The 60,948-nt window shown below is 44.8% G+C and overlaps 1 protein-coding gene across 4 annotated transcripts; it reads left to right on the forward strand.

Annotated features, from left to right (window-relative positions):
* The first annotated feature begins 50,022 nt into the window (after positions 1–50,022).
* Positions 50,023–59,540, forward strand: LOC123181258 (U11/U12 small nuclear ribonucleoprotein 65 kDa protein). Of its 4 annotated transcripts, none has more exons than XM_044593522.1 (12): positions 50,023–50,321; positions 50,885–51,177; positions 51,384–51,455; positions 51,592–51,798; positions 56,877–56,958; positions 57,065–57,244; positions 57,322–57,480; positions 57,552–57,722; positions 58,304–58,391; positions 58,494–58,552; positions 58,789–58,850; positions 59,135–59,540. In XM_044593522.1, exons 2-11 carry the CDS (start codon positions 50,969–50,971, stop codon positions 58,813–58,815), a joined length of 1,254 nt encoding a protein of 417 aa, XP_044449457.1. In that variant the 5' UTR covers positions 50,023–50,321; positions 50,885–50,968; the 3' UTR covers positions 58,816–58,850; positions 59,135–59,540. The 4 variants fall into 4 exon arrangements, with proteins under 4 accessions (XP_044449457.1, XP_044449456.1, XP_044449454.1 ...); XM_044593521.1 differs by having other exon boundaries at positions 51,598–51,798; positions 58,785–58,850; XM_044593519.1 differs by having other exon boundaries at positions 50,024–50,321; positions 58,785–58,850.
* The last annotated feature ends 1,408 nt before the right edge of the window (positions 59,541–60,948 follow it).

The following is a 60,948-nucleotide window of genomic DNA, read 5'->3' on the forward strand; positions in this document are numbered from 1 at the left end:
GGTACTCGATCGGTTGGATCGCGAAGAAGTTCGACTACATCAACCGCGTTACTAAACGCTTCCGCTTACGGTCTACAGGGGTACGTATACACACTCTCCCCTCTCGTTGCTATGCATCTCCTTGACAGATCTTGCGAGTGCATATAATGTTTTTGTTTTCCATGCAACGTTTCCCAACAGATTTCTCCTGCCCCTCTTGGTCGGCGCCCCAAGAAGGGACTTTCCCTCCTTGGTGGCAGGCCCTCTCTCCTCCTCTAACCTATATGTACCTGAGGTATTGGCCCTTTTGAACGTACAAGTTTTGGAGCCTCCTCTAGTTCATCTAATTCTAGTTCTACTTGATCATAGTTGATCTAATTAGAGCTAGACCTAGTTCCTATAATCCTCATAATTAGAAGCCCAGTGTGGTTCTAATCTCCTACATCTAATTCTTCTACAATGATTGGTTCTGGATGGTGAAGCGCTGCCGGATCGTGAAGACCGTATGCTTGCAACCAAGTAGAAAGGCCATACTTTCAGTCTTCCATTCGAGGGATCATTCGAGGGCAGTTCGCGGGATCGTCATCAATGGTTCGAGGGCCTCCAAGGCTCCAAGTGCGATCTACACTGACTCATCTACTTACGCTGCACTCAGGAGTCCATAACGACCGTGATCCAAACCGTTTATGCATCTTCATATTGTACCTAGGTGTTCATAGGGCGATTTTTTTGTTTTCTACTATGTTTCCCAACATGATGGTGAGCCTCTCATCGGAAATGTGGCCAGCCGAGGGTGGCGTGCGAGGGTTGCTGCTCTCATCGGTGGAGAGGACCAGTATGGTTGACTAGAGGGGGTGATTAGGCAACTAACAAAATTTTAATCTCTTTTGCAAATTTCAGGCACAACAATAAAAGTAGGTTGTCTAGATATGGAACTAGGTGGACAACCTATATGACAAGCACACTAAGCAAACACAAGGTAAAAGCTAGCACAAAGTAAAGGAACGAGATAACCGCAAGTGGACTCGTTGGAGACAAAGATGAGTTTCTGAAGTTCCCTTCTTTAGGGGAGGTACGTCTCCCTTCGAGAGGTGTGGAGGCACAATGTTCCCCAAGCATCCCAAGAACTCACGCTATTCTCTCACGCCCCCACACAATGTAGATGTCATGAATCCACTAGTGGTGCCCTTGAAAGTGGCAACCGGGACCTTTACAAACAAGGTTGGGGCAATCTTCACCACTAAATTGAAGTCTCCCAATGATACATGCAATGCGGGGGTTTGTTGTGGTTTCCGAATACTCTAGATTAGTAGTTGTCTCTTTCAAGTGCATCAATCAATATTCAGTTTTCCACATAAACACACGTTCTCGAGAAAGCCGAATAGTATTCGTTGTAGCATTGCTGTTACAGACCATAATCAACTCAATAGTTGAAATCTGAACCGAAACTCCGGTAGACGATTCATAGGCATAAACTCAAGAGGGCTGATAAAAGTCACAGGAACACGCATGAAGCGATATCTAGTGAAGCTTCACAATGAAGCATACTTGTGCTTCCCACTGCCGTGCTTCTTGAAAAGTGAAAAGTCATCCAGATTTTTTTGGTTCCAATTTTCCCTTTTTTGCATCCGATTTTTTCTGGTCCTGAATTCTTCTGGAAAAATAGTTTGTCCAAACCTAGTAGCATGGGATCTAGTTTCAAATATCTAGACTGTTGGGAAGCGTAGTGAAAAAAATAGCACTTACGAATCAAGTTCCCAGGATCACTATAAAGATGCAAGTAAAGAGTGGATCTAGATTAGATCGTTCATCAACAAGAACGCAATGGAGAGATAGTTGGTGAAGCGAGTTGATGCAGATTCCCACAATTAGGATTTACAACCTCCCAACCACGAGAAATTTTTCCTCAAACAAAATATTAAATGCATGATCTCTCTACTAGTATCCACACATACGGCAACGAAAATCCAAATGGTTTCACTGTGTAGAACAAAAACGTACCGGAGAACTACAAGAAGTGGTGGAGCAGCCCTGCAGCATGGAAACTTTTCCGTGGAGATTAAGAGAGAGAAGGTGGGTGATGTTGCTTGAAGTTACGTTGGTATTTCCCCAAAGAGGAAGGGATGTGCAGCACAGCGGCGGTAGGTATTTCCCTCCGTAATGAACCAAGGTTATCGAACCAGTAGGAGAACCAAGCAACACAACGTAAACAGCACCTGCACACAAATAACAACACCTCACAACCCGACGTGTTAAAGGGGTTGTCAATCCCTTTCGGGGTACGGCGCCAGAAATTGTGTGATGACGGGAGAAAGTTGTGATAGATTGAAATAATAGATCGCATATAAAGTAAAGTGCAGCAAAGTATTTTTGGTTTAATAGATCTGAATAAAAATGCAAAGGAAAAATAGTGGCAAGCAAATATATGAGAAAGAAGACCCGGGGGCCATAGGTTTCACTAGTGGCTTCTCTCGAGAAAAACAGCAAACGGTGGGTAAAAAAATTACTGTTGGGCAAATGATAGAAATTCAAATAATTATGACGATATCCAGGCAATGATCATTACATAGGCATCACGTCCAAGATTAGTAGACCGACTCCTGCCTGCATCTACTACTATTACTCCACACATCGACCGCTATCCAGCATGCATCTAGTGTATTAAGTTCATGGAAAAACGGAGTAATGCAATAAGAACGATGACATGATGTAGATAAGATCCGTTTATCTATATGGCGGTAGATATAGATCTCGTCTTTTTATCCTTAGTAGCAACGATACATACGTGTCAGTTCCCTTTCTGTCACTGGGATCGAGCACCGTAAGATCGAACCCACTACGGGGCACCTCTTCCCATTACAAGATAAATAGATCAAGTTGGCCAAACAAAACCCAAATATAGGAGAAGAAATACGAGGCTATAAGAGATCATGCATATAAGAGATCAAAGAAACTCAAATAACTTGCACGGATATAAAAAGATATAACTGATCATAAACTCGAAGTTCATCAGATCCCAACAAACACACCGCAAAAGAGTTACATCATATGGATCTCCAAGAGACCATTGTATTGAGAATTCAGTGAGAGAGAGAAAGCCATCTAGCTACTAACTACGGACCCGAAGGCCTACAAAGAACTACTCACGCATCATCGGAGAGGCGCCAATGGAGGTGGTGAACCCCATCCGAGATGGTGTCTAGATTGGATTTGGTGGTTCTGGACTCTGTGGCGGCTGGATGAATATTTCGTCGATCGTACTAGGTTTCTGGAATATTGGGGTATTTATAGATCAAAGAGGCGGTCTGGGGGGCACCCGAGGTGGGCACAACCCACCAGGGCGCGCCTGGGTCTCCTGGCGCGCCCTGGTGGGTTGTGCCCCCCTCGGGGCACCCCCAGGTGCAACCAGGGCCCATTGCCTTCCTTCTGGCCCATAAAAAATCATCGTGGAGTTTCGTGGCATTTGGACTTCGTCTGATATTGATTTCCTGTGATGTAAAAAATATGGAAAAAAACTGCAACTGGCACTTGGCACTATGTCAATAGGTTAGTACCAAAAAATGATACAAAATGATTACAAAACATCCAAGATTGATAACAAATCAGCATGGAACAATCAAAAATTATAGATACGTTGGAGACGTATCAGCATCCCCAAGCTTAACTCCTACTCGTCCTCGAGTAGGTAAGTGATAAAAACAGAATTTTTGAAGTGTCGTTCATCAAGTCATATCATATTATTATTTTTAATAGCATGCACATTTGGACTATTATGTGATTCAACGCAATAGTCTAGTTTTGACATGATAATTTAGATACTGCTACCTCTTGAGCATGCGTTGGTTTTCCCTTGAAGAGGAAAGGGTGATACAACAAAGTAGCGTAAGTATTTCCCTCAGTTTTTGAGATTCAAGGTATCAATCCAGCAGGAGACAACGCTAAGTCACCTAGTACCTGCACAAACAATCAAGAACCTTGCAACCAACGCGATTAAGGGGTTGTCAATCCCTTCACGACCACTCGCAAAAGTAAGATCTAATAAAGATAGTAAAGTAAATATTTTTGGTATTTTTGTTGTATAGATTGGAAAGTAAAGATTGCAAAATAGTAAACGAGATGCGATGTAAATAAAAGAGATGCAATATAATAAGAAAGAGACCCGGGGGGCCATAGGTTTCACTAGTGGCTTCTCTCAAGATAGCATGTATTACGGTGGGTGAACAAATTACTGCCGAGCAATTGATAGAAAAGAACATAGTTATGAGAATATCTAGGCAATGATCATGAATATAGGCAACACGTCCGTGTCAAGTATATTGAAACGATTTTACATCTACTACGATTACTCCACACATCGACAGCTATCCAGCATGCATCTAGAGTATTAAGTTCATAAGAACAGAGTAACACATTACGCAAGATGACATGATGTAGAGGGATAAACTCAAGCAATATGATATAAACCCCATCTTTTTATCCTCGATGGCAACAATACAATACGTGCCTTGCTGCCCCTACTGTCACTGGGAAAGGACGCCGCAAGATTGAACCCAAAGCTAAGCACTTCTCCCATTGCAAGAGAGATCAATCTAGTAGGCCAAAGTAAACCGATAATTCGAAGAGACTTGCAAAGATATCAAATCATGCATATAAGAATTCAGAGAAGAACCAAATAATATTCATATATAATCTTGTTCATAAACCCACAATTCATCGGATCTCGGCAAACACACCGCAAAAAGTATTACATCGAATAGATCTCCAAGAACATCGAGGAGAACTTTGTATTGAGAATCAAAGAGAGAGAAGAAGCCATCTAGCTAATAACTATGGACCCGAAGGTCTGTGGTAAACTACTCACGCTTCATCGGAGAGGCTATGGTGTTGATGTAGAAGCCCTCCATGATCGATTCCCCCTCCGGCAGATCGCTGGAAAAGGCCCCAAGATGGGATCTCACGGGTACAGAAGGTTGCGGTGGTGGAAAAGTGGTTTTGTGGCTCCCCCAGATGTTTTTAGGGTATAAGAGTATATATAGGCGGAAGAAGTACGTCGGTGAAGCTACGAGGGGCCCACGAGGGTGGGGCGCGCCTACCCCCTGGGCGCACCCTCCTGCCTCGTGGCCGCCTCATTGCGTCTCCGACTTCATCTCCAAGTCTTCTGGTTTGCTTTCGGTCCAAGAAAGATCATCGCGAAGGTTTCATTCCGTTTGGATTCCGTTTGATATTCCTTTTCTGCGAAACACTAAAATAGGCAAAAAAAACAAAAACTGGCACTGGGCCTCCGATTAATAGGTTAGTACCAAAAATAATATAAAAGAGCATATTAAAGCCCATTAAACATCCAAAACAGATAATATAATAGCATGAAACAATCAAAAATTATAGATACGTTGGAGACGTATCAAGCATCCCCAAGCTTAATTCCTGCTCGTCCTCGAGTAGTTAAATGATAAAAACAGAATTTTTGATGTGGAATGCTACCTAACATATTTATCAATGTAATTTTCTTTATTGTGGCATGAATGCTGAGATCCATAAGATTCAAAACAAAAGTTTAATATTGACATAAAAATAAGAATACTTCAAGCATACTAATAAAGCAATCGTGTCTTCTCAAAATAACATGGCCAAAGAAAGCTATCCCTGCAAAATCATATAGTCTGGCTATGCTCTATCTTCATCACACAAAATATTTAATCATGCACAACCCCGATGACAAGCCAAGCAATTGTTTCATACTTTTAATGTTCTCAAACTTTTTCAATCTTCACGCAATACATGAGCATGAGCCATGGACATAGCACTATAGGTGGAGTAGAATGGTGGTTGTGGAGAAGACAAAAAGGAGAAGATAGTCTCACATCAACTAGGCGTATCAACGGGCTATGGAGATGCCCATCAATAGATATCAATGTGAGTGAGTAGGGATTGCCATGCAATGGATGCACTAGAGCTATAAGTGTATGAAAGCTCAACAAAAGAAACTAAATGGGTGTGCATCGAACTCGCTTGCTCACGAAGACCTAGGGCAATTTGAGGAAGCCCATCATTGGAATCTACAAGCCAAGTTCTATAATGAAAAATTTCCCACTAGTATATCAAAGTGACAACATAGGAGACTCTCTATCATGAAGATCATAGTGCTACTTTGAAGCACAAGTGTGGTAAAAGGATAGTAGCATTGTCCCTTCTCTCCTTTTCTCTCATTTTTTTAATTGGGCCTTTCTCTTTTTTTTATGGCCTCTTTTTTTCGTCCGGAGTATCATCCCGACTTGTGGGGGAATCATAGTCTCCATCATCCTTTCCTCACTGGGACAATGCTCTAATGAAGATCATCACACTTTTATTTACTTAAAACTCAAGAATTAGAAAAAAAATATGACTCTATGTGAATGCCTCCGGCGGTATACCGGGATGTGCAATGAATTAAGAGTGACATGTATGAAAGAATTATGAAGGTGGCTTTGCCACAAATACGATGTCAACTACATGATCATGCAAAGCAATATGACAATGATGAAGCGTGTCATAATAAATGGAACGGTGGAAAGTTGCATGGCAATATATCTCGGAATGGCTATGGAAATGCCATAATAGGTAGGTATGGTGGCTGTTTTGAGGAAGGTATATGGTGGGTGTATGATACCCGCGAAAGTTGCGCGGTATTAGAGAGGCTATCAATGGTGGAAGGGTAAGAGTGCGTATAATCCATGGACTCGACATTAGTCATAAAGAACTCACATACTTATTGAAAAAATCTATTAGTTATCGAAACGAAGTACTACGCGCATGCTCCTAGGGGGATAGATTGGTAGGAAAAGACCATCGCTCATCCCCGACCGCCACTCATAAGGAAGACAATCAATAAATAAATCATGCTCCGACTTCATCACATAACGGTTCACCATACGTGCATGCTACGGGAATCACAAACTTAACACAAGTATCTCTCAAATTCACAACTACTCAACTAGCATGACTCTAATATCACCATCTTCATATCTCAAAACAATCATAAAGAATCAAACTTCTCATATCTTTATGAAAGTTTTTATTATACCCATCTTGGATGCTCCTCGTATTAGGACTAAATTCATAACCAAAGCAAATTACCATGATGTTCTAAAAGACTCTCAAAATAATATAAGTGAAGCATGAGAGATCAATAATTTCTATAAAATAAAACCACCACCGTGCTCTAAAAAGATATAAGTGAAGCACTAGAGCAAAATTATCTAGCTCAAAAGATATAAGTGAAGCACATAGAGTATTCTAATAAATTCCGATCCGTGCATGTCTCTCCAAAAGTTTTGTACAGCAAGGATGATTGTGGTAAACTAAAAAGCAAATACACAAATCATACAAGACGCTCCAAGCAAAACACATATCATGTGGTGAATAAAAATATAGCCTCAAGTAAAGTTACCGATAGACGAAGACGAAAGAGGGGATGCCTTCCGGGGCATCCCCAAGCTTAGGATTTTGGTTGTCCTTGAATTTTACCTTGGGATGCCTTGGGCATCCCCAATCTTAGGCTCTTGCCACTCCTTATTCCAAAATCCATCAAATCTTTACTCAAAAGTTGAAAACTTCACAACACAAAGCTTCAACAGAAAATCTCATGAGCTCCGCTAGTATAAGAAAATAAACCACCACTTTAAGGTACTATAATGAACTCATTCTTTATTAATATTGGTGTTAAACATACTGTATTCCAACTTCTCTATGGTTCATACCCCCCGATACTACTCATAGATTCATCAAAATAAGCAAACAACACACGAAAAACAGAATCTGTCAAAACAGAACAGTCTGTAGCAATCTGTATCAAACGAATACTTCTGGAACTCCAAAGATTCTGAAATAAATTGGTGTACGTGAGTAATTTATCTATTAATCATCTTCAAAAAGAATCAACCTAAAATCACTCTCCACTAAAAAATGGCATCTAATCTCGTGAGCGCAAAAGTTTCTGTTTTTTACAGCAAGATTGCAAAGACTTCACCCATGTCTTCCCAAAGGTTCTACTTGGCACAAACATTAATTAGAACATAAAACCACATCTAAACAGAAGCTAGAGGAATTATTTATTACTAAACAGGAACAAAAAGCAAAGAACAAAAATAAAATTGGGTTGCCTCCCAACAAGCGCTCTCGTTTAACGCCCCTAGCTAGGCATAAAAACAAGAATAGATCTAGGTATTGCCATCTTCAGTATGCAATCCATAAGTGGCTCTCATAATAGATTCATAAGGCAGTTTAATTTTCTTCCTAGGAAAGTGTTCCATGCCTTTCCTTAACGGAAATTGGAATCTAATGTTTCCTTCCTTCATGTCAATAATTGCACCAATCATTCTAAGGAAAGGTCTACCAAGAATAATAGGACATGTAGGATTGCAATCTATATCAAGAACAATGAAATCTACGGGCAGATAATTCCTATTTGCAACAATAAGAACATCATTAATCCTCCCCGTAGGTTTCTTAATGGTGGAATCTGCAAGATGCAAATTTAGAGAACAATCATCAAATTCACGGAAACCTAGCACATCGCACAAAGTTTTTGGGATCGTGGATACACTAGCACCCAAATCACATAAAGCATAGCATTCATGATATTTAATCTTAATTTTAATAGTAGGTTCCCACTCATCATAAAGTTTTCTAGGGATAGAAACTTCTAGTTCAAGCTTTTCTTCATAAGATTGCATTAAAGCATCAACGATATTTTTAGTAAAAGCTTTGTTTTGAATATAAGCATGAGGAGAATTTAACACGGATTGCAACAAGGAAATACAATCTATCAAAGAGCAATTATCATAATTAAATTCCTTGAAATCCAAAATAGTGGGTTCATTGCTATGTAAAGTTTTGACCTATTCAATCCCACTTTTATTAATTTTTGCATCAAGATCTAAAAACTCTGAATCATTGGGACGCCTTTTAACCAAAGTTGACTCATCTCCAGTCCCATCTTTATCAAGATTCATATTGGAAAACAAAGATTTAATAGGAGTCACATCAATCACTTTTAGATCTTCATCATTATTATCATGAAAACTAGAAGAACACGCTTTCACAAAGCAATCTTTTTTAGCACGCATCCTAGCGGTTCTTTCTTTGCACTCATCAATGGAAATTCTCATGGCTTTGAGAGACTCATTGATGTCATGCTTAGGTGGAATAGATCTAAGTTTCAAAGAATCAACATCAAGAGAAATTCTATCCACGTTCCTAGCCAACTCATCAATCTTAAGCAATTTTTCTTCAACCAAAGCATTGAAATTCTTTTGCGAACTCATAAATTCTTTAACACTAATCTCAAAATCAGAGGGCATCTTATTAAAATTTCCATAAGAGTTGTTGTAGGAATTACCATAATTATTAGAGGAATTACTAGGAAACGGCCTAGAATTAAAGTTTCCTCTATACGCGTTGTTACCAAAATTGTTCCTACCAACAAAATTCACATCCATAGATTCATTATTATTCTCAATCAAAGTGGACAAAGGCATATCATTAGGATCAGAAGAAACACTTTTATTAGCAAACAATTCATAAGTTCATCCATCTTTCCACTCAAAACATTAATCTCTTCAATCGCATGAACTTTTTTACTAGTGGATCTTTCGGTGTGCCATTGAGAATAATTAACCATAATATTGTCTAGGAGTTTAGTAGCTTCTCCTAAAGTGATTTCCATAAAAGTGCCTCCCGCGGCCGAATCTAAAAGATTTCTAGAAGCAAAATTCAATCCGGCATAAAATTTTGTATAATCATCCACAAATTCAAACCATGTGTAGGGCAATTACGTATCATTAATTTCATCCTCTCCCAAGCTTGTGCAACATGCTCATGATCAAGTTGCTTAAAATTCATAATATCGTTCCTAAGAGAGATGATCTTAGCGGGAGGAAAATACTTAGAGATAAAAGCATCTTTGCACTTATTCCATGAATCAATACTATTTTTAGGAAAAGAAGAGAACCAAGTTTTAGCACGATCTCTAAGCGAAAACAGAAATAGCTTCAATTTAACAATGTCATTATCCACATCTTTCATCTTTTGCATATCACACAAATCCACGAAGTTGTTTAGATGGGTTGCCGCATCTTCACTAGGAAGGCTAGAGAATTGATCTTTCATAACAAGATTCAACAAAGCGGTATTAATGTCACAAGATTCAGCATCGGTAGTAGGAGCAATCGGAGTGCTAATAAAATCATTGTTGTTGGTATTGGAAAAGTCACATAATTTAGTATTATCTTGAGCCATCGTGACAAACAATCAATCCAACACACAAGCACACAAGAAGCAAGCGAAAAGAGGCGAACGGAAGAGGGGCGAAGAAAAGGCAAAGGTTTTTGAAAATCGTTTTAGAAGTGGGGGAGAGGAAAACAAGAGGCGAATGGCAAATAATGTAATGCGAGGGAGAAGAGTTTATGATGGGTACTTGGTATGTCTTGACTTGGGCATAGATCTCCCCGGCAACGGCGCCAGAAAGCCTTCTTGCTACCTCTTGAGCATGCGTTGGTTTTCCCTTGAAGAGGAAAGGGTGATGCAGCAAAGTAGCATAAGTATTTCCCTTAGTTTTTTAGAACCAAGGTATCAATCTAGTAGGAGACAACGCTCAAGTCACCTAGTGCCTGCACAAATAATCAAGAACCTTGCAACCATAGCGATAAAGGGGTTGTCAATCCCTTCACGGCCACTCGCAGAAGTGAGATCTAATAAAGATAGTAAAGTAAATATTTTTGGTATTTTTGTTGTATAGATTGGAAAGTAAAGATTGCAAAATAGTAAACGAGATGCAATGTAAATAAAAGAGATGCAATATAATAAGAAAGAGACCCGGGGGCCATAGGTTTCACTAGTGGCTTCTCTCAAGATAGCATGTATTACGGTGGGTGAACAAATTACTGCCGAGCAATTGATAGAAAAGCGCATAGTTATGAGAATATCTAGGCAATGATCATGAATATAGGCATCACGTCCGTGTCAAGTAGATCGAAACAATTCTGCATCTACTACTATTACTCCACACATCGACCGCTATCCAGCATGCATCTAGAGTATTAAGTTCATAAGAACAGAGTAACGCATTAAGCAAGATGACATGATGTAGAGGGATAAATTCAAGCAATATGATATAAACCCCATCTTTTTATCCTCGATGGCAACAATACAATACGTGCCTTGCTTCCCCTACTGTCACTGGGAAAGGACACCGCGAGATTGAACCCAAAGCTAAGCACTTCTCCCATTGCAAGAAAGATCAATCTAGTAGGCCAAACTAAACTGATAATTCGAAGAGACTTGCAAAGATATCAAATCATGCATATAAGAATTCAGAGAAGAACCAAATAATATTCATATATAATCTTGTTCATAACCCCACAATTCATCGGATCTTGGCAAACACACCACAAAAAGTATTACATCAAATAGATCTCCTAGAACATCGAGGAGAACTTTGTATTGAGAATCAAAGAGAGAGAAGAAGCCATCTAGCTAATAACTATGGACCCGAAGGTCTGTGGTAAACTACACATGCTTCATCGGAGAGGCTATGGTGTTGATGTAGAAGCCCTCCATGATCGATTCCCCCTCCGACAGATCGCCGGAAAAGGCCCCAAGATGGGATCTCACGGGTACAGAAGGTTGCGGCGGTGGAAAAGTGGTTTTGTGGCTCCCCCAAGGTGTTTTTAGGGTATAAGAGTATATATAGGCGGAAGAAGTATATCAGTGGAGCTACGAGGGGCCCACGAGGGTGGGGGCACGCCTACCCCCTGGGCGCGCCCTCCTGCCTCGTGGCCGCCTCGTTGCGTCTCCGACTTCATCTCCAAGTCTGCTGGTTTGCCTTCGGTCCAAGAAAGATCATCGCGAAGGTTTCATTCCGTTTGATATTCCTTTTCTGCGAAACACTAAAATAGGCACAAAAAAATTAGAAACTGACACTCGGCCTCCAGTTAATAGGTTAGTCCCAAAAATAATATAAAGAGCATATTAAAGCCCATTAAACATCCAAAATAGATAATATAATAGCATGGAACAATAAAAAATTATAGATACATTGGAGACGTATCAGATACTCAAGCATATCAACAAGCAACTATGACTTTCAAAATATCAACGTTAAAATAAGTTATCCCTAGCCCATCATGCTCAAACATTGATCCATTCATGAAACACACTCAAAAATTAGCTACACCCAATACTTAAGCACGATCATATTGCCTCCTAGTTGGTGCTTTTTATGAGAGAAGATGGAGACTGAAATTCAAAATAAAAATTGCATAAAGTAAAAGAAAGGCCCTTCGCACAGGGAAGTAGGGATTTGTAGAGGTGCCAGAGCTCAAAGCGAAAAATTAGAGATAAAAACATTTCGGGAGGTGTATCCATCCCACCAACAAAAACGACTTAGAGTTCCCAACACTTTCCATGCTAGATATGCCATAGGCGGTTCCCCAACAGAAAATAAAGTTTATTCCTTTTTCCACCATTACTTTCACTTTCCATGGCTAGCCGTATCCACGGTCGCCCTCCATACCAGCACTTTCCAAGGAAATTATTATTTGACAACATAAAGTAAATTCATTTTTGCATTTCAGGACTGGGCATCCCTAAAAACTTTGCCTTACTCTCGTGCAATGACAAGTGAATAAACACTCATCGTGAGAATGACACATCTAGCATGGAAAATATTAGCCACCCGTTACCATTCCGCGAGCGAAACAAACACACAAAAGAGAAGTTTATTTTGAAAATTAGAGATGGCACATGAAAATTTGCTTAGAATGGCAAAAGAATACCGCATATAGGTAGATATAGTGGACTCATGTGGCGAAACTGGTTTAAAGGATTTTGGATGCACAAGTAGAGGTCATACTTAGTGCAAAATGAAGGCTAGCAAAAAGATTGAGAAGCGACCAACCAAGAAACGAATAATCTCATAAGCAAGAATTAAGCATAATTAACACCGAATAATGCACCACAAGTAGGATATAATTTTCATTACATGATTATTGACTTTCGTGCATGCATAGGGAATCACAAACCTTAACACCAATATTCTTACTAGAGCACAATTACTCATCAACATAACTCACATATCACATCATCATATCTCAAAACTATTACTAAGAATCAAGTTTATTTTGTCCAATGATCTTCATGATATTTTTTTTTCTTTATCCTTCTTGGATATCTATCATTTTGGGACTAATTTTCATGTGTTGCTTCATAAGCTCGAACAAATATAAGTGAAGATCATGAGCATAACAAATTTTCTTTCTCTCAAAACAATTTAAGTGAAGCAAGAGAGAATTTCTTCAAAATTTTACTAACTCTCAAATAAATCTAAGTGAAGCAAGAGTGCATTTCTTCAAAAATAACAAAGCACACCGTGCTCAAAAGGATATAAGTGAAGCACTAGAGCAAGTCCTAGCTCATAAAAGATTCAAGTGAAGCACAGAGAGTAATTCTAACAAGTCATGATATAATTTTGGCTCTCTCAAATAGGTGTGTCCAGCAAGGATTGATGACTTAAAACACAAAATAAAGCAAGCAAAGGCTCATATCATACAAGACGCTCCAAGCAAAACACATATCATGTGACGAATAAAAATATAGCCTCGAGTAAAATACCGATAGTTGTTGGAAGAAAGCGGGGATGCCACTCGGGGGCATCCCCAAGCTTAGTTGGTTGCTCATTCTCGGATAATAGCTTGGGATGTCGGGGCATCCCCAAGCTTAGGCTCTTACATCTTTCCTTCATCCATCGTAAGATAACCCAAAACTTGAAAACTTCAATCACGCAAAACACAACAAAACCTTCATGAGATCCGTTAGTGTAAGAAAAATAAATCACTACTATAAGTGTTGTATCAAACCAATTCATATTTTGTTTTTGTATTATATCTACTCTATTCCCACTTTTCTCTGGCAAAAACTCATCAAAGAAAACCATAGAGCCATCAAAATAAGCACACAACACAAAGAAAACAGAATCTGTCAAAACAGAACCGTCTGTAGCAATCTGATTTGTTCGAATACTTCTGAACTCCAAAAATTCTGAAAAACTAGAACAACCTGGATAATTTTTATATGGATCTACTTCAAAAAGAATTGGCATTTTATCATGTTCTGATGAATTTTAACAATTATTTTCATGAGCACAAAGTTTCTGTCTTTTTCAGCAAGATCAAACAACTATCACCCAAGAAGATCCTATTGGTTCTACTTGGCACAAACACTAATTAAAACATAAAAACACAATCATAATGGTAGCACAATTGTTCTAACACTCAAGAACAGAAATAAAAAAAGCAAAAATAAATTTTATTCATTGGGTTGCCTCCCAACAAGCGCTATAGTTTTACGCCCTTAGCTAGGCAGAAAGCAGGGATCTAAGTTTTGTCATCTTTAGTTCGAGATCCATAAGATGCCCTCATGATTGATTCATAAGGTGGCCTGATTTTTGTTCTAGGAAAGTGTTCCATACCTTTTCTCGGAGGAAATTGGAACTTAATATTGCCTTCTTATCAATCACGGCACCGATAGTGCGTAAAAAGGTATACCAAGTATAATTGGACAAGACGGATCGCAATCAATACCAAGAACAATAAAATCTATGGGCAAATAATTCCTATTTGCAAGAATAAGAACATCATTAATTCTTCCCATAGGCTTTTTAATAGTAGAATCCGCCAAATGCAAATTCAAGGAACATTCTTCAAGATTGGTAAGACCAAGCACATCACATAAAGATTTCGGAATTGTAGAAACACTAGCACCCAAATCACACAAAGAAAAACACTCATAATTTTTAATCTTGACTTCGATAGTAGGTTCCCACTCATCATGCAATTTTCTAGGAATTGATACTTCTAATTCCATTTTTTCTTCAAAAGCTTTCATCATAGCATCAACAATATGTTTAGTTAAAGCTTTATTTTGTTCATAAGCATGGGGTGAATTTATCATGGATTAAAACAAATAAATACAATCAATGAAAGAGCAACTATCATAATTGAAGTCTTTGTAATCCAAAATAGTGGGTACATCACTAGCTAAAGTTTTGACCTCTCCAAACCCACTTTCATCAATTTTCTCAACAAGATTTTCACCCTCCAAAATATTGGGACACCTTCTACCTAAAGTTGACTCTTCTCCAGTCCATTTTTAATCATTCTTAACTTTATTAAACAAGGAATCAATAGAAGAAACACCAATCATTTTAAGATCTTCATCATCTTTGCAAGAATAATCACTAGAAAAAGCTTTTTCTAAAAATTCTCTTTTAGCTCTAAGCATAGCAGTTCTTTTCTTACTTTCATCCATAGAAACATAAAGAGCTTTAATTGATTCATCAACTTTAGGCACACAAAATTTCATCTTGAGATTTTCCACATCATGAGCAATCTATCGACACTTCTAGACAAATCATCAATCTTATTCAACTTTTCTTCTATGGAAGTGTTGAAAACTTTTTGTGTGTTGATAAATTCTTTTATATTATTCTCAAGATCAGAGGTGTTCCTATTATTATTATAAGATTGATTTCCATAGGAATTACCATAATTATTAGAGGAATTACTAGGAAAAGGCCTAGGATTAAAATTTCCTCTATAAGCATTATTGTTGAAATTATTGCGAGAAATAAAATTCACATCAATGGCATCACTATTTTGCTCAACCAAAGTAGACACAGGCATATCATTAAAATCAATAGGAGAACTTTTACTAGCAACCAATTTCATAAGAGGGTCAACTTTTTCACTCAAAAAAGAAATTTCTTCAACCGAATTAACTTTTTTACTAGTAGGAGCTCTTTTGGTATGCCATTGTGAATAATTTGACATGATATTATCAAGAAATTTGGTGGCTTCACCCAAATTTATTTCCATAAAAGTACCACTAGCGGCAGAATCTAAAAGATTATGAGAAACAAAATTCAACCCCGCATAAATTTTTTGTACGATCATCCAAAGATTTAACCCATGAGTTGGGAAATTCCTTGGCATCATTTTCATCCTTTCCCAAGATTGTACAACATGCTCATGTTCAAGTTGCTTGAAATTCATGATCTGGGTTCTAAGGGAAATATTTTTTGCGGGCGGGAAATACTTAGTGATAAAAGCATCTTTGCACTTATTCCAAGAATCGATACTATTGCGAGGCAAAGAAGAGAACCAAATTTTGGCAAAATCACGCAAAGAGAATGGAAATAATTTCATCTTGACCACATCATTGTACACATCTTTTTTCTTTTGCATATCGCATAATTCCATGAAGGTATTAAGATGGGATGCAACATCCTCACTAGGAGTACCGTAAAATTGGTCTTTCATAACAAGATTCAGCAAAGCGGTATTAATATCACAAGTTCCCGCACTAGTGGCGGGAGGAGCAAGCGGAGTGCCAATAAAATCATTGTTGTTGGTGTTTGAGAAATCACATAACTTGGTGTTCTCTTGAGTCATGATGACCACACAAAAAGATTGCACTCAAAAACAGATCCGGCAAGAGAACGGCGAACGGAAAAAGAGGGGCGAATAAAACGGCAAATTTTTGTGAACTGGGGGACAGGAAAATGAGAGGCAAATGGAAATAATGTAAATTGCAAGGAGAAGATATTTGTGATTAGGAACCTGGTATATGTTGAAGATCCTCCACGGCAACGGCGCCATAAATTCCTTTTGATGTCGCTTGAAGCTACGTCGGTATTTCCCCAAAGAGGAAGGGATGATGTAGCACAGTGGCGGTAGGTATTTCCCTCAGAAATGAAACCAAGGTTATCGAACTAGTAGGAGAACCAAGAAACACAATGTAAACAGCCCCTGCACACAAATAACAACACCTTGCAACCCGACGTGTTAAAGGGGTTGTCAATCCCTTCTGGGGTACAGCGCCAGAAATTGCGTGATGACGGGAGAAAGTTGTCATAGATTGAAATAATAGATCACAAATAAAATAAAGTGCAGCAAAGTATATTTGTATTTTTGGTTTAATAGATCTGAATAAAAATGTAAAGGAAAAATAGATCGCAAGCAAATATATGAGAAAGAAGACCAGGGGCCGTAGGTTACACTAGTGGCTTCTCTCGAGAAAAATAGCAAACGGTGGGTAAACAAATTACTATTGGGAAATTGATAGAACTTCAAATAATTATGACAATATCCACGTAATGATCATTACATAGGCATCACGCCCAAGATTAGTAGACCGACTCCTGCCTGCATCTACTACTATTACTCCACACATCGACCGCTATCCAGCATGCATCCAGTGTATTAGGTTCATGGAAAAACGAAGTAATGCAATAAGAACGATGACATGATGTAGACAAGATCCGTTTATCTATATGGCGGTAGATATAGATCTCGTCTTTTTATCCTTAGTAGCAATGATACATACGTGTCGGTTCCCTTTCTGTCACTGGGATCGAGCACCGTAAGATCAAATCCACTACCGGGCACCTCTTCCCATTGCAAGATAAATAGATCAAGTTGGCCAAACAAAACCCAAATATCGGAGAAGAAATGCGAGGCTACAAGAGATCATGCATATAAGATATCAAAGGAACTCAAATAACTTTCATGGGTATAAAAAGATATAACTGATCATAAACTCGAAGTTCATCAGATCCCAACAAACACACAGCAAAAGAGTTACATCATATGGATCTCCAAGAGACCATTGTATTGAGAATTCAGCGAGAGAGAGAAAGCCATCTAGCTACTAACTATGGACCCGAAGGGCTACAAAGAACTACTCACGCATCATCAGAGAGGCACGAATGGAGGTGGTGAACCCCATCCGAGATGGTGTCTAGATTGGATCTGGTGGTTCTGGACTCTGCGGCGGCTGGATGAATATTTCGTTGACCGTACTAGGGTTTCTAGAATATTGGGGTATTTATAGAGCAAAGAGGCGGTCCGGGGGCACCCGAGGTGGGCACAACCCACCAGGGAGCGCCCGGGCCTCCTGGCGCGCCCTGGTGGGTTGTGCCCCCCTCGGGGCACCCCCCTGGTGCAACCAGGGCCCATTGCCTTCCTTCTGGCCCATAAAAAATCATCGTGGAGTTTCGTGGCAGTTGGACTTCGTCTGATATTGATTTCCTGCGATGTAAAGAACATGGAAAAACAGCAACTGGCACTTGGACTATGTCAATAGGTTAGTACCAAAAAATGATATAAAATGACTATAAAATGATTATAAAACATCCAAGATTGAGGGGGAGGCGTTTTGGCTCCCGGGTGCATTTGCACCCGGATGAACAGTACCCCGAAAAAACAAATAAAATGTTTTCAAAAAATTCTGAAAAAAAGTGTAGATGATCGTGTTGGTGTCGCAAACATGCTTGACAAAATTCGTGCGGAACGGAGCAGCGGTGTTTCGTCGGCGAAAAAAACAAATTTGGGGTGACATTTTGGGGTGACATTTGGTCTTTGATTTGTTTTTTTGCGCAAGCCAAAATGATTGACATTTTTTGTCTCAAAATTTGCAGGTCGCATTTGTATGTGACAAAGATGACAAAAATATTTTGTCTCAATTTTTTCGACATTTGAAAAAATCAAAAGTGGGCCCAGGTGCAAATGCACCCGGGAGCCGAATTGATTTTCCGCCAAGATTGATGACAAAACAGCATGGATTAATCAAAAATTATAGATACGTTCGAGACGTATTAGTGGGGCAGGCTCTGTGCAAAGATGAGATGCTTCTGGAGGGGCAGCCCCTAAGGAGTCCACCCCCATCTAGGGGCACCTGCCCCCAAGTGGTGCGCCCCCTTCCCCAAACCCTGGCCGCACCAGGTGGCTGATGACCAACAAATATAGGGGATCACAATAGTCTTCGAGGGTAATATTTCATCCAAATTTATTGATTCAACGCAAAGGGGGTTGAACAATATTTATAAGCCTTATCTGTTGAGTTTTCAATTCAACCACACCTAAGAAAGCACTTCTTTGCAACAATTTATGAGTAGCATAGTAATATGATAGCGGTGAGAGCAATAGTGATAAAGTAACGGTTGTAGTAGCAATGGTAACAAGTTTGTAGCAAGTAGAGCAGTACAACTTTAGCAAAGGCAATAGCAGTAAAGTGTAGGCATGGAGTAGCGATGGGATGTCTAGATGAAATCCAATATGTAACTGTCACAATGATGACCCACAAGTATAGGGGTTCGGGATAGTCTTCAAGGGTAATATTTCACCCAAATTTATTGATTCGACACAAGGGGGCCAAAGAATCTTTATGAGCCTTTAGTAGTTGAGTTGTCAATTCAACCACTCCTGAGAAGTTAATTCTCTACATCAAAGTGTTTAGTAGCACAATAGTATGATAGTTTGATGGTAGCAGCAACAGTAGCAATAGTAACGATAACAGTAATAGTAGCAGTTTTGTAGTGATTGTAGCAGCAACAACAATAGTAGTAACTTAACAAAGACAATATGAGCAAATCATAGGCATTGGATCAGTGATGGATATTTGTATGGATGACATTCATCATGTAACAGTCACAACCTAGAGTGATACACAATAGCTCCAATTCATTAATTCATTGTAGGCATGTATTCCGTATATAGTAATACGTGCTTATAATAAGAACTTGCATGACATCTTTTGTCCTACCCTCCCGTGCCAGCGGGTTCCATAAGGAAATCTAAGTGATATTAAGGCCTCCTTTTCATACAGAATTGGAACAAAATATTAACACATGGTGAATACATGAACTCCTCTAATTACAGTCCTCCCCGAAGAGTATCCCAATTATTGTTGTCGTGGATCTAAGACTGACAGTAGAATGGGGGTAGGTATGAGGAGGCAAGATCCTAGCTATGGCAAAGTTGTACACACGAGTTTTACGAGTTCAGGACCTTCGCAGAGGAAGTAATAGCCCTACGTCTCGGAGCCCGGAGGCGGTCGACTGAATTATGTGTGTGTGTGTGTGTGTGTGTGTGAGTGAGTGCGCCAGGACCCCAGCCAGCCCATGTTACAAGGAGTTCAATGTACATAAAGAGGGAGCGTTACATGTAACGTCCATAATAAAGTGATATAAAGGATCATTAAGTCTATGATTAATGCCCGACCGTTGCTCTGCAGAGTGACTTTGGATCTTCTGTCTGTCGAGTGGTTTCTGTTACGGTCGAGTGACATCGAATCTTCCGAGTGGAATGCTTCTGGTCGAGTGGATGCTGTTATCCTTTGAATACTTCTGACTTTAGAGAGATGTCCTAGGGGAGGGTGTCTAGGTCAGGCCTATGACCCTACCCTAGGTACATAGCCTTGTCATTAGCCCCCGAATGGTTCAGGGTTCGAGTGGAGAAGGAGTTGTGAATACTTCCGACTCGATTTTTGCGCTTCGGAAGTGTCTTGGCTGGTCAAATGAATCAACACGATGACTCCAACTTCTTTTTCAGTCGCCTTGATCCATTTTAGGTTTCGTCGAGTGAACTTTCATTGTTAAGCTTCGAGTGCTGGTAAGGAAATAATCTTCAGTCTGACAGGTTGCTCTGATGTTTGCGGATCTCCCGGGATCCAAATTTTGGGAAGCGCGCGAGGCGGACGGGGCCGCGGTAATCGGGGCGGATTAGGCAGGGCCGCCTCGATTCCCGCGCCACCTTTTTCGCCACGTATCGCGTGCGCGGCTGTTTGCGGGATTTGACAGGATCGCCCGGGCCCACGGGTCAGCCACTCGGAATAGATCTCATATAAGGCGCTGGCCTGGGGTTTTCGCACTGTGCGCTCCCATTCCTCTTCCTCCTCTTCTATTTTCTCCGCCACAGCCACCTCTGCTCTCAGCGCCGCCGCTCTGTTCGAGCCCCGCCCGCAGCGATGGGGAAGGAGAGGACGGTGGCCTTGGAGCGCGCGAAGAAGGCGACGGCGAAGGCGAAGGGGAAGAAGTCCAGCCGGGGCGGATCCTCGTCGAGGTCAGGCCTGCCGCGCGGCTTGATCCAGGGCGACTGGATTCGATCGACGATCCGTCAAGACGACCTCGACGATCTGGCCGAGGGGGACTGATCCCCCACGAATCAGCGCGGCTCCTAGAGGGCGAGACCGAGCCGCATCCGCAGGAGGGTGAGTGTGTTCTCCTCGCCACTCACGTCGACCGCGGGTTTTCTCTGCTTCCCCATCCTTTCTTCCGAGGTTTCTTGAATTTCTTTGGGGCACAACTTCATCACTTTTCCCCCAACACCATCGTGTACCTTGCTGCCTTTGTGTCTCTGTGTGAGAATTTCTTGGGTTGTCGACCACACTGGGGCCTCTTCAAGCACATTTTCACGTGTCATTCTCAGTCGGTCAAAAAGGCCAATCCGAGTTATGAGAGGATGCAAGTGATCCAGATGTGTGGGGGCCTTGGGATTCAAATGAGAGGTAAAAGCACTTTCCCAGCCATGATCCTTCCCGAGTCAGTCCGAGGGTGGCAGTCGACCTGGTTCTACTGCAAAGACCAGCCGACTCCAGGTCAGTCGACTGGACTTCCCCCCTTTTCCATGGCTCGAGTCGAGAACCCCTCTGCTTTAAAAGTGACCCCGGAGGAGAAAGCGGAGGTGAAGGTGTTGGTCGAGCAAGTGGTCCAGCTCGTCCGCGATGGCGTGACCGGCATGGATCTGTTGGAGGTTTTCCTCAAACGACGTGTTCAGCCGCTTCAAGCTCGTGACCATCCAATGTGGATGTATTCGGTCATTGAAGACACCACTCGGATCCACCCGGAGGAGGTCGACGAGGATACAGTGGAAAAGTGGTTGAGGGGTATTACTGGCAACAAGGATAACCCTAGGGGGTCTAGAAGGATCGCTCCACTCGACAACTCGTATGAACCAGACAAGGTCCAACTCTGAATTGCCAAGTGTTTTATTTATTAATCATGTAACTGCTTGCCATCAACCGACTGACTTTTGACTTGCTTGTTGTCTTTCAGGCTCTTACTCAGATGTATTCGATGCCCAACGGGGAGCAGGAGCAGGATCCGGAGGGGGAGGCGAGCGGAGGCGAGAGCAGCGAGTGGCACTCTGATGGTGAAGAGGACGAGGAGAGCGACGACCCAAGTGATGAAGAAGAGGTCGACTCACCTCCCCGTAGGGAAAGGCGATCCAAGCATACTCACGATCCGGCAAGCATCCGTGACAAAGCGACTGTTCAGACCGGGCAGCCGTCAAAGCGTCCTCGGACGTCTTCTTCGGCGGCGACTGAAAAGGCCCCGAAGTAGTCCAAGGTTGTAGCACCGAAGACTCGGAAGGCTCTGCCCAAAATCAAAATAGACATCCCTGTTGCTTCTGCGTGAGTGTTCTGTCTTCATTTTTACCCGAGGTTCTCTGTTGTCTACTTTTTCCTTGATTTGACCGGATGAATCTTGAAACCAGCAGTGCCGCTACCTCTGGGACTTCTGCTTACAAAAACGAGGACGAGGACATGGAAGATGCGGTCACTTCCAACCCAGGTATAACCTTCGTAATCTTGTCTTTGTTTTGTCGACTGAACTGCGGTCGACTGAATTCTGGCAACTGATCTTTTTGCAGCTCCTCCCAACATCATTGATCTCCCAGACGACGACGAGGATGAGCCACTGAGGACCTTGGGAAGAAGAAGCAGGAAAACGTCCACTAGTAAGACGCCTCAGTCGACACCGGCGACGGAACCGGTAATCTAGGAGGTCGGCGATGCCAATCGGACTTCTGTCACCTTCGCCATACCACTGTCGAGTGCTCAGCCTTCAGCGTCTGCAGCGCAGACTCCAGCCGATCCACCTTCACTTTTTGCTGCACATCACGTCCCGGAGGACCAGGTGGGTGCTGCCAAAGAGGCTATACGCCAGTTGGGCATTATGATGGAGCAGATGAAGATGGTCCGGGAAGCCAGCCAAGCAGCTTATGACGCCAGCTCCGCTCTCCAGAGCAACGTCCAGGTTAGCAGATTGTCGACTGACTCTTTAGCTTGTTGCTTATTCTGTTGGGATATGCTACCTGAAAACTTTCGCATTTCGCATTTGTGCACCCAGTGGGTGTTTTGACTTGTCATTGAGCAAATTCGTATCTTCAGTCGACTAGGTTGTGTCGATTGAGTCTTTGAACTAGTGGGGGCACGCTGAGTGCACCCACTAGGTGTAGTCCCCGAGACCATCGTTGACTGCGGGCAGTCGACTGTGGTCTGAGAATCAGAATTTCCTCACTCGGCCTGGTCGGACCATGTCGAGTGGAACCTGAACCAGTGGGGGCATGCTCAATGCACCCACTCGGTGTAGTCCCCGAGACCGTGGTCGACTGCGGGCAGTCGACTATGGTCTGAGAACTCTCTCTTTTTTTGCACTCGGCTTGGGCAGACCACGTCGAGTGGAAACTAGACCAGTGGGGGCACGCTAAGAGCACCCACTGGGTGTAGTCCCCGGGACTACTGTTGAATGTTTGATTCGACAGTAGTCTTAAAACTTGTTGAATTTACCACTTTATTGCTCTGAAGTAACCAATCCCTCCATCCGTCGATGGACTGTCTTTTGATTATAGAAATCTTGTGAACTTGGAGCTCGTTTCGCCGATCTGGAGAAGAAGCAGATTCAACTCAACCTTGATCTGGAGCTGGCCAAGACAAATCTACAGAAGGCCAAGGATGAGGCCACTGGTAAGAAGAAACTTGTCGACTGATTTGCTTCTGAATCTGGATGTCATTTGCTTTTTCTGAACCGAGTGTTATTTCTTTCAGAAACTCTGAACCAAGCTCTGGCCAAGAAGGATCAGGACCATGCAGCCGCACAGAAAATAGCTGATGAGAAAACTGCCCTTGCTGATCAGAAGCTGGCTTCAGTCGGCAAGCTGGAGGAAGAGAATGCTAAGCTGAAAAATTCTCTTGATGAGGCCAACAAGGAGGCGACTCATCTGAAGAAGGACAAGAAGAACCTGACTGAAAAGATGGAAGGCTTTGCTCGCAAGCGGAACGATCTGGAGGACTATCTGGGAGGCCTTGCCAAGAAGCTGTTCGTCATGCTTGAAGGTGTTTCCTTTTACCCGACTGACTTGTTGCTGTCGACTTGATACGTACAACTACCGACTCATCTTTGAATTGTGCATGCAGAATTTTGCCAGAACTTCGAGGAAGAGACTGGGCGAGTTGAGACAAGCTTGGACCCCATCCTCTCTCTAGTGAAGGACGAAGCTGCCATGAACGTACTCCGACTGGAATCTCCCGTTGCTGGTGTTGTCGACTATCTTGCTTGACTGAAAGTCGCGATGTCGCGGATCGACACAGCACTCTGGCCAAGGGCGACGCTCCAGAATGACCTCGAGTCTCTGGTGACTCGACTTAATGAGATTCCCGGTCGAGTGCAAGAATGGAAGAAGTCTTCTGCTCGGTGCGGTGCTGATGTGGCTCTGTCCTTGGTTCGTGTCCACTGCAAGGAAGCACGAGAAGAGAAGCTGTCGGCGATCAAGGTTGCCAATACCAAGAAGCATGACTTCCAGTCTTTCATGGAAACCTTTATTGCTGCTGCCACTCGAATTGCTGACGGAATCGACCTGGACGAGTTCGTCGAGCCTGCTAGCCCTCCTCCTGCGGAGTGAACAAACTTTTATGCCTCACCTTTAAATTTGCCTCGGAATGCCGAGTGATTTTGTAATCGTTAAACTCCTTCGGGTTGGATGCCCGAGTACTTTAATCCGTGGTCCGGAACCTTAGGATTTATCTGAACTTGGTTTATCTCTGAATATGCTTGTGTTTGCCTTCGAGTGGAACCTATTCTTCACTCGAAATAATCTTTGTACTTGAGAAGATGCAGCTCTGAAGAGAAGGTCGCAGTCGACCTGCACCTCGTCGTCCTTGTGGATGAGGATGGAGCGCACATTGTATTTGTGGCGCAGCTCCGAAGAGAAGGTTGTAGTCGACCTGCACATCATCGTCCTTGCGGATGAGGATGGAGCGCACGTTGTATTTGTGGTGCGGCTCCGAAGAGAAGGTTGCAGTCGACCTGCACCTCATCGTCCTTGCGGATGAGGATGGAGCGCACGTTGTATTTGTGGCGCAGCTCCGAAGAGAAGGTTGCAGTCGACCTGCACATCGTCGTCCTTGCAGATGAGCATGGAGAGCACGTTGTATTTGTGGCGCGGCTCCGAAGAGAAGGTTGCAGTCGACCAGCACCTCGTCGTCCTTGTGGATGAGGATGGAGCGCACGTTGTATTTGTGGCACAGCTCCGAAGAGAAGGTTGCAGTCGACCTGCACCTCGTCATCCTTGCGGATGAGGATGGAGCGCACGTTGTATTTGTGGTGCAGCTCTGAAGAGAAGGTTGCAGTCGACCTGCACCTCGTCGTCCTTGCGGATAGGGATGTGCTTCAAACTTAGGCGAGTGCTGGACTGCAGCTAAGCCCCCGAGTGTGAGGGTTTCTCACCACTCGGTAGGATTTTTTAAACTTAGACGAGTACTGGACTACAGCTAAGCCCCCAAGTGTGAGAGTTGCTCACCACTCGGTAGGAGTTTTACACTTAGGCGAGTACGGGACTGCAGCTAAGCCCCCGAGTGTGAGGGTTGCTCACCACTCGGTAGGATTTTTCAAACTTAGGCGAGTACTGGATTGCAGCTAAGCCCCCGAGTGTGAGAGTTGCTCACCACTCGGTAGGATTTTTACACTTAGGCGAGTACTGGACTGCAGCTCAACCCCCGAGTGTGAGGGTTGCTCACCACTCGGTAGGATTTTTACACTTAGGCGAGTACGGGACTACAGCTAAGCCCCCGAGTGTGAGGGTTGCTCACCACTCGGTAGGATTTTTCAAACTTAGGCGAGTAGTGGACTGCAGCTAAGCCCCCGAGTGTGAGAGTTGCTCACCACTCGGTAGGATTTTTACACTTAGGCGAGTACTGGACTGCAGCTAAGCCCCCGAGTGAGAGGCTTGCTCACCACTCGGTAGGATTTTTCAAACTTAGGCGAGTACTAGACTGCAGCTAAGCCCCTGAGTGTGAGGGTTGTTAACCACTCGGTAGGATTTTTCAAACTTAGGCGAGTACTGGACTGCAGCTAAGCCCCCGAGTGAGAGGCTTGCTCACCACTCGGTAGGATTTTTCAAACTTACGCGAGTACTGGACTGCAGCTAAGCCCCCGAGTGAGAGGCTTGCTCACCACTCGGTAGGATTTTTTAAACTTAGGCGAAACGGATTCGCAGCTAAGCCTCCGAGTGAGAGGCTTGCTCGCCACTCGGTAGGATTTTTCAAACTTAGGCGAGTACTGGACTGCAGCTAAGCCCCCGAGTGAGAGGCTTGCTCACCACTCGGTAGGATTTTTTAAACTTAGGCGAAACGGATTCGCAGCTAAGCCTCCGAGTGAGTGGCTTGCTCTTCACTCGACAGGATTCTTTTTTCAAACTTAGGCAAAATGGATTCGCATCTAAGGCACCCACTGGGGGATTTGAAACATATAAAAAAGAAACAACAATCATTTAGGAGACTGTAAAACTATGTCTTTGATAATCAAACTAGAAGGTATTTCTTATTACATCTCAACAGTCTGAATGCTTAAGTGTAAAAGGGGCGGAGCAGCTCCGCATTACAAGCGCGTGGCTCGTCTTTCTTATGCTCGGCGTTGTAAAGGTGGTACGCTCCGTTGTGGAGCACTCTGGTGACAATGAAGGGGCCTTCCCAAGCGGGAGCAAGCTTGTGTGGTTTCTGCTGATCCACTCGAAGAACCAAATCTCCCTCTTGAAATGCTTGACCCCTCACGTTTCTGGCGTGGAATCGACGCAGGTCTTGCTGATAGATGGTCGACTAGATCAGGGCCATCTCTCTTTCCTCTTCCAGGAGATCAACTGCATCTTGTCGTGCCTGTTCTGCTTCATCTTCTGAGAAAAGCTCGACTCGGGGTGCATTGTGAAGCAAGTCACTCAGAAATACAGCCTCATCTCCATAGACCAAGAAGAATGGAGTTCGGCCAGTCGACCGATTGGGAGTTGTCCTCAATCTCCAAAGCACTGATGGAAGTTCATTGACCCAGGCGCCTGCTGCATGCTTGAGATCACGCATCAGTCGGGGTTTCAGTCCTTTGAGAATCAATCCGTTTGCTCTTTCAGCTTGTCCATTCGACTGGGGGTGGGCGACTGAAGCATAGTCGACTCGAGTGCCTTGGGAAGCGCAGAAGGCTCTGAACTCATCAGAATCGAAGTTGGACCCATTGTCAGTGATGATGTTGTGCGGAACACCATATCTGAATGTTAACTCTCTGATGAAGCTGACAGCAATACTAGCTTCAAGATTTTTTATAGGCTTGGCTTCGATCCATTTGGTGAACTTGTCGACTACCACAAGCACGTGAGTGAAGCCGCTCCTACCGGTCCTCAGAGGTCCAACCATATCCAATCCCCAAACAGCAAAGGGCCAGACGAGTGCAATGGTCTTCAGGGTTGATGCAGGCTTGTGAGACATGTTGGAGTAAAGCTGGCAACCTTCACATATGTCGACTATTTCTTTTTCCATCTCATTTGCTCATGGCCAATAAAATCCCGCTCGGTATGCTTTGGCCACAATGGTCCGAGAGGACGCATGATGACCACAGGTCCCCGAGTGGATGTCGTTGAGGATCACTTGACCTTCTTCTGGTGTTATGCATTTCTGGTTGACTCCAGTTACACTTTCTCTGAACAGCTGTCCTCTTATCACAGTAAAGGCTTTGGATCGACGGACGATCTGTCGAGCCTCTTCTTCATCCTCTGGGAGCTCCTTCCTCAGAATGTACGCGATGTACGGCACTGTCCAGTCGGGAGTGATGACCAAAACCTCCATGATCAAGTCGACCACGGCTGGGACTTCGACTTCAGTCGGATCAGTGGCACTCTTTGGTTGTTGGGGCTCTTCAGTGAAAGGATCTTCCTGAACTGAAGGTGTATGAATATGCACCAAAAAGAGTAAAATGCATTTGAGGTCATTGAACTTGTGCCAAAAGCTCACTTTGGTCACTGTACTTAAGAATACGGTCACTATATACGACTTGAGGTGATTATACGGTCACTGTCTCACCGTACAACTTCGTATTTTACTTTGTTGACTGGTCAAACATGAACATGACAGCACCCTCTCTCTACCTATGTGGGTCCAACCAGTCAGTGAGACAAAAAACAATATGCAATGTCGTAGGAGGATCGAGCCTACAATCTTCCCGCTGACGCCCACGTACGCCAACTACTGCGCCCACACAACTTCATGACAAACACGTGTAGTGCTACGCATATTTAATTGGCACAGAACACACTTTACACTCATGCACGCAACACTTTTCCAGCCATCGATCGTCAGACTACTTAGATGACAGTCGACAGAGGTCGAGGCGCGACGTCGTATTGTCGCAGTTCTACGTCGGTGTCGCCATCCTTCTGGCGGCGCATGTCCTCGGCGTCGTTGCCATCCTTCTGGCGGTGCATGTACTCAGCGTCGTCAGCATCCTCCTGCTCCTGGTGGTGCACGTCCTTGACATCGTCGCCATCATGGTATCCTTTACGCGTCGCCGGTGGCAAGGCCGATGCTGGGCAAAGCCTAGACGTGTGAACCGTTGTCGAGCTCATCATGGTGTCCACGATGTCGAGCTAAGGCATGTGCGGCTGCGCGTGCATGATGATGAATAGGAACATGGCCATGTTCAAGCGAAGACACCGGGCTCAACTGCTTGTGCCCTACACACTGGTCGAGAACACGTCATTCCTCACTGTTGGATGCATGAATATGCATGCGTGTGGAGCTCAAGAAGATGGTTAAGGAGGGAAGGTAGCTGAGAGGATACTATACTAGTATGCCTGCTCTCAGCCTGGAGGTGCGTAATGCATGCGGTGATGGTGGTTGGGCTTGTCGAAGTGCAAGTGGCGATGGCGTGCGGCATGGAGTGGAGCGGCGTGCCCTGAGGGATGCGCCCATGGGAGAAGACGACAAATTTCCTATGTATGTATAGTTACGTAATATATGTATATGCAGAGGTATAAATACAGAAATCCTCCCAACGTACTACAACCCTTCCAAAATCTTACGTAATGTGAGAGGGGGAAAACTGCCTACAACGTGTTAGTAACCGGCTCAAACTACACTAGTACGTAAGACTTTTTGTAGAACTTGCACGTAATAATAGCATTGTCGTATAAAAATGGCCCCGTGGCAGAGTACAAGAATTGCTGGATGGAGAAAGAAAGGGTCGGGAACACAGACGTAGCATGCAGAAGAAGCAGGAAGCCCCGTCCCGCCCACGAACGACAGCATGCATGCATGCCTGCACACACGCAGTGGGGACACCACCAAGCATAATAATTGTCCAAAGCTCGAGCCTGCGGTCAGTTGGATAGCAGGTTGGGCGGTGCTGCGAGAGATCACTGGTTCTATTCCCCTGCGACGCATATTGTTTTATTTCTTTTTTCCCCCACTGACAGGTGGGCCTGCATAAAGGAAAAGAGAGGGTGTTGGGGTGTTTGACCAGTCAACAGAGTAAAATACGCAGCTATACATCGAGACAGTGACCATATGATCACCTCAAGTAGTATATAATGACCGTATTGATCGTATTCTTAAGTACAGTGACCAAAGTGAGATTTCGACACAAGTTGAGTGACCGCGAATGCATTTTACTCCTCCAAAAACACACTGCTGGGAATGGCCTCCCTTTTGGAACCTATCTTTGCCAAATCATCAGCTGCTTGATTTTTCAGTCGGGGTATGTGATGGAGCTCTAACCCTTCAAACTTCTTCTCTAACTTTCTCACTGCGTTACAATAGCCAGTCATGGCTGGGCTTCTGACGTCCCACTCCTATTACTTGATTAACCACCAAATCCGAGTCGCCGTAGACCATAAGGCGATGGACGCCATGTGAAATGGCCATACGCAACCCGTACAGAAGTGCTTCATATTCAGCTTCGTTGTTGGAGGAGTCAAAATGAATCTGGAGAACATAGCTGAGTTTGTCACCTCGGGGGGATACTAATACCACCCCAGCACCGGAACCATTCAGCATCTTGGATCCATCGAAGAACATGGTCCAATGCTCCGAGTGAATCTGAGTCGGCAGTTGCTGTTCGACCCACTCGACGAGGAAATCTGCTATTGCTTGGGACTTGATAGCTTTCTTTGCCTCAAACTTGATATCCAAGGGAAGGAGTTCAATCGCCCACTTTGCCACTCGACCAGTTGCATCTCTGTTGTTCAGGATCTCTGACAATGGTGCGCCGCTGACGACTGTAATGGAGTGATCAGAGAAATAGTGTGCAACCTTCTTCGTGGTCATGTAAATCCCATAAACAAGCTTCTGGTAATGTGGATATCTTTGCTTGGATGGAGTCAGAACTTTAGAAACATAGTATACTGGGCGCTGAACTTTATAGGCTTTTCCTTCTTCTTCCCGCTCGACCGTGAGTACTGTAATGACAACTTGTCCAGTGGCTGCAATATAAAGCAGTAAAGGCTCTTTGCTGATTGGGGCAGCGAGCACCGGCTAGGTGGAAAGCAGGGCTTTAAGTTCTGCAAACGCTGCATCAGCTTGAGGAGTCCACTCGAACTTATCAGATTTCTTCATCAGTCGGTAAAGAGGCAATGCCTTTTCACCGAGGCGAGAAATGAATCGACTCAAGGCGGCCAAACAACCAATAAGCTTCTGGACATCATGCACACGCACAGGGCGTTTCATCCGGAGTATAGCACCAACTTTCTCTGGGTTAGCATCGATCCCTCGTTCGGAAACGAGGAAGCCGAGTAACTTTTCGCCAGGAACTCCGAATGTGCACTTTGATGGATTAAGCTTGATATCATACCTTCTGAGGTTGGCAAAGGTTTCAGCAAGGTCAGCCAGCAGGTCAGAACCCTTACGTGACTTGACCACAATGTCATCCATGTATGCTTCCACATTCCGACTGATTTGAGTGAGCAGACACTTCTGAATCATCCTCATGAATGTGGCTCCGGCGTTCTTCAGGCCGAATGGCATGGTGACATAACAGAAGCATCCGAATGGAGTGACGAAAGCCGTTTTATCTCATCGGGTCCATACAGTCGGATCTGATGATACCCGGAATAGGCATCCAGAAAAGACAATCGCTCACACCCCGCAGTCGAGTCGACGATTTGGTCGATGCGGGGAGAGGAAAATGATCTTTCAGGCAGGCCTGGTTGATATGCTTGAAGTCAATGCACATGCGAAGTGAGTCGTCCTTCTTGGGGACCATGACAACATTGGCGAGCCACTCGGAGTGGTAAATCTCTCAGATGAACTCAGCTGCCAGGAGCCGAGCCACTTCCTCACCAATTGATTTTCTCTTCTGTACGGCGGACCATCGAAGATGTTCCTTGACTGGTTTTACTTTCGGGTCGACTCGCAAACGATGCTCAGCCAGTCCCCTGGGTACACCCGGCATGTCAGAGGGCTTCCATGCAAAGATGTCCCAGTTCTCACGGAGGAACTGGATGAGCGCTTCTTCCTATTTGCTGTCGAGTGATGTTGAGATATGAGTAGGAGCAGCATTAGGATCGGTCGGGTGAATATGAATCGGCTTGGTTTCACCGGACGACTGAAATGCAGAATCTGTGGTAGGCTTCTTGGAATGCAGCAAATCACTCGGCGGTATTCTTGCATTTCAACTGCTGCCATTTGTGCATCGGCGATTTTTGAGCCCTTCTGAAAGCACTCTTCTGCTTTCTGCCGATTGCCAGTGATGGCGATCACTCCTCTAGGACCAGGCATCTTTAATTTGAGGTACACATAACATGGTCGAGCCATAAAACATGCATAAGCAGGCCTGCCCAGAATAGCATGATAAGCACTCTGGAAATCCACTACTTCAAATGTCAACTTTTCCTTACGGTAATTCTTGGAATCACCAAAAACCACATCAAGGGCGATCTGGCCGAGTGATTCAGCCTTCTTGCCAGGTATAAGGCCATGGAAACTCATATTACTTTCACTAAGCTTGGACATCAGAATGCCCATTCCTTTCAAGGTTTCAGCATAAAGGATATTCAGGTCGCTACCACCATCCATCAGCACTTTAGTCAGTAGAGTGCCTTCAACAACTGGGTCGACCACCAACGCTTGCCTCCTAGGGGTGTCTATACGTGTTGGATGGTCAGACTGGTCGAATGTGATGGCAGTCTGGGACCACTTCAAATAACTTGGTGTTGACGGAGCAACCATGTTCACTTCTCTGTTGATAACTTTCAGTCGACTTTTGCTCTCAACATCAGCAAAAATCATCAGAGTGGAATTGACGTTGGGAAAACCATCATCATCTTCTTCCTTACCCTCATCTTTGTCCAATTCCTTTTCCTTCTCACTGGGTTGCTTTTCTCGGAACTGCTGCATCAGAACTCGACGTTGTCGAGTGGTATGTTTAGGATAAATAAGATTACCCTCTTCATCCGTCTTGATGTGAATGTGACATGGCAAATCCAACACGTCATTTCCGGCTTGATCTTTCACTTTCTTGGGGTTCCAGGGCCCTTTGGGCTTCCCCTTGAACTTTCCTTGAGCCACGACTAAAGCCTCACTAGGAGCAGCTGGCTCGGCTTTGCGCTTCTGTTTCCGATTGGAATTCCCTCCTCCGGTTTCCTGGGCGACTGTTTTGTGCTTGCCACTCCGGAGTCGGTCTTCCTCTTCGCCATTAGCATATTTGGTGGCAATCTCCATCATCCGAGTCAGGGACATATCCCCTGTCCGACCGAATTTCAGATTCAACTCTCGATACTTAACGCCTTCTTTGAAGGCACAAACTGCTTGGTGATCTGACACATTCTCCACTGTATGGTGCAACGTGATCCATCTCTGGATATAATCTCTCAGGGTCTCATTCGGTTTTTGCACGCAGGACTGCAATTCTGTTAACCCTGCCGGCCGTTTGCAAGTACCCTCAAAAGTTCTAACAAACACTCGGGCGAGTTCCTCCCAACTGTATATGCTGTCAGGTGCTAACTGAGTGAACCATGCTCTGGCCGAGCCTTCCAACATTAGAGGAAGGTGCTTCATGGCCACTTCATCATTGCCGCCACCGATCTGTACAGCCACTCGGTAATCCTCAAGCCAAGTGTCAGGCTTGGACTCACCAGTGAACTTGCTGACTCCAGTTGCCAACCTGAAGTTGGGAGGAATCACCGCAGCCCTGATGGCTCTGCTGAAGCATTCTGGACCTGAAACATGCACTCTGCTGCCAGTCGGGTGATCTCTGTCATGACCCTCTCTGTGTGCTCTGTTCCTGTCAACCAGACCTTGAACGAAAATAGATCTCAATCTTGGGTAACGTAGCAATAATTCAAAATTTTCCTATGTGTCACCAAGATCAATCTAGGAGATGCTAGCAATGAGAGAGAGGGAGTGCATCTTCATACCCTTGAAGATCGCTAAGTGGAAGCGTTACAAGAACGCGGTTGATGGAGTCGTACTTGCGGCGATTCAAATCGCGGAAGATCCGATCTAGCGCCGAACGGACGGCGCCTTCGCGTTCAACACACGTACAGCCCGGGGACGTCTCCTCCTTCTTGATCCAGCAAGGGGAGAGGAGAAGTTGAGGGAGAACTCCAGCAGCACGACGGCGTGGTGGCAATGGAGCTCGTGGTTCTCCGGCAGGGCTTCGCCAAGCACTACGGAGGAGGAGGAGATGTATGAGGAGGAAGGGGCTGCGCCAAGGGAAGGGTGTGGCTGCCCTCCCACCCCCTCACTATATATAGGGGGAAGAGGAGAGGGGGCCGGCCCCTCTAGACGGATCTAGAGGAGGAAGCGGCGGCCAGGGGAAACCCTAGATGGGTTTGGGCGCCCCCACCCCTAGGAAACTTGCCCCCCAAGCCGGGAGGGGCGGCTGCCCTAGGGGTGGCGCCCCCACCTCTCCTGGTTACATGAGAGGGGTTGGGAGGGGCGAACAGCCCCTTAGTGGGCTGGTTTGCCCCTTCCCCTTGGCCCATAAAGCCCCCCAACGCTTGCTGGGGCCTCCGAAACCCCTTTCGGACATGCTGGCCATAGCCTGGTACCCCCGGAACAATTCCGGACTCCAATACCCTTCGTCCGATATAACGATCTTCACCTCCGGACCATTCCGGAGCTCCTCGTCATGTCCGGGATCTCATCCGGGACTCCGAAAAACCTTCGGTAACCACATACTATTTCCCATAACAACTCTAGCGTCACCGAACCTTAAGTGTGTAGACCCTACGGGTTCGAGAACCATGCAGACATGACCGAGACACCTCTCCGGCCAATAACCAATAGCGGGATCTGGATACCCATATTGGCTCCCACATGTTCCACGATGATCTCATCGGATGAACCACGATGTCGGGGATTCAATCAATCCCGTATACAATTCCCTTTGTCTATTGGTATGTTACTTGCCCGAGATTCGATCGTCGGTATCCCAATACCTCGTTCAATCTCGTTACCGGCAAGTCTCTTTACTCGTTCCGTAACGCATGATCCCGTGGCTAACTCATTAGTCACATTGAGCTCATTATGATGATGCATTACCGAGTGGGCCCAGAGATACCTCTCCGTCATACGGAGTGACAAATCCCAGTCTCGATTCGTGCCAACCCAACAGACACTTTCGGAGATACCTGTAGTGCACCTTTATAGCCACCCAGTTACGTTGTGACGTTTGGTACACCCAAAGCATTCCTACAGTATCCGGGAGTTGCACAATCTCATGGTCTAAGGAAACGATACTTGACATTAGAAAAGCTCTTAGCAAACGAACTACACGATCTTGTGCTATGCTTAGGATTGGGTCTTGTCCATCACATCATTCTCCTAATGATGTGATCCCGTTATCAATGACATCCAATGTCCATGGTCAGGAAACCATAACCATCTATTGATCAACGAGCTAGTCAACTAGAGGCTTACTAGGGACATGTTGTGGTCTATGTATTCACACATGTATTACGGTTTCCAGTTAATACAATTATAGCATGAACAATAGACAATTATCATGAACAAGGAAATATAATAATAACCATTTTATTATTGCCTCTAGGGCATATTTCCAACAGTCTCCCACTTGCACTAGAGTCAATAATCTAGTTCACATCACTATGTGATTGTAATGAATCCAACACCCATGGGGTTTGTTCATATCTCGCTTGTGAGAGAGGTTATTAGTCAACGGGTCTGAACCTTTCAGATCCGTGTGTGCTTTACAAATCTCTATGTCATCTTGTAGATGCAGCTACCACGCGCTACTTGGAGCTATTCCAAATAACTGCTCTACTATACGAATCCGGTTTACTACTCAGAGTCATCCGGATTAGTGTCAAAGTTTGCATCGACATAACCCTTTACGATGAACTCTTTTACCACCTCCATAATCGAGAAAATTCCTTAGTCCACTAGTTACTAAGGATAAGTTCGACCGCTGTCATGTGATCCATTCCTGGATCATTCTTGTACCCCTTGACTAATTCATGGCAAGGCACGCTTCAGGTGCGGTGCACAGCATAGCATACTGTAGAGCCTACGTCTAAAGCATAGGGGACGACCTTCGTCCTTTCTCTCTCTTCTGCCGTGGTCAGTCTTGAGTCTTACTCAATACTCACACCTTGTAACACAGCCAAGAACTCCTTCTTTGCTGATCTATTTTGAACTCCTTCAAAATCTTGTCACGGTATGTATTCATTTGAAAGTACTATTAAGCGTTTTTATCTATCCTTATAGATCTTGATGCTCAATGTTCAAGTAGCTTAATCCAGGTTTTCCATTGAAAAACACTTTTCAAATAACCCTGTATGCTTTCCAGAAATTCTACATCATTTCTGATCAACAATATGTTAACAACATATACTCATCAAAAATTCTATAGTGCTCCCACTCACTTCTTTGGAAATACAAGTTTCTCATAAACTTTGTATAAACCCAAAATCTTTGATCATCTCATCAAAGCGTACATTCCAACTCCGAGATGCTTACTCCAGTCCTTAGAAGGATTGCTGGAGCTTTGCATACTTGTTAGCATCTTTCAGGATTGACAAAACCTTCTGGTTGTATCACATACAACCTTTCCTCAAGAAAATCGTCGAGGAAACAATGTTTTGACATCCTATCTGCAAGATTTCATAAATAATGCAGTAACTGCTAATATAATTCCAACAGACTCTTAGCATCGCTACGAGTGAGAAAGTCTCATCGTAGTCAACTCCTTGAACTTGTCGGAAAACATCTTAACGACAAGTCGAGCTTTCTTAATGGTGACACTTACCATCATTGTCCGTCTTCCTTTTAAAATCCATCTGCACCCAACAGCCTTACGACCATCAAGTAGTTCTTCCAAAGTCTATACTTTGTTTTTATACATGGATCCTCTCTCGGATTTTATGGCCTCGAGCCATTCGTCGGAATCTGGGCCCACCATCGTTTCTCCATAGCTCGTAGGTTCATTGTTGTCTAGCAACATGACTTCCAAGACAGGATTACGTACCACTCTGAAGTAGTACGCATCCTTGTCGTCCTACGAGGTTTGGTAGTGACTTGATCCGAAGTTTCATGATCACTATCATAAGCTTCCACTTCAATTGGTGTAGGTGCCACAGGAACAACTTCTTGTGCCCTGCTACACACTAGTTGAAGTGACGGTTCAATAACCTCATCAAGTCTCCACCATCCTCCCACTCAATTCTTTCGAGAGAAACTTTTCCTCGAGAAAGGACCCGTTTCTAGAAACAATCACTTTTGCTTCCAGATCTGAAATAGGAGGTATACCCAACTGTTTTGGGTATTCTATGAAGATGCATTTATCCGCTTTGGGTTCGAGCTTATCAGCCTGAAACTTTTTCACATAAGCGTCGCAGCCCCAAACTTTTAAGAAACGACAGCTTAGGTTTCTCTAAACCATAGTTCATACGGTGTCGTCTCAACGGAATTGCGTGGTGCCCTATTTAAAGTGAATGCGGTTGTCTCTAATGCCTAACCCATAAACGATAGTGGTAATTCGATAAGAGACATCATGGTATGCACCATATCCAATAGGGTGCAGTTATGATGTTCGGACACACCATCACACTATGGTGTTCCAGGCGGTATTAGTTGTGAAACAATTTCCACAATGTCTTAATTGTGTGCCAAACTCGTAACTCAGATATCTCTATGATCATATCATAGACATTTTATCCTCTTGTCACGACGATCTTCAACTTCACTCTGAAATTACTTGAACCTTTCAATAATTCAGACTTGTGTTTCATCAAGTAAATATTCTTAGCATCTACTCAAATCATCTGTGAAGTAAGAACATAACGATATCCACTGCGTGCCTCAGCACTCATTGGACTGCACACATCAAATGTATTACTTCCAACAAGTTGCTCTCTTGTTCCATCTCACTGAAAACGAGGCCTTTCAGTCATCTTGCCCATGTGGTATGATTTGCATGTCTCAAGTGATTCAAAATCAAGTGAGTCCAAACGATCCATCTGTATGGAGTTTCTTCATGCATATCTACCAATAGACATGGTTCGCATGTCTCAATCTTTTCAAAAACGAGTGAGTCCAAAGATCCATCAACATGGAGCTTCTTCATGCGTTTTATACCAATATGACTCAAGTGGCAGTGCCACAAGTATGTGGTACTATCATTACTATCTTATTTTGGCATGAACATGTGTATCACTACGATCGAGATTCAATAAACCATTCATTTTAGGTGCAAGACCATTGAAGGTATTATTCAAATAGACAGAGTAACCATTATTCTCCTTAAATGAATAACTATATTGCGATAAACATAATCCAATCATGTCTATGCTCAACGCAAACACCAAATAACAATTATTTAGGTTTAACACCAATCTCGATGGTAGAGGGAGCATGCGATGCTTGATCACATCAACCTTGGAAACACTTCCAACACATATCGTCATCTCACCTTTAGCTAGTCTCCGATTATTCCGTAGCCTTTTATTTCGAGTTACCAACACTTAGCAACCGAACCGGTATCTAATACCCTGGTGCTACTAGGAGTATTAGTAAAGTACACATTAATATAATGTATATCCAATATACTTCTGTTGACCTTGACTGCCTTCTCATCTACCAAGTATCTAGGGTAGTTCTGCTTCAGTGACCGTTCCCCTCATTACAGAAGCACTTAGTCTCGGGTTTGGGTTCAACCTTGGGTTTCTTCACTAGAGCAGCAACTGATTTGCCGTTTCATGAAGTATCCCTTCTTTCCCTTGCCCTTCTTGAAACTAGTGGTTTTACTAACCATCAGCAATTGATGCTCCTACTTGATTTCTACTTTCGCGGTGTCAAACATCGCGAGTTGCTCAAGGATCATCATGTCTATCCCTGATATGTTATAGTTCATCACGAAGCTCTAATAGCTTGGTGGCAGTGACTATGGAGAACCATCACTATCTCATCTGGGAGATTAACTCCCACTCGATTCAAGCGATTGTAGTACTCAAACAATCTGAGCACATTCTCAACGATTGAGCTTTTCTCCCTTAGTTTGTAGGCTTAAGAAACTTGTCAGAGTTCTCATACCTCTTGACGTGGGCACTAGTCTGAAATCCCAATTTCAGTCATTGGAACATCTCATATGTTCTGCGACGTTTCAAAACGTCTTTGGTGCCACAATTTTAAACCGTTAGCATTACGCACTGAACTATCACGTAGTCATCAAAACGTGTATGTCAGATGTTTCACAACATCTACAGACGACGCTCGAGGTTCAGCACACCGAGCGGTGCATTAAGGACATAAGCCTTCTGTGCAGCAATGAGGACAATCCTCAGTATACGGACCCAGTCCGCATAATTGCTACTGTCAACTTTCAACTAAATTTTCTCTAGGAACATATCTTAAATAGTAGAACTAAAGCGTAAGCTATGACATAATTTGCAAAGACCTTTTGACTATGTTCATGACAATTAAGTTCATCTGATTATTTAATGAACTCCCACTTAGATAGACATCCCTCTAGTCATCTAAGTGATACATGATCCGAGTCAACTAGGCCGTGTCCGATCATCACGTGAGACGGACTAGTCATCATCGGTGAACATCTCCAAGTTGATCGTATCTACTATACGACTCATGTTCGACCTTTCGGTTTCTTGTGTTCCGAGGCCATGTCTGTACATGCTAGGCTCGTCAAGTCAACCTAAGTGTTTCGCATGTGTAAATCTGGCTTACACCCGTTGTATGCGAACGTTAGAATCTATCACACCCGATCATCACGTGGTGCTTCGAAACAACGAACCTTCGCAACGGTGCACAGTTAGGGGGAACACATCTCTTGAAATTTTAGTGAGGGATCATCTTATTTATGCTACCGTCGTTCTAAGCAAATAAGATGTAAACATGACAAACATCACATGCAAATCATAAAGTGACATGATATGGCCAATATCATCTTGCGCCTTTGATCTCCATCTTCGAGGCGCGGCATGATCACCTTCGTCACCGGCATGACACCATGATCTCCATCATCATGATCTCCATCATCGTGTCTTCATGAAGTTGTCTCGCCAACTATTACTTCTACTACTATGGCTAACGGTTAGCAATAAAGTAAAGTAATTACATGGCGTTTTTCATTGACACGCAGGTCATACAATAAATTAAGACAACTCCTATGGCTCCTGCCGGTTGTCATACTCATCGACATGCAAGTCGTGATTCCTATTACAAGAACATGATCAATCTCATACATCACATATATATAATTCATCACATCCTTTTGGCCATATCACATCACATAGCATACCCTGCAAAAACAAGTTAGACGTCCTCTAATTGTTGTTGCATGTTTTACGTGGCTGCTATGGGTTTCTAGCAAGAACGTTTCTTACCTACGCAAAAGCCACAACGGTGATATGCCAATTGCTATTTACCCTTCATAAGGACCCTCTTCATCGAATCAGATCCGACCAAAGTGGGAGAGACAGACACCCGCTAGCCACCTTATGCATCAAGTGCATGTCAGTCGGTGGAACCTGTCTCACGTAAGTGTACGTGTAAGGTCGGTCCGGGCCGCTTCATCCCACAATGCCGCCGAATCAAGATAAGACTAGTAACAGCAAGCAAATTGAACAAATCATCACCCACAACTACTTTGTGTTCTACTCGTGCATAGAATCTACGCATAGACCTAGCTCATGATGCCACTCTTGGGTAACGTAGCAATAATTCAAAATTTTCCTACGTGTCACCAAGATCAATCTAGGAGATGCTAGCAATGAGAGAGAGGGAGTGCATCTTCATACCCTTGAAGATCGCTAAGCGGAAGCGTTACAAGAACGCGGTTGATGGAGTCGTACTCGCGGCGATTCAAATCGCGGAAGATCCGATCTAGCGCCGAACGGATGGCGCCTCCACGTTCAACACACGTATAGCCCGGGGACGTCTCCTCCTTCTTGATCCAGCAAGGGGAGAGGAGAAGTTGAGGGAGAACTCCAGCAGCACGACGGCGTGGTGGCAATGGAGCTCGTGGTTCTCCGGCAGGGCTTCGCCAAGCACTACGGAGGAGGAGGAGATGTATGAGGAGGAAGGGGCTGCGCCAAGGGAAGGGTGTGGCTGCCCTCCCACCCCCTCACTATATATAGGGGGAAGGGGAGAGGGGGCCGGCCCCTCTAGATGGATCTAGAGGAGGAGGCGGCGGCCAGGGGAAACCCTAGATGGGTTTGGGCGCCCCCACCCCCTAGGAAACTTGCCCCCCAAGCCGGGAGGGGCGGCTGCCCTAGGGGTGGCGCCCCCACCTCTCCTGGTTACATGAGAGGGGTTGGGAGGGGCGCACAGCCCCTTAGTGGGCTGGTTTGCCCCTTCCCCTTGGCCCATAAGGCCCCCCAACGCTTGCCGGGGCCTCCGAAACCCCTTTCGGACATGCTGGCCATAGCCTGGTACCCCCGGAACAATTCCGGACTCCAATACCCTTCGTCCAATATACCGATCTTCACCTCTGGACCATTCCGGAGCTCCTCGTCATGTCCGGGATCTCATCCGGGACTCCGAACAACCTTCGGTAACCACATACTATTTCCCATAACAACTCTAGCGTCACCGAACCTTAAGTGTGTAGACCCTACGGGTTCGAGAACCATGCAGACATGACCGAGACACCTCTCCGGCCAATAACCAATAGCGGGATCTGGATACCCATATTGGCTCCCACATGTTCCATGATGATCTCATCGGATGAACCACGATGTCGGGGATTCAATCAATCCCGTATACAATTCCCTTTGTCTATCGGTATGTTACTTGCCCGAGATTCGATCGTCGGTATCCCAATACCTCGTTCAATCTCGTTACCGGCAAGTCTCTTTACTCGTTCCGTAACGCATGATCCCGTGGCTAACTCATTAGTCACATTGAGCTCATTATGATGATGCATTACCGAGTGGGCCCAGAGATACCTCTCCGTCATACGGAGTGACAAATCCCAGTCTCGATTCGTGCCAACCCAACAGACACTTTCGGAGATACCTGTAGTGCACCTTTATAGCCACCCAGTTACGTTGTGACGTTTGGTACACCCAAAGCATTCCTACAGTATCCGGGAGTTGCACAATCTCATGGTCTAAGGAAACGATACTTGACATTAGAAAAGCTCTTAGCAAACGAACTACACGATCTTGTGCTATGCTTAGGATTGGGTCTTGTCCATCACATCATTCTCCTAATGATGTGATCCCGTTATCAATGACATCCAATGTCCATGGTCAGGAAACCATAACCATCTATTGATCAACGAGCTAGTCAACTAGAGGCTTACTAGGGACATGTTGTGGTCTATGTATTCACACATGTATTACGGTTTCCAGTTAATACAATTATAGCATGAACAATAGACAATTATCATGAACAAGGAAATATAATAATAACCATTTTATTATTGCCTCTAGGGCATATTTCGAACACTCGCATCAAAGCCCGGCTCCCTGGGGTCGACTTGAATTCTTCGCCCGCCACTGTGAGGGCGTCTGTCATCGTGCTGCCGAGGCACATATGACCCACTCCTCGGAGGAGGTGTGGGCACTCGGCGACGGTCATCATATTGCTCATAGTTTCTCTGCTGATCTTGCCGGTGCCCGCGTCCCTCACGCCGCGGGGGTGATCTTGGGCTTTGGGCCGACTAGACTGTATCTGCCATCACAGACCTGCTATGCATCCTATTCCGCGACTGAGACACTGCTGTGTTCTGCTCTCCGGCTGCTCAGAGCAAGGCCCGGATCTGCATCAAACCTCTGCCAGCTTGCGACTGGGAAGGCTGAATTGACTCCGCTATTCGGGCTGCAGCTGTGAGATTTTGAATTGGAGTACGGTATACCTGAGTTTGAGGCAGAAAAAGCTGTCGTCGACTGGATTCAGGGATCCGCTGCCGAGCACGCTCGTCGAGTGCGTGCTGGAGGTTCTCCAGTCGAGTGCGCTCAGCCAAGTTGGCCAGGCGCGCCTCTTCCAAGGCCCGGGCCTCAAGGGTTTCTCCAACGATACGAGTGTGAATTGCATCCATATTGCGGCGGCGAAGCTCTTCCCTCTGCTGCGAAGAAAGGGGCTCGGGGCGGTACTCCTTGTGAACCTGCGACGGATCGCCGCCGCCATCGCCACCGTCGTCGCGGGGGAAGCCAGGAGGACTGCGTGGTCCGTTGACCATCAAGACTTCCGCCGCGGGATCGCTGTTGTCGCACTCGGATGCGGTCTCGACGGAGCCAGTCGACAGATCGAACCGACCGTATAGAGTTTCCTCGGGCTCGATTGCCGCGACTTGTGGGGTGGCCAACTGACGGGCCATCGCGTGTCTCACCCACCGTTGGATCCGCGATCGACCAGAATGCTTGTGCCGGCGAACAGTGCGGAGCGAGGACACCACAGGAGCCGATCGATACTGGGTCGACGGCTGCCGGAGAAGGACGCCGCGGACGCACACGCGAAAGTGCGTCGCCCCGCGGACGAGGAGCGCCTCGACGTCTTGTGGATCCTCTTGAAGCCAGGCGGAGTCGTCGGCGACGAAGACGAGCGCGCCGAGACGGATCTCGCGGCCCTCAGCTATTCCACCGCCGGAAACCATGATGATGGGAATCGAAAAAATCGCAACTTCACCAAAAAGTCGCTAAGACACCTGCCCCACGGTGGGCGCCAACTGTTGTGGATCTAAGACTGACAGTAGAATGGGGGGTAGGTATGAGGAGGCAAGATCCTAGCTATGGCGAAGTTGTACACACGAGTTTTACGAGTTCAGGCCCTTCACAGAGGAAGTAATAGCCCTACGTCTCGGAGCCCGGAGGCGGTCGACTGAATTATGTGTGTGTGTGTGTGTGTGTTACAGGGGGTGCGAACCCTTCTGCCAGTGGAGGGGGGTGGCTTATATAGAGTGCGCTAGGACCCCAGCCAGCCCACGTTACAAGGAGTTCAATGTACATAAAGAGGGAGCGTTACAGGTAACGTCCATAATAAAGTGATATAAATGATCATTAAGTCTATGAGTAACGCCCGACCGTTGCCGTGCAGAGTGACTTTGGATCTTCTGTCTGTCGAGTGGTTTCTATTACGGTCGAGTGACATCGAATCTTCCGAGTAGAATGCTTCTGGTCGAGTGGATGTTGTTATCCTTTGAATACTTCTGACTTTAGAGAGATGTCCTAGGGAAGGGTGTCTAGGTTAGGCCTATGACCCTACCCTAGGTACATAGCCTCGTCAATTGTCACCTTGGGGTCTACACTTCAGAACAATAACAAGTGCATACAACTAGCAGATAGGATCGAGAAATCAAATATATTCATCAAGTCATAGAGGGTTCAGATATGAAATCATGGCACTCACGCCCTAGTGACAAGCATTAAGCATAGTAAAGTCATAGCAACATCAATCTCGGAACATAGTGGATACTAGAGATCACGCCCTAACGAATTGACTCGATTACATGACAAATCTCATCCATCTCCATCACCGTCCAGCAAGCCTACGAAGGAAACACTCACTCCCGGTGGTGAGCATCATGGAATTGTTGATGATGATAATGGTTATGAATCCCCCTCTCCAGAGCCCCGAACAGACTCTAGAACAACCCTCTCGATGAAGAACAAGAGGCGGCGGTGGCTCTGTATCGTAAAATGCAATGACACTTCTTCTCTTTTTTTCTTGGGAAGACAGAATTTATAGGCTTGGAATTAGGTCAGACGGAGCTTCATGGGCCCCACAAGACATCAGGGCGCGCCATATTGTCTTGTGGATAGCAGGTGGCCCCCCTCCGGTTGATCTTCGTTCCAGTATTTTTTATTTATTCAATAAAAAATCTCCGCGAAATTTTGCCCGACTCCATGAACTTTTATTTCTGCACAGGAACAACACCATGGTAGTTCTACTGAAAACAACGTCAGTCTGGGTTAGTTTTGTTCAAATTATGCAAATTAGAGTCCAGAACAAGAGCAAAAGTGTTTGGAAAAGTAGATACGGTGGAGACGTATCACATAACCTAGAGCGATACACAATAGCTCTCATTCATCAATCATATGTAGGCATGTATTCCGTATAGTCATACGTGCTTGTGGTAAGAACTTCCATGCCATCTTTTGTCCTACCCTCTCATGGCAGTGGGGTCCTAATGGAAACTAATGGTAATTAGTGCGATCCTTTTAATAAAGAACCGGAACAAAGCATTAACACATAGTGAATACATGAACTTCTCAAGTTAAAGTCATCCCCGTCAATATCCCAATCAGTGTCACCTTGGGATCTAAGGTTCAGAACAATAACAGGTGCATACAACTTGCAAATATGATCAAGAACATAAACATATTCATGAAAACATAAAATGTTCAGATCTGAAATCATGGCACTCAGGCCCTAGTGACAAGCATTAAGCACAACAAAGTCATAGCAACATCAATCTCAGAACATAGTGGATACTAGGGATCAAGCCCTAACAAATTGACATGATTACATATGAAATTTCATCCAATCCCATCTACCTCCATTATGCCTACAAGGGGATTACTCACACATGATTGTGAGCATCATGAAATTGTTGATGGAGAAGGGTCGGTGATGATAATGGCGACAAATTCCTCTCTTCGGAGCCACAAACGAACACCAAATCAGGGCTCCCGACGAAGAACATGAGGTGGCGGCGGCTCCATATCATAAAACGCGATGAAACTTTCTCTCTAATTTTTTTCTCCGAAGATGTGAACTTATATCGTCAGAATCAGGTCAAAAGGAGGTCCAGGGGCCCCACAAGCCTGGGTGGTGCGTCCAGGGGGTGGTCGCGCCACCTGGTCTTGTGGGGCCCATGTGGCTCTTTTGTAGTCCATCTTCATTCCATTTTTTCCAAAATAATTCTCCAAAAATCCCCATGCAATTATGAGAACTTTTATTTTTGCACAAAAACAACACCATGGTAATTTTGCTGAAAACAACATCAGTCCAGGTTAGTTCACTCAAATCATGCAAATTAGAGACCAAAACAAGAGCAAAAGTGTTTGAAAAAGTAGATGCATTGGAGATGTGTTGGTAGATTGGGCATAAAAACTAGGGGCACCCCACTCATGGGCCACTAGGGCCCATGTGGATGCCCCCACTTGGACCTTTGCCCATGGGACCAACCCATGTAGCCCTAGAACTTTCCAGAAGGCTTCAGAAAATTCTGGAACCTTCCTGAGCCTTCCGGTGGTTTATTAGTGCCTCTAGAACTTTTCCAGTTCTTTGTTTTTTTGAATGCTTTCGATTTTCTTTGAAACACTTTCAGTTCTCTCTCCGAAACATTTTTGACATTCTCGAAACTTTTCCGGCGAATTTCTATCAAGCTCCTAACACTTCTAGTACTCACTGATTGACAGACCTTAAGCGTGCGACCCCGCAGGTTTGGTAAAGTGTAGACATGACCCGAACTCCTTCCGGTCAATGAACAATAGCAGAACTATGGACATCCATATTGACCCCTACACCCACACGAATTACTTATTGAGCGAATCTATCATTTTCACACACAATTCCCTTTGCTCCAAGATATAACAAAACTCGAGTCAATACTTATCGGTATCCATGTGAAGCAAGAATTGATCAATATACCAATTTATCATCATTACCGGTTTTGTTCTTTTTCTCGTTTACCTATTCCGGCATCCCCGTGATCATAACGCTGTATCTGGATAGACGATGATGGACCTGAAACATCGAGAGGGCATGAAGAATATCTCTCCATTGTTGGAGGAGCAAGTCTCAATCTCGAGCTATCAAGCGTAGACATACTTTTTGATGCACTCGAAAATTTCCGTTATGACTACCTGGGTAAAGTTTAATGAACCCTAAGTACACCGTCCGACATGAAACTACTACTCTCATGGTCTAACAAAGTGAGTATGTGTTAACATTAGTATTATTATACTTACAACTATGTGATGATGTGATCTCGAAGTATATCATTGTCCAACACCCTTGTTCATCCAACTATGTGTTCTCATTATTGTTGGCATCCTTGTTACTCTAATGCCAATGATTGGAAAAACATGATCATCAACAATACACGAGTCAGTGTTAGAGGCGAGACTCGAGATCTATTTGGTGTGTATTATTCCACACCTACAAACGGGTTTTCTTTCGAATCTCGTTTATATGCAGACTCGAGAACCTTCATAGTTTTACCACAGAAAATAAACATTAATCATAAGCTTGGAAATAAATAATAACATTTATTATTGCCTCTAGAACATATTTCCAAGTGGTGAAAATGGTTCGTGATTCGGATGCACGGTTTATAAGATAGAACACTTTGGAAAAAGAAATCTACGAAAAGAAACACAAAACTCCCGGGTTGTACCAAGTGTCCTACATGCAGTATGACACTTGTCAGTATCATAGGAGGTGAGAGTGACCTTTGCAAAGGTACCCATTAATTAGTAATTTTGGGCGGACCCCTCCCTCAAATAGTTTTTTTGACAACTATAACAATTGTGGCCCGACCCAAGAAGCTCACCTCCCCAGCCTAACTGCAGCGGTGCACACCTCTCACTGCGACATATAGGCGCCCGACACACAGGGGCGCCCCCGACTAAGCCAACCTGTTTTAACAACGTTTTTTTTGTTTTCCTTTCCCCCTTTCCTTTTCATTTTCTTTTTTGTTTTTCAAGTTTATTTCCATTTCAAAAAAATGTTCATGTTTTCAAATTTTGTTCAAAAAATTGAAAAAAATGTTCATGGTTTTTCAAAATTGTTTGGAATTTCAATAATATTTCCATTTAAAAAAATTCTCATAAATTCAATTTTTATCGTGTTTTCAAAAAATGTTTTATTTAAATTTGTTTAGAATTTTTCCCATTTCATATATTTTTCTCATAAACTCAAAGAATATTCCAGGAATTTAAAATTGTTTGTATTTTCATAAAAATTGCAATTTTAATTTTTTGTGTGTTTTTCAAAAAATATTTGGAATTTAATATTTTTTTTCTTATTTTTCAAATTTTCGCATGTGTTTCCAATTTTTTATCAAAAAATGTTCACATTCTTAAAAAAGTTATGATTTTTTTCAAATTTGTACGGATATCTTCAAAATTTTAAAAATGTTCATAATATTCGAAAAATATTCAGAAAATTTATAAATATTAACTTTTTTAATATTCGTGTTTCAATAATGTTCAATTTTTTCAAAAGTTTGTTCACAAATACTCTTTCTGTCCAGAAATACTTGTCGGAGAAATGGATGTATACATCTATGTGAGCGACAAGTAATATGGATCGGAGGGAGTATTAACAAACGACTGCGTTTTATAAAGAAACGCAATAGTACGTGGTGCTGCAATACGCGTGAAAGAAAAACCCCGCAAAAAAGCGCTTGAAAAAAAGCGCTACATTACGTATTGCTAAAATACGTTTTTTCTGAGAAAATAGTTTTTTTAGGCAAACTCTGAAACTCTTTATTGCATCATCACAATGTTTACAGGGACGAAAGAGAGACCATCGGGCTGGCCTAACCAAACATGGCGGCCAGGCCCTAGGGATAATGCATGCTTTGCGAGTCTGTGAGCCTCGATGTTCGAGCTCCTAAATTCATGAACTATATTACAAGAAATAAAAGTAGCTTTCCTAATTATGATTTCTTATGTGATCGCTTCGTACTTTTTTTTCGGGAATACGCAAAGCTAGCGTATCATTGCATTGATAGAAGAAGTTAGAATGAGTACAACAGGTGGTACAACACATGACACGGACGCAATGGGCGTGAACATGGTGCCCGAAGCGGAGAGTCATAAGATACACGACCCAAGCAAAGAGGAACACAGCTAAAGTCGCCGACCAGAGAAGCAGTCCAACCAACAACTAGGTGACCAAAAGCTCCGAACCTAGCACCGAGGACGCCGCGAGCAACCAAGACAACGCCTTCAAGAGAGAACAACACCGAGACGTCATCGTTGCCCGATCCGGAAATCCGAACCTAGGGTTTCCCCTGATGCTCGAAGAGGGGCACAGAAAAACGACCATGGCAGCGCCTCCAAGAAGGGTACGACACCCGCGGGTGTCGCCGCTACCAGCATAAGATGCAGGGATTTCTCCCTAGCCAATTCCGAGCAATCCCAAGCCTTCGAAACACGAATTAGAGAGGAGGTTGTCGGGCGTTCGCTGGAGTTGCGACTGCAGGAAGGTGAGCCGCGCACAACGCCGGAGGAGGCATCGGGCGCCGCTGGACGTGCGAACTCTGAAGGAGGGCGAGGTTGCGCGGCTGCCCGGAATGAGAGGTGGTGGATATGGGAACGGTGGTCGTAGCCCCGGACGAGCCAGGATCTGGAAGGGAGCGCAGACCCGGGCCACCCGGGACCGGAGCAGCATGGCGCCGGCGGGCCCAGGAGCTGGAAGGGGACGCAGCTCCTAGAGCAATGTCGGATATGAAGATGCATCGGGATGGACGACCAACCAAGGAACCGGCAAGGTGGTGGTGGTGCGGAGACGCCGAGGAGCTAGTGAGCCAAAGCAGCCGGAAAGAGCGCAGCTCCCGGGGCTCGCCGGGTCCGAGGCCGCGCCGGCCAACCATGAACACAGGAAAGGGACGCAGGTCTATGGCCGCCGGGCAGAAGCCGCCCCTGCGGGGTGGTGGTGGGTGGCGGTGGTGTTGAAGGGGTCTCGCGCGCAGCCACACTCCTGACCGGCGAGCTGCAAGAAACAGGCACCATCGGCAGGACAAGCCGCCTCCATGGCCGCCTCCCGAAGAGGTCGGCCCGAAGCTCGAGCGGGGGGGGGGGGGGGGGGGGGTCGGGGTCGGGGGTAGCCGCAGCAAGTAGGGCGCACCCGGCCGCCATGGCCGGCCGGCCGGAAAGCACCGTCACCCGCTGGGAGGAGCACCCAAATCGTGTCCGGGTGAACGAGAGCCAACGCAGGGGGGCCGCGGCCGCGGCAAGCCACCTGCGCCGCCAGCGAGCAGGGGAAACCGGGGGAGGCCGCTGCAGTCGCCGGTGGAGGTCGCCGGAGCCGCCAAACCAGATTTGGGTGGGGAGGAGGCAAAGGGCGGGGGATTGGGGCTCGGGGAGGGAGAAATGGCCCCGCCGCCGCCATCCCAGGGCCCGGGGCGCGGCTTCGCCGGCCAGCCCTCCGGCGACGGTGACGCGGGGTGGGCGAACGGTGGATGCCCGGCCGGCGGTGGCTAGGGTTTCCCCCGAGTCGCCCGGCTTGGGTCGACGCGGGGGTCAGGCAGTCCAGATTCTGTTGGTGGAGCCAACGATCGATCGCTTCGTACTTTGCGGTACTCTTTTGCTTGATATCACCAACGATCATCTTGCAGTCCAAAGCCACATGGATCTTCCTCTCATACAGCTCATCTGCTAGAGCTAGGGTTTCTCTAACAGCCAAGGCCTCTAGTATTGTCGGGTCTGATATGTATGAAAAGACTATTGTGGATGCACCTAGAAAATTACCATCTCGGTCTCTACACAAGGCAGCCACAACACCCACTGCGCCTCGGCCAACAGCAGCATCGACGTTTACTTTCACTAGATCATCAGGAGGATGAATCCATTCGGTTGCACGAGGAGCCAAAGGCCTCGGTGTCTCGGTCTCCTTTATGTCCCTCAAAAAAAAAAAAAGAGTGCACGAAGCCATGTACAGCTACAGCCCGAAGAATGGGCTGGCCCAGTCGGGTCGCCCTATGTGCGTCCCCCTGCTCCTGGACGCATTGAGCGGCACATAGGGACCTCTCTTTCTGCCATGGCGATTTAGTTATAGGTCTTCCTCCCAATTCCCCTTCTCGACTGCCAAAGTGCCGAGCGCCGCCGTCCGCCGGTCCGCCGCACCGTCCTCTAGCCGCCGCCCGCCGGCCTCCGCCGGCTGGTCGTTGCAAGCGCTGCACGCAGCCATTGCTGGCTGCTGGCCCTTCTCGTGCTGCCGGCTATTCTGTGAACTGCTGCCGAAGCCTGAAGGACCGGAGGTCGAAGGAGCAAGCAACTAGCAAGGTATGCATCCGTCGGTCCAGTATCATACGGCGATTCTGTATACATTCACTGCTAGTCTGCTACTGCTACTCCGCTCCTGTCTAGCACTGAACAAACATGTACAAAAAATAAATAAATAAAAAGGAGACACTAATCCCTTAAATTATCTACAGGTTTTGTATTATATGCTTATAATTCACAACAATCACTAGAAAATTAATATACCCAATGGTGATTCAGAGAAGATTATCTGCAGTTTTTGCCACTGGATTGCTACTTTGCTAGTTTACTTCACAAAATGATATGTTTAGTGCAGTCATCCATGTCTGATTCAGAGAAGAAGTAATGAAGATTTTTTGTTTTTTGTTTCACGTAAAATAAGTAACGATGATATAATTGCCAATTTCAAAGCTAAGAAGTCTAGAAGAGCATATCTGTGGTTATTGGTTATATTTAGTCTTCTTTTGGTCATTCCGGTGTATTCTAGTGATGTGAAGCACTAGATACTGTTACTTGGACAACAATACCCATGTATATTTTGTTTCACTTTATGTTGTGAATTTCCATGCATATTCTGCCTTCAGTTTGAAATCGGCCCCCTCTTGGTTGCTGTCACGCTCCGCCACTGCTACCTGTCCAAATCCATCGCCAAGCCACCGGCGTCTCCGATGGAGTCATTTCCGCCGCATCGGCTTCCTCCACTGCCCGGGAATCTCTCCTCTGCTCCGCCGCCACCGCTTCTACATCAGCAGGCTGGGTCTGCTCCGGCGCCGGCAACGCTCCTGGTGCGGCACCTCCCAGAGGCGATCACACAGGAGATGCTATTCGGACTCTTCTCCCACTATGGCGCCACATCCGTTCGCCTCTGCGGTGGAAAGTACTTTCCTCCTCCCTGTCACCTGTCCACTCCTGCTTTCTTTGGTGTTTTACATGTTAACTGTGTTTGATAACTTGTGATTTAGCTAGCAGAGTTCCTTATGTATACTATTTCAAAAGAAGTTCTTTAGGTATACTGAGATTTGTCTGTTCGTCTAGGTAACACATGTGGTATATTTTTTACTGAAACTATTTTCACCGTTACAGGCTGAGGAACTGTGCATTTGTGGATTTTAGGGACGATATGGCGGCCAATCAGGCGCAGTCTGTGTTGAACAGGTTCCTTTCCTCAAGTACACGCTCTGCTTGATTAGTTGTACATTTTCTTTGTTCGAACTAGCTGCGGAATATGAATTGTTTTTGTGAATTTCTGTCCTTCATTGTTTTTTTTTCCGCTAAGGGCTGGTTTTGGCAGGTTCAGAATCCTTGGGAAAGTACTGATAGTTGAGAGAGCAAACCAGCCAAATGCCAAGAATGTGAACGAGAAGCATCAAGAGGAATTAGCTCATGGGATGCCTCAAGTGCCAAGTACGAATTCCCAGAATCAAGAGAATCCTACATCAACTGCCGAACCGATCGCTTCTAGGCTTGGTGTGGATTATTCATTTCCTCCTCATCTTGAGTATGTTATCACCATCGTCGTTGTTTCACTCATTATCTTCCAACATCTTCCTTTTCTTATGAGTTATGATCACTTAAGCCATTTCATATAGGTAATTGATATGTTATGTGTTATTAGAATGAAGCGAAGTAACTAAAGATGCGAGCTGCTATCTGCAACTTCACCTTTGTATTTGTAGTACTCTTTTGTTCTAAAATACAAGGCACCCACACATTCAAACATTCAGTTTGACCAAGAGCTAGACCGATAATATTTTAGTTCTGTGACACAAAATTAATATCGTTGAATTCCTAAATGATATCTCTTTCATGTCACATAACCGACATTTTATTGGTCTAATTGTTGGTCAAATTTATTTGAATGTGTGGGCACCTTATATAAAAATGCCTGGTATTAAAGGTATTTTGTAAGAAGTCTCCCAGGTGGGGAGACTTCTAACTTAAATTAGTCTCCGTGTTCTTTGAATGGATCTCTTAATTGTTGAGAGGGTTGCCCAAACGCGATATATAAGGCATACCCAGTAAAGCTTACAAGTAAACTGTTAGGTTCCACTCACAGATTACTCCATTACAGGGGAATCAAGGTCTGATACAAGGGAATTTGGAAGGGAGGTAGGAGAGAGTACAGGAGGTAGGGGAAGGAGGAAGCCGCCGTGCCGTTTGCCTGATCCAAGCCCGGATGAATCTTCACTGCGCTCTACGTTGATACTTGTAGTCAGGCCCCCCTTGGTGTGGCACTCAGCCAGGCCCGGCCCATGGGCTGCTGTGGCCGTAATTGGGTCGCTGACATCCCCTACCCCTTGAGATTCGGCTTGACCCCAAGCCGCTGTCACACAGAGCTCACCAGGGTCCCAGGGTGCTTGAAGATCCTTGATCATGTCAGATTCTTCGTGGTATTTGTCATGGAAGTAGCAATTATCGAGGTGGACTTGAAAGAACTTGGAGAAGCGGTCGTGGCTGAGGCGCTGCCATGCGGAACTTGGTCGAGGCCGAGGTAAACTTGTGGTCGACGATGCCTTGCATGAAGAGGGCAGCGACACTGATGAAACCCCTCCCTTGAATTTTCTTGATTTGAAGCTGAAAACCAATAGTCTCCCTGGACAACCATGAAGCTCCCTAGATCATCAGATGCGCCAAACACACAGATTTTCCCACTCCTCATGGACTTGCTTGACTGGCAACAAAATGGTGGCAAGAACCCCAGTAGCACTAGCAACGTGTCAAGGCTGCAATCAAACCTCAATGTTCCAAGGAAGAAAATTATGGCCATCCACTGATTGAGTTCATCTCTGGTCATTGGCTTCTCCAGTCTCATTTGCGTGCATACATAAAGCACACATGCACTCCAGAACTCAATCAAATATTGTATTGGGAATGTCAATGCACGTGTACTGCATAGATTAATTGCAAGGCCTCCAGGATCCCACAACTGCCCAAGGTGATAGCCACTAGCTGAAGTACTGCCAAGGAAATGAGCAATCCAATCTTGAAACATTATTGAATATATCTTCAGTAGTGTCACAGATTCAGTACTAGTCTTCATGCGAAATAAGAGTTGCTGAGTGGACATGGCTTCAACAGAGAAAGGCCATCGGTGTTTTAGTTGGACTAACTGCAAACAGAAGATCTGAGACAATTTGCCCAGAATAAGAGCTTCGAATTTTGTAGCCCATTTGAGAGTTGTCGCACTTGGCATGCTATAACTGAATGCATGTACTGAATGCATCAGTGAACGAGAACTTGCAAACTCATTGAAATAACTTCTCACAGGTGGAATTACAGTCGAAGTCGACTCTTCATTGATGGGCGTCATCCAAATCACAAAGTTGCAACCCTCTCGATTCCATATACTTGTACTGTATGTGAGCTCCGCAACTGAATTTTTTGAACCATTGTTCCTAAGCAATATTGTAGGTATGAGGTCCCTTAATTCTTCCACAATCTGTAGCACCCTTTTATGCATTGTGCAGAGTACTGATCCATGAGCAAGAAGCATGTTGTGCCACTGTACAAGAACAAGAGTGACACTGAAAAATCTGAATTGGTATGTATGCCATAACTCCCTTGCTAGAGTAAGTGCCTCTCGATAGAACTTATAAATGATATTCCAATGGGCAAAATATTCAGCTTCTGCCATCAGGTGCAATATAGAGCATGAATAGGACTGACGACCCTGAAATCCAATGTTGCTGAAATCCAAATAAATCCAACGTCCTGCATGTGTACCAGTATCAATTAGCCTACAGTCTGTTCCAAGGAATCTCAAGCTGAGCCATGCATCAGTACTTATACTTGCAGAGACACCCAATACCCAGCATTGTACTGAATCATTTGTATGTACAGTACAATCACAGAGACTGATTTGACTGGAGTACGCCATTCCAAAATATGCAAGGGGAGCCCACTGATTCAAATGGAGTAACATCGACCACTTCTGAGAATCTTGCTCCATTGAAATTCGTGCATAATATTCAGAACAAGTGCTCTTTGTATGCAAGGCACGACAGATAGTATCAAGGCAAATATGTTCATGATGCTCACCCGTATATTGGTCTGACAAGAGGCCTTGAGGTGGATACCATGACTTTCGCTTGTCAGATCTAAATGTGCATGGCCACTTAGTCTGTCCAGGAAAATGCAATTGGCGAACCTGATGTCGCATGCATTGTGTCAACCTGTGATGAAGCCTCATTGATTCATGGCTGGAGAAGACTGTACATGACGCAGGAATAGCAGCAGCAAATGACACCAAATGGTCAGACCGAGTATACACATCAAGAAATTCTAACTCAGTCAATCCTTTAATATCAGATGGTGCCTGATCCGGTGGACGCCCGGACTGCAATTGTGCACCTAAGAAACAACTGAAAGGATAGCCTGCAACTGAATGGACAGAGAGTTCCTCCAAGGATATCTGACTGAAACCTGCAGAAATATCCAACACCCAGTGCTGCACGGATGAGGTGAAGTGCTTCTCGGTGTTCTGTACTACTGCACGTTTGGTTGCACAATCCGGTCGATATGAAGACTTGTTTGATTGAGGGGATGCCATTTTTCTAATCAGGGACAGAACAAGCCCATAGCTGAACCCAAATTTACACTCAAGCTGCATATCTGGAGCTGGAAAACAATGGCTAGGCTCCTCCAGGGGAACATCTCTGAACATCAACCTAATTAACCAAGGACTGAAGCCGGGACCTCCATGTGATTGACGATGTATACCTGAACAAGGCCTTTCCGGGTAGGTTGTGTTTGACAGAGGTGTGAACGACGGCCACGGACTTGGCCTGAAGAGGTGTCCCGCGTGATTGATCTGCACTTGTACAGGCGGTGGCCATGGTCGATGTTCGAAGGAAGGCGGGTGCAGGTGTTCGGTGGTGGTGTCATATGTCTCATCGACAATGTCGATGGTGGCGATCGGAGGCTGCACCCAGACACTCGCGTGGGCAGGAGCTTCTGCCGAGCACTTGGTCGGAGCTGGTTTGGTTGCCATGGGGATGGTGTCAGTGGTGGTTGCCGTTGAGGAAATGACCTCGGCAGAGCAGGTGCTGATGTCGACGGAGAGCGTTGCCTGCACCGGTATGAGCTGCGTGACCTCCGTGTAGTTGACGATGTCCGCGTGCTCGGGGTGGACGGTGGTGGCGGCGTCTGGGGTCTCATCGACGTTGGCGACGGCGTCAACCTGGGTCGAGCCAGTCGTCGAACAGGTCATGGGCATCGTGTTGATGGAGTCCAAAAATGCACCATGGGGGGATGCCATGACCCCCTGGGAATTGGTGGCGGAGGAGAAGGCGTCGGGGATGACCGTGGGGACTCTTGCGTCGTCGGTGAGGCCGCCATCGGCTGCCGTGCCCATGGGACGCACCGGCTGTGGAGTCGAGACGCCCGCGAGGACTTGGTGCGAGCAATCTGTCGAACAGGTGACGGGCGCCCTCGCGATGCATGCGGGGGACGCATCGGTGATGAGCTCGAGGACCTCCTGGGCTTTGCTGGTGGAAGAGGGGGCGGAGAAGACGCCGGGGACGACCGCGGGAACAAGGGTATTGTGGATGAGGCCGCCATCGGAGGCCATGACCGCGGAGCGCGCCGGCTGAGGGGTCGAAGCTCCCGTGATGAGCTTGGAGAACAACGCGTCGAACAGCCTGGCACTGGCGTCGTGGCGCGCCTGGGCCTTCGCCTCGAACTCGTCAAGGTAAGCTTTCAACTCAGGATGCATGGTGGTGGAAAAAAATGGGCAGAAATTGGACGAACTCGGGAGGATTTGTGGCAAGTCGGAAGGGTGGAGGGAGGCTCTGATGCCGCGATGTTAGGTTCCACTCACAGATTACTCCATTACAGGGGAATCAAGGTCTGATACAAGGGAATTTGGAAGGGAGGTAGGAGAGAGTACAGGAGGTAGGGGAAGGAGGAAGCCGCCGTGCCGTTTGCCTGATCCAAGCCCGGATGAATCTTCACTGCGCTCTACGTTGATACTTGTAGTCAGGCCCCCCTTGGTGTGGCACTCAGCCAGGCCCGGCCCATGGGCTGCTGTGGCCGTAATTGGGTTGCTGACATAAACCAGATATGGAGATGGCGACCAAAGTTGCTGTTTCCATTTGTATAGCTCGACAAGGGTAAGATGACCTGGTCTTATTCTATTTTCAGGGAATCCTGGTCTATTTTATTACCAGCAGGGATTACATAAGTACATTATCTTGTTCAAAAAAAAGTAGTAGTTTTATCTCTAATTTAAAAGTTGTCTTCTTGTTCCCGTTTCAACAAAATGCTTGTCTGTATGAGAAGTTAGTAGCTCAATTTACCACTACTGGATTTATGACCCGTCTAATGGCCTGTGAGTTATCAATGCAAGCGTTTATTGCCACTTCCGAACTTTGAAGTTCTATATCCTGACCAAGATGCAATTCTGACTTCTAAGACTCCATACTCCATACTCCATACTCCATACTTCTGAAATGTTTCATAGTTTTCCAACGAGGTCAACCAATTCTTTTCTGCAGAAGCTCTTTCCGTTATCCATGTTAGCAGTCCTAATCCACCATCTTACTTGAGAAATGTGATTAACTCTTGATTTATTTTTAGGTATGCATATCCACCACCAGATGGAAACATATTGACAAATATTGTCAACTCTCTCATTGCCGTTCCCCGATTTTACACTCAGGTTTATTAGAATTTCAACCTCGTGGACTACTGTTACAGTTCACAAGGAATTATTTTGTGCATTTAGCATGAGCAAATGTATTTGGATTGATGTATTTCTGTAACAGGTGTTGCATTTGATGAACAAGATGAACCTTCCAGCTCCATTTCGGACGGCATTGCCTACTCCACCTCTACCATCACAAGTGCCTGCTCCTCCCCCCCCTCCACCACCGCAGCCTTCTATGACAGAGAAACTTCATTTGGCTGATTTGTCTAGTGATGAGTCTGAGATGGAGTCTTCTGATGTTCGTACCAATTCTTGTGTTTCTATCTTTTAGTTTGTAGTATCTTTGCCAAAAGTTTATGTGTGCTTTATATATAGGAAGATGTTGATACAAGGAAAGTCAAGCGCGCAAAGCATGAAGCTATTGTTGGTCCTGCAGTTGATAGAAGTGTCGCCCATGAATCGGTCGGGGTGAAACCAGCTGCATTAGTTCCCAATGAGCTTCAAGTAATAAAGAAGAAAAATCCAGTACTGCAGGTGAAGCATTCTTTCTCAGAACTCAAAAGTTTTATTACTTATTCATTCTCAAGTGCAATGGTTCTGTGCAGATAAAACTTGTCCCTAAGGCTGCTTATAAGGAACTTGCTGATCGGAGTACTATCGACAAGGGATTGGCCTCTAGAGATGAACAACTTGAAGAGAAACATTTTGCCATGCCTCAGGAAATAGAGAAAGAGAAATTATCGACAGAGGAGATTTTGTCCCTTCCCATGTTCAAGGTAGATAAATTCAGTATTTTATGCCATTTGCACAAACATCATCTATGGGTTTCAACTCTAGCCTACCTCAACTTGTTTGTGACTGAAAGGCTTTGTTGTTGTTGTTGCACAAACATCGTGAGTACTGGTCAGCCTGAACATCTCGATGATGTACAGTTTTAGTGATATTTCTTTTTAACTTCAAGATGATTATTACCAATACACAGTGTATGTATCATCATCTGTTCACTTAATTTCGTTCTTTTTATCTTGATGATGAGATGCTAATAATTGGAAGCATGGTTCCTATTAGCAGATTTTAAATGTGGTTTCATAAGCTGGTGCTGCTAGCTGTTATGTGGTTGGGTCTATTATGTCACTATGACACAATGATCAACTGATGGGCATTACTTGTATTTGTTTTTTTCTTGCTATTCATCAAAATGGACATCATTATCCGCTTTTTTTAACGAAAAACTATGGGAAAATGCTGATTTTTCGCAAGTCAAGACTTACAAAATGTCCCTTCTGTTTATTGAAATAACATACAGTTCAATTATGTTTTGATGCCTGACTGACACATGCTTGTGTCTGTTTTGCAGAATTACACGCCAGGGAATCCTGCCAGTGTATTATATATTAAGAACTTGGCAAAAGATGTTGTTCATGATGACTTCTACTATGTCTTTGGTATGACCGAGGGAGACTGAATACTGTGTTTCTTAGAATGTTGATTCTGCACATCTTAGTGCTTTTTCATTTCCTCACCTTGTTTCAAACTGCTCTTAACAGGATCTGTGTTTGAAAGCTTGGATGCTGCAAGATCTGGTTTAAGTATCAAGTTAATGCAGGTTAGATGTGTACATATCTTTTGCTTGTGCCCCATGATTATGATTACAAAAAGGAACCTATTCATAAATCAATATCCAAATGATGTTCCTTGCTCCTACATCTGTGGATCATGGTGAAAATTATCGAGCAAGCTGACATTTGTTTTTGGACAACATTAAAAAATCTGCCACCATTTTGTTTCATTTTGCTAGCACATTCTTCTGTTTCTGAAATATTCTGATCTTGCTCCAGGAAGGTCGAATGCGGGGCCAAGCTTTTGTGACATTTCCATCTGTCGAACTTGCTCAACGTGCACTGGTTAGTGACTCTGATTTTACCCATTAGTTTGTAATATGACACAATAAAGCTAATTTACTAAAATTATGGTAGAAACCCCATCTGGATACTCAGATCAAAAGCTGCTCGCTGTGCCCAGCACTAACAAACTTTGTCTGAAGTAGCAAAGTTATAAGATCAAAAAGGAAAAACATTGAATGCCATTTGTTGTCAGGAAATAAGTTCCAATTGGAGTTTTTTTAATTCCTTATTCAGTCCTTGAGAACCAGAAGTGCTAAAGAATGACGCGGTTTCTGATTTTGCAGAATTTAGCGCATGGTTATGCGTTCAAGGGCAAGCCGATGATCATTCAGTTTGGTAGAAGCCCTGCTGCTACCAAAACTTCTTCCTAGGAGGTTGCATTCTTTCCGACTCTGATGTGCTGTGAAGCTGTTAGAGTTGGCAACCGAGATTCTCATTTTTATCTGTGCTGGTGCCGATGTTACTATTAAATTCCAAGTCGCTCTTACCATGTTACTAGAACTTTAGGTAAGCAACGACGTCGGTTAATTTGACCCGCTTATGTCTATCTAACGCGCTGCATCTCTCCATGAGAACAAATTCTGTAACTATTCTACGCTATATATGCACACTGCCCTGAATGGTGTTGGACTGGAAGACAGCTAGGCATGTCGTGTGGAAGAAACAGCTGTATCAACTATCTTGTGCTTCTCTTCTCCAGATTCTGAATTCGGAGTAATGTGCTTCCTCTGTCCGGAATTACTTATATCGCACCAGAGTGGTAGTAGCTGTGGCTGCAAAGGTCTGCATGTTGTGCTGACCGCCTTGCGCCTACGTCCATTTGAGGTGGAGGGTGAGTTTTTAGGGGCAGCCGTGCGTGCCACGGCTCGGAGCGCACTTCAACTTTTCTGAATCGAACAAGCTTTTGTGTTGATCTCGTCGGAACCAAATATGCTCACCATTCAGCTAACCTAGCACTTGTCCAGCTTCTTTTCCACTCTGTTGCCTTGTGCAGTGTTCACAACCCTTCACGACACCTCATGAGTTCGGTGGTGGTCCTTGTCATTGTACTCCCTCTGTAAACTAATATAAGAGCGTTTAGATCACTACTTTAGTTATCTAAACGCTCATTTAGAACACTACTTTAGTGATCTAAACGCTCTTATATATTAGTTTACGGAGGGAGTACTTTTTCGATGTACAAGTACTTGGTTTGTGTTTTTTGTTGGTGGATTTGCCATGGCCACCGCCATTGTGTGGTTTTCTTGCATCGAGGCCTCTCACAAATTGCTCTACAAATCCTCTCCCTATACATGATGACACTTCTCCACTCGGATGCAAAGGATCAAATATCGATCAATGTGTACCAAATGAGTAATATGGTGTTGAATTGTTGATAAATGTTCCCACACCTATGAACCTGCAAAAGGCTAATATGTTGAGCTTGGAGGCTTAGTGGACCAAAACCAAGCAATAAGTGGATCAAGATATTAAAATAATTAGGCCAGATCCGAATGAACTCAAAGCAATGCAAGATGACCTCAAATGTAAGAGAGGAAACAAAAGAGACTCACACTCAAAGATAATGGGGTTAACCAAAGGAATGATCATACAAGATTTACCTATCGAATACTAAGATCATGTGGCACAAACTCGAGATACGCTAGCTTGATTGCATGTAGAGGGTAACAACTTCGCAAACTTGGAGTGATAAACTTGACGTTTCACTATATGATGTATTATTGGCACTTGTATCTCCTTCTGCTTATCAGCTTTCTTTCTTTCTTTCTTTTTGAACTTTTCTTGCTTCCCATTTTCTTTATGCCAATATACAAGTGAGGCAAAAAGTAGATATCAAATTACTCTTACTATGCAGATACTCAAGATAGCAATGATGTATACGACGAAGATGTCACTACGGTGGTCAAGTGTACGATGCCCGACAATACTCAGATAAGTAATCTCAATTGGATCAAGGGTATCACAAAAGGTAGAATGACTCACAAAGTTAATGACAAGGAAGGCAAGCGTTTGACATAATGGATACCTTCATCGACACAATACATTAGTCGAGGTAGGACATAACCAGCCTTGCTTTCGGCTGCGGTGTCAAAGGATG

This window comes from Triticum aestivum, chromosome 1D, assembly GCF_018294505.1.
Source record: "Triticum aestivum cultivar Chinese Spring chromosome 1D, IWGSC CS RefSeq v2.1, whole genome shotgun sequence".
Taxonomy (NCBI): Eukaryota; Viridiplantae; Streptophyta; class Magnoliopsida; order Poales; family Poaceae; genus Triticum; species Triticum aestivum.

Coding starts and splice junctions, on each gene's coding strand:
- LOC123181258 (XM_044593519.1), top strand. CDS start 50,969: ATGGAGTCATTTCCGCCGCATCGGCTTCCTCCACTGCCCGGGAATCTC. Junction 51,456..51,591: donor GCGCAGTCTGTGTTGAACAG/GTTCCTTTCCTC, acceptor TGGTTTTGGCAG/GTTCAGAATCCTTGGGAAAG. Junction 58,851..59,134: donor AACTTGCTCAACGTGCACTG/GTTAGTGACTCT, acceptor CTGATTTTGCAG/AATTTAGCGCATGGTTATGC.